Source organism: Oreochromis niloticus, linkage group LG3 (assembly GCF_001858045.2).
Source record: "Oreochromis niloticus isolate F11D_XX linkage group LG3, O_niloticus_UMD_NMBU, whole genome shotgun sequence".
Lineage (NCBI taxonomy): Eukaryota > Metazoa > Chordata > Actinopteri > Cichliformes > Cichlidae > Oreochromis > Oreochromis niloticus.
The window spans coordinates 55,033,284-55,104,882 of record NC_031967.2 but is presented as its reverse complement, the minus strand read 5'-3'; the positions used below and the strand labels follow the sequence as shown (position 1 = coordinate 55,104,882).

At 40.7% G+C, this 71,599-nt stretch overlaps 4 protein-coding genes and 2 long non-coding RNA genes across 6 annotated transcripts in view; 5 read left to right on the top strand and 1 right to left on the bottom strand.

Annotated features, from left to right (window-relative positions):
• The first annotated feature begins 18,146 nt into the window (after positions 1-18,146).
• On the top strand, positions 18,147-21,130 carry LOC109199151 (uncharacterized). Its single transcript, XR_002059624.2, has 3 exons — positions 18,147-18,256; positions 20,898-20,933; positions 21,097-21,130. It is a non-coding gene; the product is annotated as an uncharacterized LOC109199151 (long non-coding RNA).
• A 28-nt stretch (positions 21,131-21,158) lies between these two features.
• Positions 21,159-25,238, top strand: LOC109199144 (uncharacterized). Its single transcript, XM_025903634.1, has 6 exons — positions 21,159-21,360; positions 21,440-21,685; positions 21,772-21,981; positions 22,083-22,151; positions 23,503-23,597; positions 24,306-25,238. Exons 1-5 carry the CDS (start codon positions 21,339-21,341, stop codon positions 23,565-23,567), a joined length of 612 nt encoding a protein of 203 aa, XP_025759419.1. The 5' UTR covers positions 21,159-21,338; the 3' UTR covers positions 23,568-23,597; positions 24,306-25,238.
• Positions 25,239-25,733: 495 nt separating this feature from the next.
• LOC100706512 (alpha-2,8-sialyltransferase 8E) lies at positions 25,734-49,236 on the bottom strand. The gene is made up of 7 exons (XM_019354464.2): positions 49,087-49,236; positions 32,095-32,166; positions 31,635-31,709; positions 28,240-28,381; positions 27,816-27,928; positions 27,643-27,735; positions 25,734-27,563 (listed from the first exon to the last, which is right to left on the bottom strand). The coding sequence occupies exons 1-7, from the start codon at positions 49,170-49,172 to the stop codon at positions 27,086-27,088; spliced, it is 1,059 nt and encodes a 352-aa protein (XP_019210009.1). The 5' UTR covers positions 49,173-49,236; the 3' UTR covers positions 25,734-27,085.
• A 5,940-nt stretch (positions 49,237-55,176) lies between these two features.
• Positions 55,177-60,098, top strand: LOC109199140 (uncharacterized). Its single transcript, XR_002059613.2, has 3 exons — positions 55,177-55,458; positions 57,525-57,860; positions 59,841-60,098. It is a non-coding gene; the product is annotated as an uncharacterized LOC109199140 (long non-coding RNA).
• Positions 60,099-61,219: 1,121 nt separating this feature from the next.
• On the top strand, positions 61,220-65,627 carry LOC109194422 (Fc receptor-like protein 5). The gene is made up of 7 exons (XM_025903563.1): positions 61,220-62,862; positions 63,063-63,098; positions 63,341-63,601; positions 63,681-63,923; positions 63,995-64,153; positions 64,256-64,346; positions 65,108-65,627. Exons 1-6 carry the CDS (start codon positions 62,838-62,840, stop codon positions 64,336-64,338), a joined length of 807 nt encoding a protein of 268 aa, XP_025759348.1. The 5' UTR covers positions 61,220-62,837; the 3' UTR covers positions 64,339-64,346; positions 65,108-65,627.
• Positions 65,628-67,125: 1,498 nt separating this feature from the next.
• The window catches only part of LOC102075804 (uncharacterized), a 6,292-nt gene continuing 1,818 nt past the window's right edge, over positions 67,126-71,599 (top strand). The window contains exons 1-2 of the mRNA XM_005464133.4: positions 67,126-67,448; positions 68,938-69,282. Of these exons, the coding sequence (XP_005464190.1) occupies positions 67,376-67,448; positions 68,938-69,282 (418 nt within the window). The 5' untranslated portion in view covers positions 67,126-67,375. The remainder of the gene's footprint in view (positions 67,449-68,937; positions 69,283-71,599) is intronic.

Below are 71,599 nucleotides of genomic sequence, written 5' to 3'. Positions count from 1 at the left end.
TGGTGTTTTGCACCTGTGGTATTCTTGTCAGTCCACTTCTGTGCCCCACTCATGTATTGACCCATGTGCCTCTTCATCTTAGCTGCTATGATGCCTGAGAGGAGCTTCCATGTGGTACTGAGGCAGGTTATTTGTCCGTAGTTGGGTATGGAAAATTCAGTACCCGCTTCCATCAGGGTTGCTTGCATAGTAGCATTCCAACAATTCCCTAACCTCCACTGAGATTACTTGTATCATAGCAAACTAAAAATGTCTGCTGACTTTTTTGTGTAAAAGCACTGCATGTAATCAAAATTGTTTGTTTGCATGAAAAATCTTTAATCTTAAACAAAGTCTTAGCCTTAAAACAGTCATTTTAATACTTTTTTAAATTCACATACAGTAGCTTGCAAAAGTATTTGGCCCCCTTGAACTTTTCCACATTTTGTCACATTACAGCCACAAACATGAATCAATTTTATTGGAATTCCACGTGAAAGACCAATACAAAGTGGTGTACATGTGAGAACTGAAATAAAAATCATAATTTTAATAATTCTGAGTGTCACCTTCAAGTTTCCTCTGAAAATGTTGTCTAAGAACCAGTATCACCAGCAGAACCAAAACACAGACTGCTCCAACAGGAAATAACACACAGCGAAGGAACGAGGAATAAGCAGGAGTGTTTGTAGTAATAGAAGCTGATGTAGGTGGAGGTGTGGATGTAGGTGGAGGTGTGGTGGTGTGTTTCTCTAAAATAAAGCAAACACAGTCATTAAGTTGTCGTCACATTGTGAATGTTGAAAGCTGCAGAAACACAGACAGGTGAGTGTGTCACCTGTGACAGTGATCCAGCTGGATGGAGACTCTCCATGACCGCTGATGTCACACTTGTAGAGGCCTTCATCAGACCTGGAAACATGCTGGATGGTCATGTGACCTGTAGGCTGCTTCCTGATGAGGGAGCCATCTTTATAGAAAGCAGCTGGGAGGTTGGAGGGAGTGGTCTTTGTTTTACAGAGCAGAGTGACGTCATCTCCCTCCATCACAGGGAGGACAGGACTCTGCAGGATCACTGATCCACCTCAACACAGAGACAAACTACAGCATTTCATCCATTTACACACAGCTTCATCAACACTAACTCCACACACTCAGCTTACCAGTGACTGTCAGGTTAACCATGTTACTGATGGGACCCTCTCTGGACTCACACCAGTAAACTCCACTGTCCCATGTAAAGAGATCAGTGATGTTACAGGAAGAACTATGCTTTTTTCCCCAGTCGACTCCACACTGAGTCCTCTGTTGTTTGCTTGTGTTTCTCCTCAGAGTCCATCCAGCAGAGCTGTCGTCCTCCTCACAGCTCAGAGACACAGAGCCTCCTTTATAGAGCTGAGAGCTGCTGGGACTCACAGTCAGACGAGCTGTGAAGTGTTAAAATAAAATTAAGATGATCAATGACAATGTCTTAAAATAATTAATAATATCACAAACTTATTCAAGGAAAATCAAAAAGTGAAAGCACATGTGTGTTGTGAGGGCTACGAGAGCAGCTGTCAGATTGTGAACCCTTTAAATTCATTTAGCTACTTCCAGCAATTTTACTTTGGAAACTTCCACTAAAGCAACGCATTTGGATCTTGATAATTTAACGTATTTGAAAAAAAAATATTTATAAGCATAATATAATAAATAAATAAATAACTAAGGTTACTGACCTTGGTTTGTTGTGCAGCTCAGCACTGAAATCAGAACTGAAGATAAACAAAACAGTTCATTGAGTCAGTGAGAGGAAAGCAAGTTTGTTCTTCTAAAGGTAACTAAGGAACATTAAACTCAACACAAGTGGGTATGTTGTTTTTTTTTACACAGGATGTGTTAAAAGGACAAGATGAAGGAAGAAAAAGATGGAGATGAATAAGATGTGCGCTGTGGAAACCAGGCAACAGCATTAATAAACAAGACCTGACAGAGACCCAGGAAGAGAGGCCAAAGGATACACGATGATATGATGACTCCTTACCAGGAGTGAGTCAGGGTTCAATATCGTGCAGTGTGACGTGCAGACTGGAGCAGCCCGACTGGTACTACCTGCTCTACTTCCTGAGCCTTTGGTGTTAAAGCTGGAAATGACTTTAATGTTTTGTTCATATTAACACAGAATTCAATAATTCAGTAATAAAGACATATTTTAATAATCTTAAATTAGAATATTGATTGTAAATGTAAACTGGACGCTGTTTAACAGACAGCACACACAGACTGAGCCACAACTTGACTCATTGGTGAGATTATTCTGTTCATGTGCTCTAACCTGACAAGAGGTGCTTTATGTTGTAAGGTAAAGAAGCTACAATAACCGAGAGCAATCAGTAACCTATGAGCAAGCAGTTGGAAACAGTTGGGGTTAAAAACTTTGTTTTAACAGGAAGAAACCTCCAGTGAAACCAGGCTCAGGCCGGGGCAGCCATCTGGTTATGGGTGATGATATTTGTCCTAACAAGGGATTTAGCAGGCGTACCTAATATAGAGGCCAGTTAGTATACATCAACAATGGCAACCCTTCAATCCTCAATCATTTAGCCTTTCACTTTTGTTTTATTGCTTATTTATTATTGCATACACTCACCAATCACTTTAAACCTCTGCAATCAGTTTATTATCAAACATACCAACAACTGACTGAGTGTAACATGTCTGCACATTTCAAGTAAATCCACATTTTCTACGAGATTCCTTCTTACTGTGTAACATGGTATGAGTCCCTCTGTAGACCTGCTCTGTGTTCTCATGATGCTCTTAAGATAAATTCAGTCCAATCTAAATTTCTCTTGTCTTCTCCAATAATAACCCGACTAAAATACAGACACTCAAACAACCAGAGAGAATTTACTCACAGAACAGATGAAGCAGAAACATTTTCTTGTTTGTTCCTCTCAGTAATCTGCCCTTTCTCATCTGTAATCAGTGACAGCAAATAAAGCACGTCCGCTTCCTCTCTGTATTTTTCCCCTTCTATATATAAAAGCCTGTGTCACAGCCATTTGGGTTATTTAAGTACTCACAGTTCTTGTTGGATTGTTTCACCTATTCATTCTCACACCCACTCCTTCACGCCCTGATGAACACAGCAGAGCTACTTGATGTCCTCCAGTATCTTGTAAAAAGATACTCTGGTATGCAAACTGGAGCAGCCAGCAATCGAACCATGAACCACAAAGCGGTTGTGGCTCAGGAGGTGACTGACAGTCTGTTTTATGTGGAGCTTCATGAATCAGATTCATTTGTGTTTTTATTTCTGTCGTCTGATTTTTGGAGCACCGCTGTATCCTGGTACCTTACATCTCCCTTTATAAAGCTCTCTGCAAGCTACCAACACCCACACACATTTACATGCACACACTAATTCTTACACATACACATCATATATCTATGGCCTTTAAGTGACTCCTGACCTCTTTACTGTTAATCAGACCTGATTTGGGGGTCTCATGTCATCAAGTCCTCTTTTCTCTCTGAGGTAAGTCCAATCAAATTTGGCCTCCCATTTAAAGCTTGTGACCTCATTTCCTCCAAGTTAGTACATGTTCATGTTAGTGCATGGTTTGATTGCTCACATATCCCATCACTCTATGCTCTTATAAGGTGATCCCAGTCCCTGCTCTATAATAATAAATTAATGTAGTAAATAAATTAAATCAAAGACTGTCTATAAATAATCAGAAATATTTTCTTCAGATATTCATGTAAATACAAAAAAAAACCTGTTTGAAATCCTCCCGACCGTCGTGAGGGTTTCACCTCAGCTTCTCACACTGCGCACGCGCAAACACAAATGTCAGCGAAAAAGACGGCGCAGCACGGCAGTGCAGCGTGTGATCTGGACACAAGCGATGGAGGCACAACTTGTAGAACTTCGGAAAGCTCACCCGAGCCTTTTCGATGTGGCCTCACAAAATTATCACGACCACAACAACCGTGAAAATAGTTGGATTTACACTGCTGCTCAATCACAGCTGCCTGATCAATGTTTTTCATAAAGTTGATGGTGGTGGTGTGCGTGTCTGTGTGAGTGAAAGACAGAGAGGGAGAGCGAGCGACAGAATTTCTGTTATAACCTTCATTTTATGAACGCACAGTTTGAGCACTCAGGTCGCATCAGAGCATCGGGCCGTATAGTGTGAGACCCTGCATCGTGACCTATGAACTTCTAACCCCTGCGAGTCAATCGTGCAGTTTGAGCAGGAGCTGAATCGCGCGACTGAAAAAAATCGCACAGTGTGAGCCCGGCATAACATGTGTTTGACTCTCTGTTCCTCTCTCTCCCTCTCTGTTCCTCTCTCTCCCTCTCTGTTCCTCTTTCTCCCTCTTTGTGCTGACAATCAAGCCAAACACCAACATCATCAAATATACAGTGGAAACCAGATATTTACACACTCTTCAGATAAAAACACAAACACTTTTTTAATTGTAACATCAAATCAGACTAAATGTTTATTCTTTTTAGATTGATAAATATAAAAAACATATTTGTTAACTTTTGTATTTTGTATTCAAAACTGAGCCACACTTATGGAGCTCCACGATTCTTTTCCTGGTGTTTTGGTTGACATCTCTTGATTTTCCCATTTCAAAGAAACAGGCTCTGTGTTTTGTCTTACATGCATCCACAGCTGTGCCACCAATTTACTCACATGGACTCTACTAACCTATCAGAAGCTTCTTCAGCTCAGAATGGAATCGTCTGGAGTTTTCTTATTAATTAACAATAAACTTAGTGTATATGTACTCCTAAATTTGATGAAAGGGATAAAAATAGACAGCTCTGTCTCTCTTTATTCTGTCATTAAACTAATTCAAAAGATTAGTTTATTTATCTAAAACAAAAGTTTACTCTAAATTCATGTTTAACAGTAAAAAATAGTTTTTATGTTTTCTACCTAAAGTGTATGTAAATATCTTGTTTCATCTGTGAATATGCTGCTGTGTATTGAAATTCCTCTTGTTTTGCACAGATATACTGAACAACATACAAAGCATAATATATAAAATAACATCTACCTGAGTTTTTTCTTTAAAAGAAGCTCCTCATGTCCATTGTTGTGTTCATCAGTACACAATTGAAACTGATTCAGAGAGTTTGTTTAGCCGTGGAGGGTAAGAACTGAAAATATGAAATGTAAGCTAAGACTCTCTAAAAAATCAGCATTGTTGTTCGGCTTTTTATTTATCCATTTGTTGATTCACTCGAAGAGCAAGTAACGCAACCAACTGATCAGTTTGATATCAATCTTTTGTGATACACCGTCATATTTACATTATTAGTTCAGTACGAATGATTTGCTTTGGTACCTGGTCAAACTTATGCTCTCCTCTGTCTGCAGCAAACTCGCAGGCAGCAGCTTCTCCCCCCTCGCTCACATGCGTGCTGTGCTCAGTCGCCTAGTGCCTGAGCTCGGATCATACCAAAATTAGGGGGAATTTACGACGGTGCCCCATGCTTCTGAAAAAATGACCCGGGCTTAAGCCCAGTAAGCCACCCCCCCGCTCCGCTAATGGTTGACTCCAAATCTCCCGAACACTATGTCGATTTGAGAACGGAAGACCGAAACAGCGAGACCAAGACGAGACCAAGACCACGTAAAAGTGGTCTCGAGACCAAGACCGGTCTCGAGACATCCAACTCTACCCGGCAGTAGTGATTGTGTTACTATTTATAGCGATAGTGTTCTAGGGTTAAGAAAGATGGAAGTGTTCGGTTCTGCTGCGATTACAGGTGGCTGAACGAAGTAACGTGCAAAGATGCATACCCACTTCCTCGCATCGAAGAGTCGTTGGACGCGCTTGGCAACGCGTTGTTATTCTCGACCCTGGACCTGACCGCAGGCTACTTCCAAGTGGCCATGAGCAAAGTGGACGGGGGAAAAACGGCGGTTACAACACCATTTGGCTTGTTTGAATGGATTCGGATGCCATTTGGCTTGTGCAACGTCCCAGCCACTTTTCAGAGGCTGATGGGTATGGTACTGGGGGACCTCAGTTTCGATATACTCCTTGTCTATCTTGACGACATTATAGTTTTCTCCCGGGACTTTGACAGTCACTGCGAGAGGCTTGAGACGGTGTTCGAATGTTTGAAGCAGCATGAGGTGAAGTTGAAGCCGACCAAATGCTTCCTTCTGTGGCAGGAAGTTAAATTCCTTGGCCATTGATAGGTTTGTAGCTTGAACCTATTCGCTGGAACGTTGAAGGCAATGTGATTACACAGCAAGCAAGACACGAGTAGGCAACATTCTTTATGTTTCACGTGCACGGGAGAGAACTGGACAGGCGCCGTTCCTTCGCTTGACCCCAGTTGCTCTCGTCCGCTCTCCCGTAACACTGCTCTTTTATTGTGGTGACATGAATATGCATAGGTTCATTAACATATGACATCTTATAGGTATACATGTGAACAAAGAATACCCTGCCTGTGGTTTTGTAAGTGCGTGTGTGTGTGTGTGTGTGTGTGTGTGTGTGTGTGTGTGTGTGTGTGTGTGTGTGTGCTGCTGACCAAAAGGGTCATAAAGCAGGAACAACATCCTAGGTCATAAAGAGGGTAACCTCCCCACACCCAATCTATGGTTCACCCTAGATAACACAGTGAAGCCATACAAAGGGCAGGAAGTTTTACCACATCAAAAGAAGCAGATCTTCCAGATAGGATGTATCTGCAATAAAACACTATAGCCCCTCACCCAGAACCTCGAGAAACTGAGGAGGGGAGAACAAAAGAATTCCTTTCAACACACAGTTAAAGTACAAATGGTAAGAATAAAAATGACAAACATTTAACAATTCACTCTAACATTTCCCTCCTGTTTTGTAATTTTTATGCTCCAAATTATGTAGTATATTCTCAGTAATGCACCTCTTGCTTAACATTTTCAGTGCAGGCATCATTCATACACAGGCCTCTGTCATGTCATTCATTTCAGTCATTTCATATTGTTGTAAAAGTACATAATTAACAAATGTATCAGAAATCATTTTAGTTAACAGTGATCTTATACATGGTAAAATGCATCCTATACATAAGCAAACAAATGAATTGTTACTTTAATAGTTAAAATAAGAAAGCAACACTTCAAAAACACTCCAGCTTGGTGGTGCTCCTCCACAAGACATGTAAATAGCATGTCTCGCTGTAGAGTGGTTTAAGCTCTATAGGGCGTCATAATTGTCTCCTCCAGATGTTCCCATCACTGTCCATAGGACCAGAGTCCAAATGTATGTAGAATAAACAGTCAAACATACCAGGTGGTTTTATTGCTTGTCAACATGGGTCTCATCTTCAAAGCTGCAGACCTCGTCAACACTCTAGTTTTATGGCCTCTGCCAACCCCCATCACCTCACTTTAGGCCTCCTTGTCCTGTGGGGGATACATATCCTCCATTGTCCATCCTCTGCAGGAAAACCCTCTGTGGAACGGGTGCTGGATCCAGTTATCTTACTGCTGTTATGATCCCAGCAGTCTTCAGTGTGCTGTGCATACGATGGTATGCACAGTACAGTGACACAGCATTAGGTGATGTTCATAGGAAACTGCTGTCATCACCACCATAGCTTCTGGTTCCTGTGCTTCTCACAGAATCATGATGTCATCCTTGGACTCCGCCTGCGCTGTCGATGGAGCTTGGCACGCTGCCCTCATCCTTCAGGTGCCCGTCTGTCGTCCACAATCTCCTCTGTTGGCCTCTGGGAAAACCCCTTGGCACAGCTCTCATCCTTTGCAGCTTCGTGGTCCTTGCTGTGGCTCCAAAGTCTGATCTCATGATGGGCCCCAACCAGCTCAACCTTTGACCTCAACCACTGCCTGGACTGTCAGCTATGCCTGGAATGGGTTGCTTCTCACTGGGCCTCAGAAGATTTCTCAGGAGATTCCTTGCAGCAATACTCTAACTGCTGCACCTGTATTTCCTTGCTAGGAGGAAAAACTTCTAAAGCATGTCAATCATCATCAAACCACATTCTTTAGTTCAGTGAGCTTCATTTATGGACCATCAAAGCCTCATCTGAACATGGATGCACCACTTGCATAGGTTTAATACCTGTTGACTAACTGTTAATCACACAAAAATCATAAAAACATAGTTTAGAAAACATAGAAAACATAGTTTCATGTAATTCTCGACCCCTCCTTTTGACGCATGGACACTCCCATGAGTCAACTCATCAAACCTAGATTCCTGTCCTAAAGAAAAAGGTTAGCTAGATCATGTCCCAGGCAACATCATGGCATCCCTGGAGCAGCGCCGTAACCCTGCAATAAAAGATGTTAGTGTGTTTTGCACAGTAAGTCTGCTCAAAACCTGGCTCCACCTGGAGCCATCATACACACCATCATGGCCTGGAAAACAAGATCTGGAAGTGAAATCAAACTTCACACTTATAAACAATTGTATCATAAGAGTAATAAAGCACTCAGCATCAGCAGGACAAGTATCATGTGCAGGTTTTCTCAAATCAGTAAACTACAATCATTGCCATAATTTGCCTCAGACATGGATCATCCATGTACTCAGTTAACATTAATGTAATCGGTGACTTCCCTTAAGCAAAGTCACTCCATGTATTTAACACTAGGAGCTCAGTAGTGGCCAGCTAATGAGCCCCATATCAAACTATTCCACAAACACTGCATCTCTTAGTTGCTTTCTCATGTTACTTGTCCGTCTCTGCTGAATCCTCTACATGCACTCTTAGACAAACAAACATTAGCAACACACATGGACAATCCTGGAGGTCAGGCACAAGTTGACAGGGTCCAGAGGTGCTGTAAAAAGACCATAAAGTTAGCCATCCATAACTGTGGAAAGAAGTGACACTAGTTTCAACACAGGAAATGTCTCACATGTTATTCATACCATCAAAGTAACCTTTAACATTTCCCCAACAACACAGTGTAACAGCATCACCAACTCATAACCTGTAAACACAGTTTTCTTCACACATGAACCCAAAAATCCTGTAGTAGAAAACATCAACCAGCTGTCCTGGTATAAATCACATGATCAAATCACATGAAGACTGTGATGCTGTAGAAAAGTTAGCGCTGCGCAGGTGTACACACACTTTCTCACAGTTACCTCTGTGAGCAACACAAGGTAGTGAATAACACCCCTGGTAGATGCACAAACACAGAAAGTGGCATTTAAAAGGTTAAATCGGTACAGCCAAAGCTCACGCAACCTCAAATGTTGTTGTCCTCTTTCTGCTCCAAAAAAGAGAAACACACATATTCATTCATTCTTTCTTTGCTGACAGTGGAAATTATTGTCGCATTTTCATTTCCACTTCTCAGCAAAATGACGTCATTTCAAAAAGAAAAGAAGAACTTTATATTGGATTATCTCGCTTAATCCTTTTTGGGTAGGGACCTATTTTCTAATTGTCCCATATAAGTGACTTTCTCCAGAGCCCATTGCAATCTTTTGGAGAAGCTCACTTGCAACAATTTTCTCGACGACGTGTCGTATAGCGCTTCTGTTCTAATCGTGCAGATCTGCTCAAACAGAGATCATCAAACAAAACTTTCAGTGCACTGTGAAAGTATCAAAATAAAAAGGCCTCGTTAAGTCATGACACATGCTCCTCATCTCAGGAGGGTAAATCATACCATTAGCATGGTTCATCATACCATCATACTAATTGGCAGGCTCAACTTCACAACAAAAGAAAAATCATCAGCTAGATGAACTCCAACCCAACCATCAGCCGCACAACACACAACATAAGCCTCATGTCTCATTAGCTATGAATTTAATCCCCAGGACTGTACTTTTTACTCATTTAGGCCACAGATTTTATTTAGTTTTCCTTTTTCCCTGTCATCATAAAACATGTGACATGTTGTCATGCATTTCGCAAAAGAAGTTTGTTCTTATGTATTCAGAGTTGTGTATCTGGGTGCAGGATTCACTCGCACATCACAAAACTCAGTGTTTTAGAGTCTCCATTCCAACACATCCCATTCACTCGTGCTAGAATTCAGTCACCTTTCATTAATCTAAGAACCATCAACTAATTTGCATATCAGCTATTAACCCACTAAGATGACAGGACAACAGAAATGCATGTTCAAAATATTATCACAAAAATAGAATTTCCCTCATACAGTAAATTACTTGTGCTGCATCAGTCAGGCAGAAAGCATCTCCCAGTTTACTATATTAACAACTAAATTTATTGTCTGATCACTGGTTGGTCAAACCAGAATCTTTTTTCCCTTTCACAAAAATTAAACTGTTGTCCTGCAACATAGTTAGTTAATTGTCAGCATTGGATAAATTCAGCATTTGATAACAAGTGCCTGTTAAATTTACACTATTTTAACACTGATGAGAGATAACAAGCTGATTTTCATTGCATGTATGTTTGTGTTATTAAGCAGGTTTAATCAACGTGTCTGGAGCTGCAAGTTCTTAAAGCTGCCTTTCCTACACACTTCTCTGCTATTATTTGATCCTTTCTTAACTAATGTGCTATGAGTCCACTGATCTTTGCATCACACCAGGTGATAAACAGACTCACATGTTTAAGATGTTGTCTAATCTTCATGAACTCTCTTGTGTTTGTGTTAGTAGGGTTAATGCATGTTCTGCTTGTGTGTGTGATTTTGTATGTTTCTTTTTGCAGTGGTTCAGATTCCTTCACAATTTTCCACTTAAGCAGTCAGTTTTCTTTTCCCCAGGTTTGCTAACCCAAATTTTGATTTCCCACATTAAACAACAGCTTTCCTCTGTGTCCTTACTTACTCTCACTCTGTTGTCCTCTCCCACTTCAACAGTCCAATAGCCGGCAGTTCTTCTTCAGCTTTGTCCTGTTCCACTGTCTCTTCTTGCCATTTTACTCCGAAAGTGGCAAATGTCAAACTCCAACAGTCTCCTCAGTTCTCCTCAAAAGTCCTTTTCACAAGCACAGTGACTTTGCAGCTTGTTGGAAACACAGTGTCATTCATCCAATCAGTCAGGATGATGGTTTGCTCTTCTTCTCCGATGCTGTTTGTCCACACTGCTGCTGCTTGCTGGGACTCTTTGCTCAGGATTTGCTGCTGTCTCTTTATCTGCCATGTTATTTCTCTTGGGGCTGCATTCCTTGTCTTCAGAGAGGAGTGAGAGCTCGCTTGTGAGGATGAGGAACACATGGTGCTGTAAATAAGTTAGCCAGAAATTTGGCCTGAACGTTTCCAATAGTGTTAAACTATAACTTTCTTCCGACTGCTGCATGTGGAAAATTGATTCACGTCTGCTTTTCATCTGAAAGTGACAAAACTAAGACATTTTCATTATTATCATCTCTGCTTAAACAACACACAGAACTCTCTCTCTCTCTATCTTTTGAACTCTTCTTTCTTAAAAGCAGAAAATAAGATTGTAGTTGTTCTTGGCTGATAGACACAAAACCTTTTTCCTATGATTTTTCATCTACAATGTAGATTTTGTCTCTTTTTTACTCTTTCTTTCTTTACACTAGCTGGTGACCTACAGAATCACCGCTCTCACAATTGGAGACAATTACGTTTACACACCGTACACACACACTGTGACATCAGGCACATTCACACTCACTTTTTTCATCTGCATAAATAAATCACATGGCTGATGATATGTGCCATGGTGATCCATAAGTATGATCACAAGTTTATTTAGTTAGTTTTCAACCCAACAAAGCAAATAAACAAAAACATAATGCTGATGCTATGAACACTCTACACACATGAGTGAAGATACAGGAAAACTGCTGCGCATCTGAAAGACGAAGCTGAACTCACGGATACGCTACATACTCCAGTTATCATAGTTCTGTTTCTCTCTCTTTGATGAGTTCTCAGCAGCTCCTGATCTGATAATGTGTAGCTTGCTCATCAGCTCAGAAGAGACAGCAACGCAACCTCACACAGTGGTTGCGTGCTTTGCCCACAGTGGCAAAGACTTACACTTTCATATTCAACTCAGCTTCTCCATCATGCAGTTTTCAGCTGTTTCACACAGGGTTCAGCATATTAGTTGTTTTCATAGGCGTGCTCTATATCTCAACAATGGCTCATATTAGGATGACAGTTTTCAAACAGGTCAAGTGCCTCTATGCACGTAATTAGGTAAAATATTTGCCTATTGTACTTCATCTCATATGTCATTGTACTGTATTTGAGCAACCTTAAGCTTAATGCAGATTACTTTTAACAACTGGTTAAATTAATGGTCTGGAGCACAGGCTGTTGTTGATCAGGGAAATCATCTAAACATTTTGTGTCAGCAAGGGGTGGGGAAAGCCATTCACCAGAGCATAGCTTAACTGCTGCTGATGTGGGCTGGCCTTCTCCACACGCTCTTCAAGGCTGCTGTTTTCCTGAAAACTTCTAACATTTGAGATTCTCCCGTGACTAGTTTACGCTCATGACAGTTATGAGAATATAAATACCTCGCACTGTTGGGAGTAAATTCTTGCAAAAATGTGTTGTCTCCCTGTGAGGCAGTCTTACTTGCTCGGGAACCCATGATAACAACAACCGTGTCCCAGACCACGCTTGCTCCACAGCATTCACACAAACACAACAAATATCCTCGCTCACAAACAACAAAAATTAGGCCTATTTTCTCAACGCAGTCTCACGCAGTGGCTGCGCGCTTTGCCGCACTCAGTGGCAAAGACTTACATAACAGTGATCACGCGCTTTAACGCACACAGTGATGAAGACTTCCAACTCAGTCTCACATAGTGAATGCGTGCTTCGCCGCACACAGTGGCAAAGACTTTCAACGCAACCGCAAACAGTGGATGCGTGCTTTGCCGCACACAGTGGCAAAGACTTGAAACTTACTCGGTGTTGCGTAGCATGTAATATCAGCCTCGGATCCCGCCGATCGTCATTCATCGAAGAGAGAAAACAGACAGCTAATCCACCGGCCTGATGACAAATTCTCACGTCTCGCTGACGTCAGGGTTCTCTCCTCGGTGAATGCCGACTCCAGGGATCCGGCTCGAAGGACCAATTAATGATAGGTTTGTAGCTTAAACCTATTCGCTGGAACGTTGAAGGCAATGTGATTACACAGCAAAGCAAGACACGAGTAGGCAACATTCTTTATGTTTCACGTGCACGGGAGAGAACTGGACAGGCGCCGTTCCTTCGCTTGACCCCAGTTGCTCTCGTCCGCTCTCCCGTAACACTGCTCTTTTATTGTGGTGACATGAATATGCATAGGTTCATTAACATATGACATCTTATAGGTATACATGTGAACAAAGAATACCCTGCCTGTGGTTTTGTAAGTGCGTGTGTGTGTGTGTGTGTGTGTGTGTGTGTGCGCTGCTGACCAAGAGGGTCATAAAGCAGGAACAACATCCTAGGTCATAAAGAGGGTAACCTCCCCACACCCAATCTATGGTTCACCCTAGATAACACAGTGAAGCCATACAAAGGGCAGGAAGTTTTACCACATCAAAAGAAGCAGATCTTCCAGATAGGATGTATCGGCAATAAAACACTATAGCCCCTCACCCAGAACCTCGAGAATCTGAGGAGGGGAGAACAAAAGAATTCCTTTCAACACACAGTTAAAGTACAAATGGTAAGAATAAAAATGACAAACATTTAACAATTCACTCTAACAGCCATGTGATTTCTGCTAAAGGCGTCCAGGTAGATCAAGAAAAGGTCAAGGCCCTGGAGACGTGGCCTGTCCCAAGGAGCGTGCGAGAGGTGAGGCAGGTGCTTGGATTTATGAGCTACTACAGGCGGTTTGTGCCAAGGTTTGCTCAGTTGGCTAAACCTCTGCATGCCCTGGTTGGGAAGGGGTCGAAAGACACGACAAGGGGCGTCCAGACGTTTGTTTGGACTGGCAAGTGCCAGGAAGCATTGGATGAGCTGAAACGGTGTTTAATGTCCCCACCAATCCTGGCCTACACCGACTTTAGCCTACCCTTCATATTGACCACAGATGGGAGTCTGCATGGACTCGGGGCTGTGCTTAGTCAAAAGCAAGGGGGCGTCGAGCGTGTGGTAGCCTACGCGAGTCGTGGGCTAAGGGGCTCCGAAAAGAACGACAAGTATTACAGCACATTTAAACTGGAACTTCTTGCGCTTAAATGGGCTGTTACCGAGAAATTCAGGGACTACCTGATGTTCGCCAAGTTCACGGTGGTTACGGACCATAACCCGCTGCGCTACTTGGCAACGGCTAATCTGGGGGCTGTTGAGCAGCGGTGGGTAGCACAACTCGCTGAGTACAACTTTGAGGTGTGTTACAAGCCCGGGCGGCAAAACACGAATGCAGACGTCCTCTCCAGGATTCCTGACCAGGAGGAACCTGAGCAGGAGGACACAGACAAGGACTTTATTAAAGTGGGTCCTGAGGAAGTGCATGCGTGTCTGTGGCCTGCTAGTGCGGATGGGGATGGTAAGACTGACCTGAAGGCCAGGGTGCAATTGACTGCGGGGAAAGCTCTTGGTGGGCAAAGTTGGGAGGAGGTGGAAGCGGCACAGAAAAATGATCCCGTTGTTGGGCCCGTGTATCGGGTGATTGAGAGGGGCACTGGGATGAGCCATGCTGAACTTTACATGTTAACACCGGGCACAAGGCGACTTCACCAGCAGTTTGACCGCCTTAGGCTTTATAAAGGTGTGTTGTATAGGCATGTTAGAGACCCCCGTGATGGAGAAGAGATCAGGCAGCTCATTGTCCCAGAGACCTTGCAACGTAAGGTATATGAGAACCAGCATGAGCATGGGGGGCACTTCAGTGCAAAGAGTACCCTCGCTGTGATGAGGAGGAGCTATTATTGGCCTACAATGAGTAAAGATGTTCAAGACTGGGTTCAGCAATGTAAGCGATGTGCATTGGCAAAGGATATCTTTCCTAACCACAGGGCCCCAATGACCTGCAGCAATGTCACAGCACCCCTGGAGGTCCTTGCTATGGACTATACGGTGCTGGAGAAGTCCTGTGGGGGATATGAAAATGTCCTTGTTCTTACAGACATGTTCACCAGGTTCACAGTTGCTGTCCCCACCAGAAACCAGACTGCCGAGACGATGGCAAATGCTTTGCTAAGGCACTAATTCGCCTACTACGGGTGTCCAGCCCGATTGCATTCAGATCAGGGAAGAAATTTTGAGGCTAGTGTCATAAAAGAGTTGTGTAAGGCTTATGGGATTGCCAAGAGTCGCACCAGCCCCTACCATCCGCAGGGCAACGCGCAGTGTGAGAGGTTTAATAGGACCATGCACGATATGCTTAGAACACTGCCACCAGAGAAAAAAAGGGATTGGAAAACATACTTGCCAGAGTTGGTTATGGCATATAACACTCGTGTGCACTCCTCCACTGGTTATGCACCTTTCTACCTCATGTTCGGGAGGGACGCAAGAATGCCCCTTGACGTCATGGGAGGAAAAGATATGAGGGAACCTGAGGCAGACAATCTGGATGATTAGGTCAGAGATCACCATGAGAGGCTTAGGACAGCTGTGGAGGTAGCAAACTCAGCTGCTCAGGAGGCCTCGAGGAAGAGGAAGAGAATCTATGATCAAAAGTCCCGCAGCGCTCTGCTTCAGTCAGGTGACCGGGTGCTGTTGCGCAACCACAAGCCCAGGGGTAGGAATAAGATACAGGATAAATGGGAACCAAACCCTTATTTGGTGGTGAAGCAGAACCACCCTGACATTCCTGTGTTCACAATCAAATGAGAGAGAGGTGGCTCAGTGAAGGTCGTACATAGAGATCAGCTCAAATTGTATACTTTTCAAGCGCCGATATGGCGGTTAAGGCATGTCAATAGGTTCCCAGCAGAAGTGGAGTCGGATACAGACTGCATGGAGGTTGTTTGTGTTCCGCCACCCCCGTGTGTGTCAAATCCGAACGCTGACATTGCCCCCGGGGTCGACGATGTTGGTGATTGTGTTTCCCAGGGGTTGGAGCCAGATTTAGCGGGGGAAGCGCAAGCAACTGTGACTCCAAGTGAACAGGAGGAGAGTGATGGGGCCTCAGTGACGAGTGACGAAATGCAGGAAGAGCGAGGTGAAGTTTTGCAGTCTGAGCGTCCATTGAGGCGAACCAGAGGGGTCCCCCCTGCAAGGTATAGGGATTATGTTATGAGATGAAGTAATGGGCCACTGTTATGTTCATTTGCAATGTAATGTAAGTCATATGTGAATGATATAGAGTGTTACTGAACAAGTGAGTTAATATGTGTTATTCTGTGTTTGTTACAGGGATGCACAGTCGGAGACATCGCTGGTGTGGCAGGGTTTAGCTGGGGGGAAATGTGAGGGCACATACTTATAACTTGTGGAAAACTGCCATGTAGGGTCTTTAGCAGCCTGTCTGAATAAGCCAAGAGGAAATTACATATTTAGGAGAGCCCGTGGGCGCGCAAAAACAGGGAGGTGCGCTGTCGGGAGCGAGCGGGTGTGCGGTACCGATCGCGCACGTGCCTCTACAGCCGAAGAGACCAGGAAAGTCCCACGGTCAGAACAAAACCCAAACAAAGAGTAACCAGGAGGTTAGTGGGGCAGCAGACAGTACCGCAGTGAGTCTATGCGGAGTTTCCCTCTGTGTGTGGAATCCGACTCCGGTTACCGCGCGCGGCGCCGGGGTGTAGTGTCGACGGAGATAGCGTGAGCAGGGGAGCTAAGTGAGAGCTAAGGCTAGCGGCCGTTCCCTTTTAACTCACCTCAGTTTCCCATCGCTATAGGAGTTTGACTGTAGAGCACGTATAGAAAGCGAGGCAGCATGGTTGGCTGCCTGGCAAAGGGCTAGCGTGTTTCCGGGAGGGGAGTTGGACGGCTTCGCTTCGCACTGCCCAGGGACTGCCGGAGCTCCGATACATTCCGCGGACCCGAGGTTTAGGACCTCAGGAGTCGGCGGTGTTTGGATTACCCTGCCACTCAGACGACGTTCTGGTCGTACACCCTGCTCCAGCTATGTGAGAGCATCGCTCTTTTCTAACCCGTTGGTTCTTCACGCCCCGTTTCCCGGGAGGCGAAGGTACAGTTTCTGTGTTCTTTGTTTCTTTGCTTTTTTTGCGCACCTGTGACTGGATGTTCTGCTCCGGCTGTGGAATTTCTGGGCAGCCTAACAGACTGGAACTCTGGTTCACGACGGCTACCCCTAGAACTGTTTATTGGTTCCACATACCAGGGACAATTCACTGGATCGGACTGTAAAGACTGGAACTATTTTTTTGTGTTGTTGTTTGGACATTGCAAGTAATGTGACGAAGCTGTGTTAACCATTCTAGATAAAAGAATTTCTGTGTTAACCTTAATCGTTCTGCTGTATTGTGATCTTCGCGCCCTTTTCCTGTGGCTAGTGTGGGTTGGGAGGGATCGAGAACTCTCAACATTGTGTCACAACAGCCTGTTTGATTTATTTTATTTTATTTCTTTTATTTCTGTGGTCTTGGGGAGTTTCCTTGCTGTCGCCCTTTGCTCTCCAGGGCCCTGTTAACATTGATAATCAGTCTTGTTTCAGGAGGGCCATCCGAACAAATAAAAGGGGCCACGTTGTTTAAAAAGTCGTTGTTGTATGCTTCTGTCCAACCCAGGTTGCCTTGGAGTAGGGGCACCCGAGTTGTCTGGTTAGGTACAGAAAGAAACGGAGGTAAGTGAGGCTGTGTTAATATTCAGCGCGCCAGGCACTGTTTGTTTCGCAGGTTTGGGCCCCGGAGCCCTTCTTCTGTGCCTGTAGCAGCCAGATAGCTAAAACCATTCTTACAGAATTAAGTATCAGGGTCAACTGTACCAAGGGGGGGTTACGGACTCAGATCCCACCACCCTTTAGTAGTTCAGGGCAGCCTGTGCGGCTCTTCACCCCTACATAGCTGGGCTAGTAGCCCCTTACATATAGCAGCAGGGACCACCAAGCTCCCAAACATAAGTTAGTTTAGTTTTTTCTCTCTCTCTGAAAAACAATAATTTAATGCCAGAGAAATCTGAACTTGATTTCGAGCTCTTGCTTGGTAGAAGGAAGGAGAAAGAGAGAGAAAACTAAGCAAGGTGAAGAGTGAGCAAACAGTTGATTTAACATCCTGATTACGACCACAGGTGTCAACAATCTGACAGAACTGTGAGCCCTAAAATAACCCAACAGGGGCTATGACACATGCTTTTATATATGGAAACAGACATATATGAAGAGGAAGGACCAGGTAGCTATATATTGTCACTGCTGATGAGAAACTGCAGATTACTAAGAGCAACAATGGAGGAAACATTTCTGCTTTATCTCTGTGAGTAGATTCTCTCTGTTTGCATTTCTGTACTTTAACCATCTGCTGTTGATGAGTTATTATGGAGAAGGTACAAAATATTTACGTCAGACTGAATTCATCTTAAGAACATCTTGAGGACGAACTTGATCAATATTGTGATTGATCAGTGGTCATGACAATTTGCATATTAATGATCACTGAACTGACTTCACAGTCCATTGTTCGTCAGTGGTGCTAGTTTCAGTCATACCTTATAAGATTGGGGAAACCTGCAGTCAGCTGAGACTGAAGAAGTCACTTGGATGAGTTTCTCCCACAAAACGCTACGTCCAGATGAACAGAATCAACTTTTTGAGATTTTTGAGATATACAGTAATAAATAAGCAATAAAATAAAAAGTAGGCTAAATGAATGAAGAATGAGGTGTTGCCAGTGTTGATGTATGCTGTCACGGTTTGCGGGTGCAAGCCGTGTGGAAGTTAATTAGGACCGGGCAGCAGCAGCTCAAGTGCAGGTAAGAATTTATTAACAGTGAGGCAAACAAACAGAAATGGCGAGTGACACTAACAGGTAACCTAAACTGGGAAAACTAACAAAGCAAACCAGAAACGAAGATGCAGGGAGGTCCGAGGAAACACACATGGAGAGACACAGGGAGATCGAGGGGAAACAACACAGACGGACCAGCAACTAACAGAGGCAGACATGAGGTTTAAATACACAGAAGGATAACGAGGGAATGAGACACAAAAGGAGAGCACAGCCGGGAGTAATCAGACCTGACGAGACAGGGGAAGAGTAAACTGAACACACTGAGATAAGACAGAGACTTTTAAAGTAAAACAGGAAACACATGCACGTAATGACACCGACTCAAAACGCAGACTAAACACAGGGATACACTGGTAGGAAAGAATGAACACTAACCGAGGAAGAACAGAACCAAAATTACAATAATAGAAAACACAAAACGCTGGGTCAAAAGGACCCAGGATCATGACAATACTATCTTGCTACACAACCATATGAGGTAAACCTTGAGGCGAATGTCGTTGTAAATTGGTGCTATATAAACAAAACTGAATCGACAACAAGTGGCCAATCATATTGCTGTAACTCAGTATGATTGACCACCTATTACATCCAAGTTGTGCAGAAGAACATTTCTGACAACCCAACATGTGGAAAGTTAAAGCTGATGTGCCACAGCACCACATGAAGAGACCAGCTGCTACTCCTGTCAGCTAGAAGCAGGAAACTAAGGCAACAATTCACCTGCATTAGAAAACCTTTTGGATTTGGTGAAAAGAGATCTTTGAATTGTGGATAAGTAGCTGACAAATCAGCAACTGTGTGATGATATCTTGCCAATATAGACCAAATTCTCTGAGGTGAATAAATTTATGCCATGAAGAAGGCAAAGGATGGTTGAAACCAGTACTAGCAAGAAATGTTATATAAAGTATCCATTTAGAATTGGAGATCATTTATGGAGACCACTGTTTCTTTATCCACATATGATAGTATATGTGGATATACCCACCCCGGCCCCCAGTCCCCTCTGAGACTTTCCCCAAACTGCAGCCTCAATTCACATTCAATTCGTCTGCTGTTACCTGCTAGAAATGCTGTCAAACCTGAGGTGAGGCTGTGGTCTCAGTGAGTGAATTGAGCAGTATGATGTCACCAGTGCCTGCAGACAACTTGTTTGGTAATGCAGCAGCAGTGTGGTATCCTTTCCTCTGAGGTTGCAGTAAATGGGTTAGACCAGTCTCACCAATGAGGCAAGCTGTGGCTCAGACTGTCTGTTAAACAGCTGCCAGCTTAAATTAGCAATCAGTATTCTAATTCAAGATTATTAAGTCATTCTCAATACAAGTAAAGCATGAAAGTCACTTTCAGCTTTAGTGAATAAAACTAAAAGGTTTAGCTCAGGAAGTAGAGCAGGTAGTACTATGAGTGTTAAACACAAACGCAGTTGTTCTGCGTTTGCGTTTAACACTAAGATGGAGCGTTGCTCTGTGTGGAGCATCTATTTTTTCAGTCTGTGATTAACAGGAAACTAGCAGCTGTGTGGTGATCTAGCTTCCTGTTTCTGATGAAAACACTTTAACTGCTCAGGTTTCATTTTTAGGACTGCAGAGTTTTCTTGCACAGTAGCAGCATAAAAAAGAAAAAAAAATCAAGACATTACTTTGTAGTTCTTGGAGGTGTCTGCCCTATAAAATGCTATCCCAGGTTCAATACTTTATAACCCAGATGCAACATACCCTTCTTTAACATCTTTTCCTTGTCTGTATTTTTTTATGATATGCCCTCTTTGCCCTGCACATTAAAAAAGAAAAAGAAACTATATATGAATGGCATGGATCTCTGCATCTTGATCTCATTGCAGGTGTATCCAAACTTCTCACTATACTTTTGGACGTCTCTTTACTGTGTAGTCTTGTTTCTCCTCGCTTGTCTGGTGATGTTGTTGGCTGGATTCTACAGTGCATCTTATCCATCTCTATCTTCTTTTTCTTCCATCTAGTGGCTCCTTTTATTATGTGGTTGCCACATAATAAAAGGAGCCACCAGAGTTTGTTCCTTGGTTACCTTTAGAAAACTAAATTGTTTTCCTCTCGGTGATTCAGTGAACTGTTTTATTTCTCTTCAGTTCTGATCTTAGTGCTGAGCTGTGCAGCAAATCAAGGTCAGTAACCTCATTTATTTATTTATTCCAATTATGTTAAATGATCAAGTCTGTTACTGCTTCTTTCAGTGCTGATCACTAATGTAAAACTACTGAAAGTAGAAATAATTTTGTGGCATTATTTTTAAAAAGATCAACATAATTTTTATTGTAACTCTCACAGCTCGTCTGACTGTGAGTCCCAGCAGCTCTCAGCTCTTTGAAGGAGACTTTGTGTCTCTGAGCTGTGAGGAGGACGACAGCTCTGCTGGATGGACTCTGAGGAGAAACACAAGCACGGAAAACAGGACTCAGTGTGGAGATTTGTGGGGAAAAAATTATAGTTCTTCCTGTAACATCACCGATCTCTTTACATGGGACAGTGGAGTTTACTGGTGTGAGTCCAGAGAGGGTCCCATCAGTAACATGGTTAACCTGACAGTCACTGGTAAGCTGAGTGTGTGGAGTTAGTGTTGATGAAGCTGTGTGTAAATGGATGAAATGCTGTAGTTTGTCTCTGTGTTGAGGTGGATCAGTGATCCTGCAGAGTCCTGTCCTCCCTGTGATGGAGGGAGATGACGTCACTCTGCTCTGTAAAACAAAGACCACTCCCTCCAACCTCCCAGCCATTTTCTTCAAAGATGGCGTCTTCATCGGAAAAGAGCCTACAGGTCACATGACCATCCAGCATGTTTCCAGGTCTGATGAAGGCCTCTACAAGTGTGACATCAGCGGTCATGGAGAGTCTCCACCCAGCTGGATCACTGTCACAGGTGACACACTCACCTGTCTGTGTTTCTGCAGGTTTCAACATTCACAATGTGACGACAACTTAATGACTGTGTTTGCTTTATTTTAGGGGAAGACACCACCACACCTCCACCTACATCCACACCTCCTCCTGGTTGCACCTCTTGTCATCCATCACCCTCCCTGCCTGTTGTCTCTGTGTTGTCATTCTTTTTAACAGTCTGTGTTGCAGCTTTACTTACTTTAATAGTTCTGTTCATTAAACTTTGTGTTGTTAGAAAACCTGAAGGTGACACTTGGACCTCTGGATTTGACCCAGGTTTTGTTTTTTCAGAATTATGTACAAGTATATCAATGACTTTAAACGTGTCATCAAAACTTGCACAGCGTCATACTGCTTTTCCTTTTGGTTTTCTTCAGCCAATCGACAGGAAGCTAAAGAAGATAACCCAATCAGTAACGTCTTATATGACATCGGACAGAGCAGAGGTGGTGTTCATTTTCTTTGTTTCTCCAAATAAATGAATAAATATGAATATCTGCTCTTCTCCCCTCTGCTCTTCTTCCCTTTTCTGGGAGGCAGTGGGGAGGTAGAGCGTACAGCCCAATCCAGCGGGGAGGTGTGGGAAGCCAGATCAGGCGCCCCCCTTCCGGCTCTCCTCTCTGCTCTCTCCTATCTCGTCCCTTTTGTCTTATTTCTCTCTATCACCTTTTCTATCCCTTTAAAGAAGTAGGGCTTCATAAATGCTAAAGAGGTAAGCATTATTTCTCAGTTGCAGTGAATAGATAGGAAAATAAACTGTAGGAAACTAAACAGAAGAAAGAAGAAGAGAAGTAACAATTTAACATAAACCAGTGACACACTCCAGGGTCTGATCAACCCTGGCAGGGCCTCCTTGATGAGGGTGTCTAATGATAATGGCCGAAACACCCGATGAATCCAAGGTCGACTACTGACGATGTGTCCCAAATCTTAATATGATAACTAGATCTGATCTCTAATCCTCCTAAAAATGGCAGGTTAGCCTGGATAAAAGACCGAAAGTTGAGGCACACAACGATGTCTCTGGGCTGCCTTTCCTCATAACAGCCATCCCTCAAGATTCTCGCCATTTAAAGCAATGCATTATCAGGGACTGTAATATCTAGTCCTTTTACTGAATCGAATAAATAAATCACTCAAATAAACAAATAGCTCATCCTTCAGCTACCTTTTGACCGCCAATTGACCTTTGACCTTTCTGTTTACATCATTCTCCTTGTGTCTGTGTGGGTTCTCTCTGGGCACTCCAGCTTAGTCCCACTGCCTAAGACATATGAGTGAAATTGATTGGTGATTCTCCAGTGATTGTGATTGAGTGTGGATAGTTTGTCTTGCTACAGCCTGTTTTGTATCGCATCTGTCACACTAAGCCTGGAATAGTCTCCAGACCCCACTTGAGCATAAAGTGCTAAGTATTTTTTTTAAACAGGTCGATGAAAGTAGTTGTTGTGTGTTTGTTGATGAACCATAACGGGGAGCATTTATTGTTTTTAGCCTATGATTAACAGGAAACTAACAGCTCTGTGGATTCCAGTTTCTGATGAACACACTCCAGTGCTTTTTTATTAATAGACATGAGCCTCCAGAATTTAGTCCATCATCCTCAGCCTCTCCAGCTTTTTTATGTATCAGTCAATTTACATATACAGATGTAAATTGACTGATACTAAAAAGAACACATAGATATAGATAAAGGACATGAATGATTTTTTTTAGTTTTATTCAAATCAGCCGCAGAGGTAGTTTTCAGGCTGTATAACTTGCATTGATGTCCTCTGTGTGTGTTTTGTTCTGCAGGGACAAATCGGGCTGCACTCTACTCAACAGTGAGGAAAAAAACACCACTTATTTACAAGTCGTGAAAGACAAGAGAAACAAATCAAAGCCAACAGGTACGGCTTCTCTCATTTGTCTCTGTCATTGTTCCGAATCAGAACAAGATTCCAGCATGTTGATATTGTAGTCTGTATCAAAAGGACACTGTTACTGTAAATGGACTGGTTTCATTTTCAGCTAAGGATTAAACCACCAACCTTCTGATTGTTCCTTCCATGAAGTTGATTCTGTTTATCTGCACGTAGTGTTTTCAGTGGGAGAAATCTTTCATCACTCATCCAAGTTACTTCTTCAGTCTCAACTGACTGTAGGTTTTCACAACCTTATAAACATTTGCATAATGACTAAAATTAGCACCACTGAATGACAAACAATGAACAAAGGACACTGATCAATGGCCATGAGTACCATTCACAGAGAGTTGGGGAATGGCTGCAATCACAGCATTGTAAGATGGTGACAGATGTACCCTTAGACCCTTTTCACATAAATGGTCTCCTTGACTTCCTGCTCAAACCAGCTTTCATGTGTACATCCTCATCATTGAAAGAGTGTCCACTGGCCTGTAGGCATATATAGACTGTGACTTTTTGGCATTTGTGCCAGGGCGCTCGATTCTTGGGGCGGACCAGTTTTTGGCGCAGCATATTTTGGGGTTGAAACAGCTGAGATGCACTTTCTTTAATTAATGGAGCAGAAAAAAGAAAACACCAAGAACTGTGTTTAAACCTGTTAAATTGACATAATAATGTTCGTCTTTCCAGAGTTTCCATCAGAGCCAGATGCCATCTCCCCCCTAACAGATGTAGTCCACCAGTCCAACCACTGCAATCCAGCTGAGGGTCTCGAATCGGTCCACACAACACCCCAGATGACAATTACTTGTATAACAGATTAGTAGATATCTTCTTTTCTTTACATGGAGTTAGAGTCACTCAACTTTTGTGAGACAAGAAAATCAATTCAACAGCGGAAAGATTTTTTATAAAAAAAACCTTTAAAAATGTAAACTCTAAAGACTAAAACAAAAAGCAATAATAATAATTGTCTTTATCACCACAGCAATGATCTGGTTTCTCTGCAGAATCAGATACCTTTGGTCTCATTTTTTTTTGTTCTTCCCGTGTGGTTCTGTGGGTTTTACAAAGAATTCTGATCAAAAATTTGAGGCGTTGTGGCAAACCAGTGCAGACTTCTGTTCACCTAACCAGACTGTAAACAGCATGAACATCATTCAGACACTGCACAGAATATTTTTAGAACAAACTGTACGTGTGTCTATTTGTACATTTTGATTCAAGGAAATTGAATTTATGAGACTTTCCTTCAGTTGTTTTTCAAACTAAGCATGCCTCCATAGTATTATATCTTTCAAATTATGCAGCTGCACACATTCATCTTAGCGTATTTTTCAGTGTCTGTGGACACAGGGTTTCTTGGACACTTATAGATTTTCTTTTAAACTTCTATGGCTGATTGCTTTGCTCCTACATGGTTCTTCAGTTTATTGCTGTTATGTCAGTTTGATCAAAGAAAAAGAAGTAAATATTACATATATTGTGAGGATAAATGTTCAAACAGATCCTGCTTTTGATGCAGTTGCAAGTGCTGTGTTTGATTGTGATATTTGCCTGTAAGTTGCACAATTGTGAGTCATTCTGTTGCTGTGTGTAATTAAATGAAAATTAAAAAACAAATGTAATGCTCATTATTAACAAAATTCATGTGAAGCAGCAAAGTTAATAAATTCAAATATAAAGTGTTTTTTTCACTGACTTAATTTCATGGATAAATACAAAACAAATTCATTGTTCAGGGTAATACTTTATATATTTAATAGATATAAATTAGATTTTTATCATATATATAAGTTCTTTAGACAAATGTTTAAATGGTAAATGGCCTGTATTTGTATAACGCTTTTCTAGTCCCTAAGGAACCCACAGCGCTTTACACTACATTCAGTCATCCACCCATTCACACACACATGATGGCAGCTACATTGTAGCCACAGCTGCCCTGGGGAGCACTGACAGAGGCGAGGCTGCCGGACACTGGCGCCACCAGTAGGCAGTGGGTGAAGTGTCTTGCCCAAGGACACCACGACCAAAACTGTCCGAGCCGGGGCTTGAACCAGCAACCTTCCAATTACAAGACTAACTGCCAACTCTTGAGCCACAATCGCCCCTTAACTTAACTGCATTTATGTACATTCTTTCCATAAAGACAATGACGATGAATCTGTGCCTGTCATAAAAACTGACAACAAATGGATTAGAGCCACATCTGTATGTTTTAAAGAACAATCTAGTGAAAGCTAGCTTGCTGTGACAGTTGACTCTTTAGCTGCATTGTAACAAATACAATGTACTACAGGCTCACAGGTAAACAAACTTACAAAGTCTTAAAACTGTAAATTTTCTGTGGATTTAGAATTGATAAGTTTACTGTGTTGTGCCCCCTGGTCTGACAGGTGGCCGGGAGGTGTGCAATCCTAGATCCTGCAGCTGTGTATTAAAATAAAGAGGCACAAATCATGAGCTTGTTTACAGTTTCAACTGCAGGATTTATTCTGCAGATTTGCCTCAAAGGGGGTTTATGCTCCTCCTGAGCATTATGCGCCATCTAGTGGTATCTTTAAGTAATGCAATAGAACATGTAAAGTGTAGTGGATAACACTGATTCAGCAATTAAAGACATAATAAGCACAAACAATATAACTTGGGTGTCCCTTTTTTACCTTGTTTGAAGACATGAACTGAACTTAAATCCCAATAAGTTATGAATGCTCTTCTATTCAATTCAATTCAATTCAATTTTATTTATATGCGCCAAATAACAACAACAGTCGCCTCAAGGCGCTTTATATTGTACAGTATATCCTATAATAATACATATGGTGAAAAACCCAACCATCATATGACCCCCTATGAGCAAGCACTTTGGCGACAGTGGGAAGGAAAAACTCCCTTTTAACAGGAAGAAACCTCCAGCAGAACCAGGCTCAGGGAGGGGCGGGGCCATCTGCTGCGACCTCCTGCTTCTTATCCCTTAACTTTTTAACTATTAGTTTAACTCATATTTCTGGCTCAAACACACATTTTTAACCTTTTACAAATGCTTGAAAATGTTTATGTTTGAAAGTGTCAACAGTCAGTGCTGCAGACAATTGTCTTTGTTGCAGTACCAAAAGTGACCACTAGCATAGTAATATAAACGTTGTTACAGAAGTAGTGGCTTAAAAGTAAATGGTGATTTCTCAATTTCTATTTAAAGTCTCTATTTTCTTGTAGCCTATTATACCCTCCTTCTAACGAGGAGTGTATCAACTTTATCATGACCATGCATTGCAGATGATGTTAAAAATAAACTTTAGCAAAAAAACCTTATTTCTAACACATGAAATGGAACAATAATTAAAAGAAAGACTGTTGAAATAATATGTAGCGTACATCTCTCTAATACATTTGGATTTGAGTGCAAATGTCTTGGCCTCTCAGTTGGATACTTGAACATATTCTTTTTTATTATTCCAACATTCAAACTAGACCTGATCTGATTTACAGTCCCCAAGGTGAAGCTTGAGCACACCCTTATTATGCAGCTCCACCCAGTGGGAAAACTCATTTGGCATTGCATGGACTTTCCTATCATAGGGTACATTATCATAGTAATGGTTAGTCAGGGGAAAGAGTCTATCTGGGTGATTACTAAATGGCCAGAATCCGTACAGATGCACCGTTTCACAAACTTCCAGTGCCAGACTAGTCATATATAACCCAGTGCTAGGTCGATGTTCCTTTAACCCCAGAGATTCCCAGAATTTGACCAGTCTTTCAAGATACCTAGGATTTAAGAAGATTGATTGGATAGGGATATCCATGTCCTCAATGGCATACACAGCCCGCTGACACACCGGACGAGTACCACCATAGGAGAAGCAAGGAAAGAGAAGCAGGGAGTTGCCATACTGGTGGAGACTGTCTGCAAACGCCCGGCGACGTCCCATCAGTGACCCATACCTGCAAATTAATGCATGACTTAAAGCAACAAGACATAAACTAACAAGTCAGTTCGATGTCGGGTTCATTAATTGCTCACTTATTCATGAAGATGCTTGGGTTTGCTGTCACAAGGTTAGTCTTCATGCCGACATCATTGTGAAATTCGTTTTCCACAGGAGGAAGGTTGCACCTGAAAAAAACATAAAATATTACTTATAGAGAAAAGTCCTCATCATAATTTCCGTTCTGTACAGTGAACATCTTTCTCACCTAATAACAAAATCAGCTGAATCAATCATTTTTCCACAGCCACTGTTTGTCAGAATCCCACCGCTCCCAACAATTGAACAAGTGTCCCATCTCTTTTTTGAGAAAGGATTCTCCTGGAAGTGACATCAACAGATTATAAATTACAAAAAGAGCAACAGTTACAGTGTTTGTAACATACAGTGTGTTAAAGACAACTACTCATTGTATTTAGGAACTGATTTGATTTAATCCTTTAAGGATCCAGGAACAAGCAACAATTTAACAAGTGACCAAACACGTGAAGCCAGAACGTAGTCATATCATGTTTGAAAATTTGAAGAACAACAGAGGCATGAAACGTGCAGCAAATTTTGTCGTAGTTCATACTAGTACATTCATAAATAGCAAATTTCAAGCCCTGTTCCCGTGTTTAGGAATAACATACTTTTATAAAGATTTTGAAAAGCTCCGGGGTCACAGAGATGACACTCCTGTCCTTGTCACAAACAATCTTAGATCCCACTGGAGTGTTTTCCTGAGTGACAATGCCATTGTTGGATCCATTGCAATTGATGCTCAGCTGTAAGCTTGATAAATTAAAAACAAATGAGAAACAAATAAAACAAAGCATAAAAAGTGTAACATTATTTTTGGTGTTAAGATGAAAGATTTGAGAGACAGTAAAAACTTTAGGAATGGACAAATCAGAGACAGATAAAGTTCACAACAGTGCATAACAGTAATTTGATGAGAAACCAAACACAGACAAAAGGAGACAAAACTGAGATTAAGTCAGAGTGTATTGTTTATTAAGGCATATCTACAAAACTAGTAGTTCCTAGTTCCAGCCAATTCAAGAAGTCAAGATAGATTCTTTAAATTTAAGCAGTCCTTCAAAGTAGCAAAAGATCCTAATGTCTCTGATCAGGGTAAACAAATGATGCCCTCTGGAAAGTGAGAGCTCTCTTAAATGTAACAAGATGGACTCAATCCCGCCGAGACCATAGAAGAATGATTGTCTTCATACGCCTGTACCAAATCACAACTACAGAGTGCTCTGTTCATCTGGACGTAGCGCTTTTAGTGGGAGAAATGCTTCGTCATTCATACAAGTGACTTCTTCTGTCTGCAGGTTGTCCCGTTTTCATTGTTCCTTCAGTGGTGCTGGTTTCAGTCATTGTGCAAATGTGCTGTTTATAAGATTGGGGAAACCTGCAGTCAGCTGAGACTGAAGAAGTCACTTGGATGAGTGACAAAACATTTCTTCTAATGAAAACACTACGTGAACAGAATTATTTACCTGGATGACTGAGCATGCATCAAGACATATTACATATTACTTCTTATCCATAATGAATGTTGGGTTCTCCCATTTTGCCCTTGCTCAAGCTTCTCAGAAGCTGGTTTGTCCTCCTCTGAGCATTCACGTTCCTGCTCTACTTTCTGGCCCTCCTCTACCTCATCTCTGCTTCCTCTAAAGAGGGCTTGTTCAGATTAAATAGAACAAGAAACCAAAACATTAAAATATGTTAAAAACACGCAGAGTAGTTTCAGAGTTCATACGTCATCACTTAAAGATTGGGTATCCCACCTGCTGTGAATGTTTTAATGCAGTGCAGTTGTTATTAACATCACTTGTCACATCCTGTTTATGACAGTTAAAATAAATAACATTCATATAAGAGACAAAACTGTATGTAGTGTTAAATAGGCCTATACTAGTGTACTTTAATGTCGGTCATAAGGGTGGTACTTTAAGAGCCATCTATTTTGTGAGGTGCTCTGAGGAGCTTGGAAAGAAAAGCGTCTGGACTTCTTTAAGTTGCTTGAGGACGTTTCACCTGTCATACGACAACCTTCTTCAGTTTAAGTGGGGAGTCCCAGATTTAAGCCCTATGGGAGTGTACCCCCAAAAGGGACAATGGACCCCCTGTTGATCCTCTACCTAATCACACGAGTCAAGGTGTGAAAACAGGTGTAGGCCACAATTAGCCAAGGTTTCTTAGGGGACACTCCCATGGGGCTTAAATTCTCTATGCCTCACTCAGCATCTGTCAAAAAATGCATGATCATTGTTAGTGCAACTCAAAAGTCCCAGGATGATAACTGGGTTCATCAGAATATTTGCTTTTCAGTTGGTGAAACATTTTGCCACACATCCGAGTCACTTCTTTATTCAGCTGACTGCAGGTTTCCTCAGCTTTAAACAGTACCTTTGCATGAATATCAAACCACTTTAATGATTGTTATGATCCAAATCGTCATGACCATAGTCATTAGAATCATTCACACAGAGCTCTGGAATGGCTGAAATCACACCATTATAAAAGTATCAGAGTTACAAGAGTTACCTTTAGATCCAGCTGGAATTTATTTTTATCCTTAAGGCTATTACCTCAAAATTAACATCACATGTTTGTTTTATCCTTTACTGCACACACTTATGTATTGCAGTAAGTAGTCTATAACACTGACAACAACAGGCACAGACAGAAGCCCCTTCTCTGAGGAATTTGAGGGGGATGGTCTGCCTGGACTGGTGATGGCACCAGAAGGTACAAAACTTTAAGGCTGACTCTGTTAGAAGAAACAGGGCCATAAAGAAGCTCTCTTGCCCACTTTCCTTTTCCTTTCCCCCTCCCTATCTCTGTATGCAGGTCTGACCAGAGTGCAAGAGGTGGTTGCTATGGTAATGGGATTTGTTTTTTCCTGAAAAGGCTCATGTCTATATAAGGAGACGTCTAGAGAGGTGCAGAGGAAGAAACCTCAGCAGATATCAGACCTAAGGCCACCCTCAGTTGTTTCAACCAAGCATGTTAAGATTCTGTTTCTGTGACCTGGAATAAAGGCGTACACTGCCTGGGTGTGGTGCTCTTTGTTCATTTGGGTCTCCTGAGTGAGCACAGACAAGGCAGCTGTTTTTAACTTGAACCTTGAATTGCTTAACAAATTTAATAAAATGTACTTTGAACATATTTGTCTTCTTCCTCAAAAACCCAACAATCCCTCCTCCTCGGTTCAGGTCTTTCTCCTTTCACTGTGACGTGTCAACCTTGTCATAAGTGTTTTTGTTACTAAGCAGTGACAAAGTTTTCCATGGTAGTCTTTTTGGTTTTGTAAAATCTTGGGCCCGCTCTTGTCTGTCAGATGACGGTTATGTTGTCCTCACTAAGCGACACGACCGCCTTCCTCTCCTCCATGGATGCTGGAAGATTTGCATTGCTGAGGCGAGCCAAAACCATCATTCGCAGTTGCTCTGCTTCCACACCCACAGTGTTGGTTCAGGTTTCTGAATCTGTGGCTGTGATCAGCTCCACTAGTGGAATTTGTCTCTACATCGCAGCAAAGTTCAACATTTTTGCAAGAGATTATTCTCTGCTTGATTTAGTTGCCTGTCAGACAATTTTTTCACCCACTTGTATACATCCTGAGTGTGAGTCTGTTAAACAAGTAAACCAAACTTTTCTTTCTTTCTGGCTGGTCTTACACTTTTAATTGTGGGCTGGTCAAGCTTTTTCAGTGAATTAGGTGCCCTTTTCACGTGTCTTCTCAACTAAAACTACTTTAAGCATATTGACGGTAAAATTTGTTTAGCCCTTTCGTTTAGCAAATGGCTCTTAGCCTTGACTGAAGAGCTTGTTTAAAGACCTTTAGGAGTAATCCTGCCTCGTCTGCATCTGAGGATATATAGCAGGTGTTTCCTGTAGTCTGCCATCTTCCATGCTCGTACTCACATACTAGCTTCAGGCAGTTTTTATTTATTTATTTATTATTAACCAGAAATTCACATAAAAATAAAACTCAACCATCAATCAATAATATCAGGATGTTAGATCTTACCTGAATCTGTGGTAATTCTCCTCATGCTTTTTCCACGTTTGATTGTAGAGCTTTTTCACTTTATCAATGACTTCCCTGTAATGCACAAGCATTCCAGTACATTTAGTAACCTTCCTGCACTGGGTGTCTGTGAAGGTTCTCAGTCATCCAGGTCATCGTAGTCTAAGGAGCTTAAAAAGAAAAGCGTCTAGACTTTTCAAAAATTTTCTTTTTAAACGTTTCACCTCTCATCCGAGAATCTTCTTCAGCTGAAAGAGCAAATGGTGGATGTGGTGGCAGTGTCCCCCAAGGGGGGTCATGTTGACCATGTTGACGTCTTCAAGAAAAATAAAGAAGTTCTGACACTTTTCTTTCCAAGCTCCTTAGACCTGCTCCTTCCTGCAGGGGGCTGACATGACTTAATCTTGACATAAACAATGTAATTTCTTAATGAACAAGTCATGGTAATGTTTGCTCTTACTTGCAGCCTTTACAAAGTTCAGAGGGCTTTGGGGCACTTCTTTGAGGAATTGGTCGGTGAAGCTCGACAAAACTGTGAGAAACAAATAAGACAGATAAAATTATGACTCTTTCTTGAACCCTTCTTTGGTCTTGTTTTTTTTTTTTTTTTCTGTTGTTCTTGTTATGTTTACATCTCCTGGGAGGTAATTTGTGATCTTAACTCATTTATTAAATCTGATCCCTGTTCTTATGTATGTTAAATATTTAAGATATTATTAGAAGGGTATATGAGTTGTTGGAAATTTAAAGATTACAGGTAATGCCTTAATTCACTTGAGAGATGTTTGTTTCAGATATTGTATCTATACACAATGAGGTTTTTGTTTGTTTGTTTGTTTGTTTGTTTTGTTTTGTTTTGTTTTTTAATAGTCTCAAATGTCAACTCGAATATACCAACTGTGTTATTGGCAGCTGCTGTGCTATAAAACACAGACAGTTTTGTGCAGGTTAAACATAATAGAATTAAAGAATCCTTTAACTGTCCCCACAAGGGGAAATTTAGTTAGTCTGCAGTATTGCATTGAACTTTACAGTATTGCTGTTGTTGATGTTGAACAGTTGCAGAACAGCTTTAGTGTTTACAGTCATAGTTCAGTCACATCAGTGGTGCCAGAGATCAGTTTCAATTTAAGATGATGATGGTGTTTAAAAATCAGTGAGTCAGTGTAAAAATCAGAGCTCAAATGTGACATGATATTTGGATACAAGCTAGAGTGTAATATTAACCATCGCTAGATACCGGTAGAATTCCCTAAATGCTGTCACTGCAAACAAAAGTAATTAAAGTTTCAAGTATAGTTTTAATGATAAAGACATTAACCTTATTTGAACTTGAAGAAGCGGTCCAGAGTAAGTTGATATTTAGAATCCCCATATATCATTCCTATATGGCTATATATAATCAATATCAACAGTGACAGTAAGAAACACATATTTAAATAGCTCTGTATATATATATATATATATATATATATATATATATATATATATATATATATATATATACATAAGGTATAGTATATCTGTATATAGTAATCGGAATATGTTTCTGGTAACATTTGTGTGTAAACGTGTGCGATTGTGCCTGTAAGGACACATAAATACAGGGTAAGAAAACACAGTTTACATCTAATCAGATGTGCAAGCGCAGTAAGTGCAATACGAGCAGATTATATACAGATAAGGATAGTATAAAAGTAAGTTAAGTATACACAAATAAGTTAAGTATTCAGATGTTTATATTGCTATACAGAGACCAAATATACAGATGTAATGTTGTATATATATGTACAGATGATCTATATGCTATACAGATGGGATACACAGATATACAGTTAAGGTTATATACCTAATTTCTAGTAAGTGGCCCAGCCCCTCCTACATTTTTATGTATGTGGCCCTCAGTGAAAAAAGTTTGGACACCCCTGCTGTAGCCCAAGCGAGACATAAAGGACCTCCTTTCATTCAACACATAAAAAAAAACAACCAACACTGCGCTTCCAATGGGGTCAGTAACCCTGCACATGACTTCACTTATTGTGTAACATCTCTCTTTTACCACCGCAACAACTGTAAATCAAATCAACACTGCAGTGTTGGTAGAAACGACAGTAGTAATATACCTGTAGCTTTTTTGCCCCCCCACCCCACTTCCCCTTTCCCCCTGCGCGTCCATGTGAGTGCGCGTACGCGTGAATGGACTTTGCACGTGCATGTGAGTTCGGGGGTCATGTGAGTTCACATGTGTTTAATAGTGTTTAAAACAAGGATTGTATAGGTCTCAGCACTCTGTTATTTAGACATAGATGATTTAATTTAACTAGTTTAGGGGTATTTTGCTTTTTTCTTTAGTGCTCCGAACAGTCACAGGAGCAAATAGTTTTAAACAGAATGCCACAAACAACATGTAACCCTTTAGAAATAAACTGTGATACTTCTAAAAGCACATATTCACACCTAGCCACACTAGCACTGTATCAACCCCCAATGTTCCTTTAATGCAACTAGTGCTATAATTATCTACTACTCACAAACACACATAGATGATTTAACTGTTTTAGGAGCATTTTACTTTTTCTTTAGTGCTCTGAAAGACACAGAGGCTAATAGTTTTAAATAGAGCACCACAAACAACAGGTATTCCTTTAGAAATAAACTTTTCTTGTGCTACTTCTAAAAACCGCATATTCTTAACTAGCCACACACTGCAACAGTTAGACAGAGGGGGTTACAGGTAGGCCCCCAACAGTCAGCAAAAGAAGTCATAAAACAATAAAAGCGGCCTCCTTATTAAGAGCATCCCAGCACTCACATCCCAACTGTAGTTCCATAGTTTTCAACCTTTTTCATTACAAACAGTTCTTTTATCTTATCATGTCAGAGGCCAACTGAAACCAAGTCCACCTATATAAAAACACCCCATCAGACACACAGTATTTTCCTCAGCACTTCACAACTGCCGCAAGGTATAGCGTTTTAACTTTTTATTTTTTTGGATCCCAGACACAGTGGTGTGAGGTAGTTAGCTGTTCATAAGAGTTTAATTTAATCAAACCTCATTTTACGGATCTAAGTGGCTCCTCATCACCAAGCCAATTCACCATTTTATTTAAATATCAGAATTTTCGGAATGATGATCCAAGCGGGACACAGAGGCTGCTAGTTTTAACGCACCAGTATGCAAATATAAATAAAAGCCTGACTATCCTGAGAGCCTAGCTGCAGCGACACCTTTCTTTCACACGGATGCCTGGATGTGCGTTGAGCTGACTACCCGCACACAGCGTTTCTGACAGTCGCGCGTTGCTTGTACAACAGAGAAAAGCAACAATACAGCGTGTTTCTCTGCTCCAAGACATCAGAGGGCCTTTCACACAGTAAGCATGTCTGTTATACCCAGCGCATAAATGTCTGTATGTCAGTGGTGATTATTCAAACCCTGTTTAAAATGTCACACATATGTTGGCCGAAAACAATTCCTCTAAATTTGCAAAGTTAAGCTGGGCTCACACTGTGCGATTTTTGGCCCATTTTGAGCCGATTTTTGAGTCGTGCGACCGTTTTGGTGATCGGCCCGAGTTTCGCCTTCATCGTGTGTCGTGCATCATGTAGTATACATGGGGTAACGAGAAGCGATTAATACCTCACGACCAGCTCCCGATCATCAATCGCTTGGAAGTGAGGAAATCCTCACGACCGTCGTGAGGGTGTCACCGCAGCCGCTCGCACTGCGCACGCGCAAACACATAAACGTCGGCGAAAAAGACGAAGTAGCACAGCAGTGCAGCGTATTGTCTGGACACAAGCGATGGAGGCACAACTGGTTGAACTTTGGCAAGCTCATCCAAGCCTTTTTGATGTGGCTTCAAAAAATTACCATGACCGCAACAAACGTGACAGGAGTTGGATGGAGATTGCTGCCCAATTGCAGCTTCCTGGTAATTTTTTGTCACTAGCAATTTAGCAAAGTTGATGGTGGTAGTGGTGTTTGTGACTGAGTGAAAGAGAGGGAGAGAAAGAGACAGATGTAAAACCCTATAAATCGACTTTCAGAAATATTTATTTTTATAATTAATTTCCAAGTAAACACTCTCTCAAACTGCAGTTTTAACTTTAGTATGAGGAGAGTTTTGAATCTGAACTATTTAAATAAAAAGTACATGTTAATGTAAATTTTTCAGTGAATGAGGTGAAAACCCGGGTTGCATCACTTCGGATGCAGTATGGCAAACTGCTCAAACCGAAACCTAGTGGCAGTGGCCAGAAACCACCAACTCCCAAACAGACCTGGATCTTAAAACATTTGGATATCTTGAAGGCACATGTCATAGACATAGACAGACTGAGTCCACTCTGAAAGTAAGTTCATAACCAAGTAGTTTAAAAGCTTACACAGATACACACACCTTATGAAGGGATATTTGTGGTGAATGATGTCAAAGGTAATTCTCAGTTGAAATGTTTTTAGTAAAATAAATGCCACAAAATATACAGTGTAAAATTAGTGTCTGATGTAACTAATACTGTTTAGATCTTTATCACTTTCCCTTTGTCTGCTTTTGGTACGGTTTCCTACAGCTTGGAACAGAGTCAGAGGACATAGGCGCAACAGAGGAGGGAGATGAGGATCAGTCCACTATGGGAATTGAAGCAGATGTCCTTATGTCTTCAAACACCACTAGCCCAGTTTCAGTGAGCCAGGAAGAGGAAAACACCTCAAACAGTCCACCAATCTCAGAGTCCACAGGTCGGCTTGTTAAAAGACCTAGAGTGCAAAAACATGCACCAAAATCAGCAGAGCACAGCATTGAGATGACCAGACTTTCCCTGCTTCAGCAGGTCCAGCAAACGCTATCGGCATCTAATGCAGATTCTGAGGAGCTGTTTGGCCAACAAGTAGCCTCAGAGTTGAGAAACATAAAGGACAGAGCTCTACAGCTGCGGCTCAAGAGAAACATCATGAACATGATTTATGACACGCAGGAGGCTGAGCAGGGAGGCCACCATTCTCAATTTGCAGGCTCGCAGGTTAGGCCACCTTGGTATCCCACCCAACCTCATCAGGTCCAGCCCCCCCCAGACTGCCAGGCCCCATCAACCCAGCCAATGTCCTTTCTGAAAATGCTCAACTCTGAGTAACTTAAATAATAAATTTCAAACAGTTATATCTAAGAATATTTTCGAGTTTACTAGTTCAACTTTACTAGTTCCTGTTGTAAACACAGTCCATTCAAATTACAGCTTCATTCAAATGTTTTAAATGTTCCAACAGTTAATTCAAATTGTACATTAGAATTTTCTTTGTGACACTATTACTATGTGTCTTTCCTACCTCAATTTTGTGGAGTGTTGCAGAACTATTTGCACAATTTGATGGAAGATATTTTTGTATTTATGTAATAAAGCAAAACATTTTTGCAATTTCCCAGAGGTAGATTTATTGTTGTCAGTATTTACAAAGGGATTTTTTTTTCATTTTAGTAAATTTTGGAAAGTAAACAAGGCAATTTAAACAAAAAAACAAACAAAAAACCCTTCTGTCTTCCTACACCATGTCTTCTTGCCATGAAACACTCCCTGCAGGTGAGACAAAGTACTCGCAAAGGACATCACGTTGTTTCTTTGCTTCCACTGAGGGGTTCCGTGCAAGGCCCATTGAAACTGACTGAAGCTCTCCCTCCCTTCTCCATGCACCTTTGACCAGCTGGTGCTTGGCATCCTCAGAATCCACATAGCCAGGTGGTACATAGGCGTCAGATCTGTGGTCCCGGAGATAGTTGTGCAGACAAAGGCATGCAAAGATAATGGTGACAACCTTGTCTGGGTCCAGGCAAATTGTTGTTCTGAACACTCTGAAGCGATTCGCCAAAATTCCGAAAGCGTTCTCCACAACGCGACGTGCTCTGGACAGACGGTAGTTGTATATTCTCTGATCGGTGTTAAGGTTTCAAAATGGATATGGTTTCATGAGATCTGGTCGGAGGGGATAAGCATCATCTCCAATTAGCATGTGTGGCATCATAGCATCAGTGCCTGGCAGGGTATCAGCAGGGGGAAAGTTCAGTGTGCCTGTGTCCATTGCTTCTTTCAGGTCTGAATGGGCAAGCACTCCTGCATCAGAGACCCTACCTTGTGTCCCTGCGCTTGCATACACAAACTTGTAATTGGCATCAACAACAGCCATAAGAATGATGGAAAACCTGGACTTGTAGTTAAAATACATGCTGCCACTCTTGGGAGGGGGTTGGATGAAGATGTGTTTACCATCTATAGCTCCCAGGCAGTGTGGAAATTGCCACTTGTTTGCAAAGTCTCTGGCAATGGCCTTCCACTCAGACTCGGTTGATGGTGTCTGTGAAAGACAAGTAGAAAGTGATACAGTTTATAGGGAGCATTACAGAATTTTCATGTCCACACACTTGCCTGTTGCCAAAAATCGTAGGGTAACTGAAAGCCTTTCCCTGGGGCTGATGGCCTTCCTGAGGTGTGTATCCTTCTTGATGATAGCAGGACTAACCCTCTCCAGAAGATAGTTAAAGTCCTCCACAGACATTCTGAGAAGGTCCCGAAAACCCCTCATATCATCTACCTGTTTACACAGAACAAAGTCAAAGTCAAGAACACACCAATAACAAAGCGACATAATAGTGGTTGAATGTTATTGATAATTAAAGAGTCGGACTGATATTTAACCAATGTTGTATAAAGCAGAAAGATGTCCCAAAAATCACTTTGGTAGATGTTCAAGTCATTCACTAGAATGCTACTCAAGTAAAATGTAAAAGTACTGTAGTTAATGGCCAGTAATCCAATTAAATAAAATACTAATAGGCTAAAATTAAAGGTTGCCTACTGAAAGTAGAAGCGTCAGATGTCTTGAAACATTTACCCGTCATCATGCAGATAAAGTCCTGTAGGTAAGTGAAATTTAGCTGTTGCTGCTTACCTCCAGTTCTCGTTGTAGAATTGACAGACCGTACTGCCCACGTTTGCCCAGCCATTTCCTTGTCCATACACGCAGTCGCTTTTTCTTTTTAGATCTTTCTGCACACAGAATGGCACACATTGCTAAGGCAGCACGTTTCTCTTTGGTGAGCATTTTCAAATTTCCCAGTCTCCCCAGTTCCGGATTCTTCTTCTTCATATTGTTTATTGGCAGTTGACTTCCGGGTTCTTCTTCCGGAAACAGCAACACGACGTGTTGTGCATGTACGCACAGTGTGAGCACTCAGGTCGCATCAGAGCATCGGGCCGTATAGTGTGAGACCCTGCATCGTGACCTATGAACTTCTAACCCCTGCGAGTCAATCGTACAGTTTGAGCAGGAGCTGAATCACGCGAATGAAAAAATCGCACAGTGTATGCCCAGCATTGCTGATTTAAAAACATATTTTTGAATTTTTAGTTGCATGTCAAACATATGATAGACTCTTGAGCACATTTATATAGCTACATTCACAATGGTATAACCATGCTAAATAAAAGATGCCCAAGCACCAAAGCACTCTAATGTAAGCCTCTGAACTGTATGTTGGTAAGTGCACGAAGTGTACCTCTACAGCTGAAAACAGTTTGTATCCATACTTTGAGGATCTGCTGAATTGTTTTAATGTCACTTTTTTGACAAACTGTAGATGATGAAATCCTCTTTATTGGAGAAACTGTCCCTAAGCTATTGTTGCTCATACTTACTGAGTTCCCTATACTTCTTTACTATGTCAGTAAACTTTTTGAACAATAAAAGGTGTGGTAGATTTAAAGAAACATCCTAATTGAAGCAAAGGCAAAAAACTGGAATGAATTTTATGTGACTGTTCATATTAAAGCCAACAACAAGTGAAAATCCAAAAAACCGGCTCCAATCCTTTGTATTGATCTACCCCCCCCCCCGTAATCTGGAAGTGGGTTGATCTTAAAGGGTGCGGGTAGGAGTGGCAACAATTTTCATAAACCGTAGAGTTGGCCACAGAGTGTTACAAAGGAGGCTGCTAATGTTTTCTCTGAACATGTATTCTGATTTTTCTTTCTTAAAACGTGTAACCTGCGTTTTGCCAAACATGGTATCCTACATTTAGTGCATTTTTAAAAAACATGTACCCACGTAATCGGTGATAAAATATGAAGTTACAATTCTTTTCTGTAAAAAAGCATTTTTATTTTTGTATATAAATAAATGTTGATGTTGTGCGACGGGATTGTGTGCTTCAATTTACTTATAATGTGCCAAATCACTACAACAGACGACTCAAGGCAATGCCGTCCAGAGTAAGGATTTTGTTAGACAGTGTTTCTAAGATTTTTACGCCCCGTTACAATAACCTCAGTTTTATCTGAACTTAGAAGCAGAAAATTAAAGCTCATTATGTGTCTAAGACATCCCGACAGTTTAACCAATAAAAGTGGGTATCATATGCATAGCAGTGAAAATGTACGCTATGTCTTCTAAAGCACGTGTAATGTAAACAGAACTGGTCTTTGCACAGAAGCCTGTGGAGCTTCATAATTAACCTCAGTGTGTGACGAGGCCTCTCCATTTAATAATAGCTGTAATAAAATGTTATGGCCAACGATATCAAATATTGCACTTAGCCGGAAAGATTTAAATATGAATGAAGGCTGAAAACTGATTAGATTAATGTCTGATGATCTTTTCTGTGCTTCTTCAAGTTTGTAACACCGAACATATTAAAGGATGATTTAAGGTCCACAGGAAGAGTTGAATTAGACACATGTTTACTATTTTTCTTTATACTCTTTCGTTCTTCCATCACTGACATGTTGAATATGATAACAATATCAGAGGAGAAAATAACACTGTGTAGTTTAAAAACTTTAATTTAATCAAACTAAAATGTTGCTGAACTCTGACAGACGTGTCTTTTAATCTTGTCAACAAAATCTGCCATTTATCATCTTGTAAAATGTTCCCTCTGCTTCTGTTGCACATCTCCCCTGACACTCTCTGCTTCACCTGTCCTGTGCAGCTGGTCCAACCGCTGCCTCCTTAAACTGGTGTGTTTAAATCTCTTTACCTCTGTTGTGAACTTTACACAAAGTTTGTGGTAACAAAATCAAACTGACGAGGATCTTGTTTGAAAGATCCCCTCTCACAAGACAAAATAAAAACAGACTGCTCAAAGTAAAAGCAGAGCCCTCACAGTTGGTAGTACAAAACACAGTGACAACGTGTGTATTAGATACGCTTACTCCAAAAGCATAAATATAAAAAATGGGATCACCAAGAATATCCTAAAAATGGCAATGAGGGGGGTGTTACAGTGAAAAAAGCAGCCAAATTTTCATCTGAAAATGTTGAATTTTAGTAAAAACAATGCTCTGTAGTTTGATACTGTCGTTACAGACAAAGCGGATGTTTAAAGCCTTTGGACGCACATTTGAAATGCAGTAATTGTCCTTATCGGCTGGAAACATAAAGGTCATAAAATGAATTTTGAGAGAGGCTAAAAACTAATGAACAACAGTGATGTTAGTCTGATTCAAAATTTGAATGTACATGTGTTGAAGGTGTGGGTCTTGTTGAATTATTAAACATACTTTCTTTAATTTTTCGTGCCACAAAAACCAAAACTTTTAATTTTCTTCCGCTTGAGTCTCGGCCTCGGGGTAGCTCTACTCATCATTGCTGAGTCAGTTGTCTGTTTGTGCTACTTTTTTCAAGGAGCAGTGGATTATTGGTAAGGGTGACTTTATGTGTTTCGTTACTTACTTAAGTGGAAGTACTGTGGAAAGTTTTACCTTACATACATAGATCTGACAGTACAGGATCTGAGGTAACTGTTTACAAGATGTTATAATCTATCCAAAGGTTCTTTGCAATTTTACATTGAGAAACATTATCCTTAACATATTTGACCCGCACTAAGTACTATGGCCATCACACTGTCATTTAGAATTGTTTAAATAACTCGTGTCTTAAGTCCTTCCATCACACAGAAAATTAAAAAACCCACATGGTTCACTTTTACATCACAAAATGTTAGAAATATAAGTCGTTCATAACAACCTGAAAGGTTGGGAGTTTAAAATGCAAACCAATGGAAGCAGCAGTAGAAGACTATAATGTCACAGAGCACACGGTGTCTATTATTGTGTAGACATTTATAAATAAAAGCTTAATAAAGATGCTTAATTTCTTAAGAAATAAACAGGTGGAGTGGTCTTTATCAAAAGTATAAGTTACATCTGTGGCTAAACCACTGTACCCAAAAACTTTAAAAATCTACTGTGTGTGAGGCTGTGTAAGTAAAGCTTGCCCTTCACACCCGCGTGTAACAAACCATTTGTTGGGGGTTGTGGATTTGACACCTCAGCATTGTGAAAGTGGGGAAACATGTTTGTGGCTGAGCACAAGAGTTCTGCTTACAACTTAGAATCTCAGTTCTAAATGAAATTCAAATGGTTGTTTTTAAGTGTGGCTAATGTATTATTTGACTTCTAAGGCACACACACACACACACACACACACACGCACACACACACACACACACACACACACAAGAACAACAACAACACAGAGAAGAAGAAGAGGGGGTAGTTTTACTATGCGTCATAAAAACGCAATCATGCATCTTCCAACTGTATCTTTCTGTTCTGGCTTTAGAATCATTGGTTGTTTACTGATCCGTACTTTGGGAGTGATACTGTTGTGATACTGGGGAGAAAAGGGTAAGGTTTGATAGACTAAACCATCACACACAAAACTTCAAAAACCTAAAGAGTGAGTGAGACTGCTAGCTGTGTGGTTCAGCAATAAACTTATCTACAATGTGTTAGTAAAGAGTGACGTGTACTTCTGTCACATTAAGCAACGGTTTAACAAATTTCACTGCAAACTATAAAAGGAATCTGGATTTAAATAGAACATAGTAGTGATGGATTAAGTAAATGGTAAATGGCCTGTATTTGTATAGCGCCTTACTAGTCCCTAAGGACCCCAAAGCGCTTTACATATCCAGTCATTCACCCATTCACACACACATTCACACACTGGTGATGGCAAGCTACGTTGTAGCCACAGCTACCCTGGGGCGCACTGACGAGGCGAGGCTGCCGGACACTGGCGCCACCGGGCCCTCTGACCACCACCAGTAGGCAACGGGTGAAGTGAAGTGTCTTGCCCAAGGACACAACGACCGAGACTGTCCAAGCCGGGGCTCGAACCAGCTCGAACCAGCAATCTTCCGATTGCAAGGCGAGCTCCCAACTCTTGAGCCACGATCGCCCCGATAAGAACATATGCAGGAAACACTAGTATAAGGTGTCTATGGAACAAATCTCCTTCAGTGTTCAAAATGACCAAAGTGAGGACTACAAGCGTTTCTCTCAGTTGGTTGTGTTTAGGGAAAAAGCAGCTAAATACACTGAGACTGCTCCACATTGTTAGTGAGTTAACTCTGGATGTCTGTGGGTTTTGTCAAACTTGGAGTGAACAAAAGCAGAAAAACAGTAAAAGATGCAGACGGTGAAAGTCTGGTTTATTTCATGAACACAATGAAACATTTTACAGTCCACAGAGCAAAGTAGCATACATGATAATGGATACACATAACACGGCCTGTGAGAACGACTCATCGTCATACCACATGTTATATCCTGTAAACTTAAAACAAACCACTGAAGTTAGTGTTTAGTGTTTTAAAGTCATCTATTAAAAACATGAGTCAACATTACTGAAGTGACACTTTAACGATGTTTCATATCACAGTGTTTATGATGATAAAACATGTTCTCTCATTAGTAGATGTCTGCGCTGTCACTTGTCATGAAAATGTCCAGAGCCAGGGTTCAGCTTCCTCTTCAATTACCATTGATCATTAATAGGGCTCACAGTCACAGTCACATAAAATTCATTCCAGTTTTTTGCCTTTGCTTCAATTAGGATGTTTCTTTAAATCTACCACACCTTTTATTGTTCAAAAAGTTTACTGACATAGTAAGGAAGTAGTTAGGGAACTCAGTAAGTATGAGCAACAATAGCTTAGGGACAGTTTCTCCAATAAAGAGGATTTCATCATCTACAGTTTGTCAAAAAAGTGACATTAAAACAGTTCAGCAGATCCTCAAAGTATGGATACAAACTGTTTTCAGCTGTAGAGGTACACTTCGTGCACTTACCAACATACAGTTCAGAGGCTTGCATTAGAGTGCTTTAGTGCTTGGGCATCTTTTATTTAACGTGGTTGTACCATTGTGAATGTAGCTATATAAATAAATACGCTCAAGAGTCTATCATATGTTTGTCATGCAACTAAAAATTCGAAAATATATTTTTAAATCAGTAACTTTGCAAATTTAGAGGATTTGTTTTTGGTCAACATATGTGTGACATTTTAAACAGGGTTTGTATAATCAGCACTGACATACAGACATTTATGCGCTGGGTATAACAAACATGCTTACCGTGTGAAAGGCCCGCCGATGTCTTGGAGCAGAGAAACACTCTGTATTGTTGCTTTTCTCTGTTGTATAAGCAACGCGCGACTGTCAGAAACGCTGTGTGCGGGTAGTCGGCTCAACGCACATCCAGGCAACTGTGTGAAAGAAAGGTGTCGCTGCAGCTAGGCTCTCAGGATAGTCAGGCTTTTATTTATATTTGCATTCTGGTGCGTTAAAACTAGCAGCCTCTGTGTCCCGCTTGGATCATCATTCCGAAAATTCTGATATTTAAATAAAATGGTGAACTGGCTGGTGATGAGGAGCCACTTAGATCCGTAAAATGAGGTTTGATTAAATTAAACTCTTATGAACAGCTAACTACCTCACACCACTGTGTCTGGGATCCGAAAAAATAAAAAGTTAAAACGCTATACCTTGCGGCAGTTGTGAAGTGCTGAGGAAAATACTGTGTGTCTGATGGGGTGTTTTTATATAGGTGGACTTGGTTTCAGTTGGCCTCTGACATGATAAGATAAAAGAACTGTTTGTAATGAAAAAGGTTGAAAACTATGGAACTACAGTTGGGATGTGAGTGCTGGGATGCTCTTAATAAGGAGGCCGCTTTTATTGTTTTATGACTTCTTTTGCTGACTGTTGGGGGCCTACCTGTAACCCCCTCTGTCTAACTGTTGCAGAGTGTGGCTAGTTAAGAATATGCAGTTTTTAGAAGTAGCACAAGAAAAGTTTATTTCTAAAGGAATACCTGTTGTTTGTGGCATTCTGTTTAAAACTATTTGCTCCTGTGACTGTTCGGAGCACTAAAGAAAAAAGCAAAATGCTCCTAAAACAGTTAAATCATCTATGTGTAATCAACAAGTCTTACTGTTGCAGTGTGTTTGTGAGTAGTAGATAATTATAGCACTAGTTGCATTAAAGGAACATTGGGGGTTGATACAGTGCTAGTGTGGCTAGGTGTGAATATGTGCTTTTAGAAGTATCACAGTTTATTTCTAAAGGGTTACATGTTGTTTGTGGCATTCTGTTTAAAACTATTTGCTCCTGTGACTGTTCGGAGCACTAAAGAAAAAAGCAAAATACCCCTAAACTAGTTAAATTAAATCATCTATGTCTAAATAACAGAGTGCTGAGACCTATACAATCCTTGTTTTAAACACTATTAAACACATGTGAACTCACATGACCCCCGAACTCACATGCACGTGCAAAGTCCATTCACGCGTACGCGCACTCACATGGACGCGCAGGGGGAAAGGGGAAGTGGGGTGGGGGGGCAAAAAATCTACAGGTATATTACTACTGTTGTTTCTACCAACACTGCAGTGTTGATTTGATTTACAGTTGTTGCGGTGGTAAAAGAGAGATGTTACACAATAAGTGAAGTCATGTGCAGGGTTACTGACCCCATTGGAAGCGCAGTGTTGGTTGTTTTTTTTTTATGTGCTGAATGAAAGGAGGTCCTTTATGTCTCGTTTGGGCTACAGCAGGGGTGTCCAAACTTTTTTCACTGAGGGCCACATACATAAAAATATAGGAGGGGCTGGGCCACTTACTAGAAATTAGGTATATAACCTTAACTGTAGTGTATTAAAGTTAGAAAAATCATTTAAAAGTGGTCAAATGTGTTATATTGTTGAATATAGTAAAAGACAAAACTGCCTTCATCACAGCTTTCCATAAATGGATCTTTATTGATTTATTCAGAAAAAGCTTTGGTAGCTCATTCTCAGAACAGCAGCAGATTACTTCTTGGACAGAAGATTTACAGTACAGAGAAAAACAATAAAGGGGAAAATGGGACGGGTACATTTCAAGCTTGTTATTTAAGTTATTAGGCTTAGCAACACACCTATTAACGTTCGTTTGAAACTGTTATCAACATTAACAGACTGAACTGGACTTAATAACAGGAGTGAATAATTTTAGTAAATTATTCCGGTGAGTATCAGCTGCGCTGGGTATGTAAATCGGGCCATCCAGCCGCGGTGCTGATCGTGCGCCACTCGTGCCAAAAATCCAGACAAATGTCACTTGATCAAGGAGCAGATCTGCATCAGATGAGATCAGCTGACTCTGCGTGTGCGTGCGCTGTGCACAGCGGTGTGTACTCTGTGTGTTAACAAGAAAAACGCATATAAGAAAGTGGTGCGCAAAAGCAGGGTAGTGACAGAATTGATGCGCATTATTGATATTTGAAGCATGTGTACCTGCACATGCATGCTTATTAACACACGGGTACTGTGGAATATATTTTTTACTCACCTAAAGCGCTCGTGCTCTCGTCCACTCCCCACAAAAAAATAGCAGCTGTGCAGTGTCTGTGGCATCAGTGCTCGGATCGCATGCGATGGAGTAAAAATCAAAAGCACAGCTTTATCACACAGTTGCAGTTTAATGTTGGCTGACGAGTCTTCAATGCGTCGCACAACTGGATTTCTGGACATGCTGACGTTGTTGAAGTCCTGCACTGTTTCCGGGCACATTATTTCGGTGACTTTAATGAGGCAGCGTTTTATGAGGTCTCCATCTGAAAAAGGCTTGTCATGTCTTGCGATGAGTTGGGCGACCTCATAGCTGCTATTGGAGCCTTTTCCTGGACCTTTTGAGCACGAAAAAAATACTGTTGCTGACCCCGCAGGAGAGCTACCATTTGCTTTAATTTCTGCTCTTGCTCAGCACCAGTGTAGGATGCATAGGCCTGATGTTTGGTTTCATAATGACGTCGTACATTATACTCTTTCATAACTGCCACAGTTTCAGTGCAGATCAAACAGACACACTTTCCCTTGAATTCTTTGAAGAAATATTTACTCTCCCACCGTGTCTGAAATTTTCTGCATTCACTTTCTACCTTTCGCTTCTTTGGTTCTGCCATGTTTGGTAACTTGGGGGTAAATTTCTTCTGTGATTGTCCTTTTTGGTAGAGCATCTGCCTTGATCAACAGTAGCTCCCCCTGGTGTTAAAACTAAGAAGTGCAATACACTCAAGCAAAAGTTGAAGTGCGGGCCATATTCTATTCCAGCGGTCCCCAACTTTTTTGCGCCACGGACCGGTTTATGCCTGACAATATTTTCACGGACCGACCTTTAACCCTTTAAAACCGGTTGGAGCGGGCACGCTCCGTTTTGCGTAACTATTTTTAAATCCCGTAGCTCTGCAACCACGTAAGCTAGAGCAATAATTTTTTTTGCATATGAAACTGGAGGAGTTGTACTTACATCTTATGCCATCAGCTTGTCCTAGGTCACGGTTTTCTTCCACATATAGCTTTGCAAAAACTGCATAAAAAGCGCTTGCAGCAACAAAAACATAATATTCCAGAAACACGTTTTGCCGATCCGATCAGCTGTTCATAACACTTCCTACGTTGGAATAGACGTCAGCGCGAACTTTCGTATGTCCGCCATTAACTGCCCGAAACCGGAAGTGATGTCATTTCGCGGAAATGTAGTTTTTTTTTACTATCAGGGCCTCAGAGCCTATACTGGTGTTTTTCAAAGTTATTTTTGACTTTATGACTTTCTGTGTCGTTTCTGGGATGCTTAAAACTCAAATTGCACTGCTGGAAATAGTTTATTTTGATGCATATGCTGCTTTTTTGCAAATTTGCACTATAATATTTATTTTCGTTTTTCCTGCAGTATATAAAAATTGGTGTATTTCAAAAATAAAACTATGAAGACACTCAAAATAAATTTCCTGTGGTGTGAAACTATTTTGTGCAACTTTTTTGTATTTACAGTTTTGAGGGATAAGCCTCTTAAATTTCTCTAACTAGAAATATATGTTAAAAAAACAAAAACGATTTTCAATTTTTTTGTAGTTTATTGCACGTTTTTGCAATTTATGTAATTACTAAGCACTTAATGCATACATATTATTAAAATTTGGGCTATAATGGTTGTATTGATGTATATCAACTTGAAATGCTCCCAAAAATGGCACTACAGCATGTAAAAATATAATATAAGCTCTGGCGGACTTGGTTCTATGGTAGGTCTTAAAGGGTTAAGGTATCGCGGATAAATACAACAAAGTAAAACTAGTGCCGGTACCGAAAAAAAGAAGATTTATTCATAACACACGTGAAAAGACCCAGGAAAACCGAGTTAACAATAAAAACGATAACAGAATAACGCTGAAAACCGATAAAAACCCTGAAAACCATACATTTCACACCTGAGCCTCAACTCTCGCGGCCCGGTACCAAACGACTCACGGACCGGTACCGGTCCGAGGCCCGGGGGTTGGGGACCGCTGTTCTATTCTATTTATAAAATTACTTGAAGGCCAATTAAAAATGCACTGCGGGCCAACTGCGGCCCGCGGGCTGGACTTTGGACACCCCTGGGCTACAGGAACATCTGAAGGTTCAGTACCTCTTTGTAGATTCCCCACTTTATGGTTTCTCAGCTATTTACAACACCATACTATATATGACTTTGTATTTCACTTTACATTTTACATCTGCCTTTCTTTCAAAATGCATTCTAACTAAAAAAAAGTATTGTCAAAAGAAGTTATGTGCAGCCAGGTTAATTAGAAATATACTGTAGTATAATACTAATATACAAGTTATTCATGTCCAGTTATTTACAAATCAGTACCAATAATGTTGTGTAGTCAGAGTAAACCCGTCATGTGACTCTAACCTTATTTTCACTGCACAACAAAACTCGTATCAAAAGAACAACGTAAACAAAACAAACATATACCAAACACTATGTTATTGCCTTAGAAGGAAATACAGGGTGAGCTGAGGTTTGTGGTTACGTGTGAAAGAATGAATGACAAAGACATGAAGACATGTACTTCAGCTTTTACCGGAGTATTTTTTAACAAATATGAAATGTGTATTTCTACTTAAATTAGGCATGTTTGTATTTCTGCAACCTCAGGCTTATATTAGCATTTTACACAGCTTACCAACTGTTGGGAAGCGTTTATCACAGTGCTATAAGCTACTTTTGATCAGAATACTTTGTTTCGTGACCTCTTGCGTTTCTCTATAAGATACAAAGGTAATTAGTCACTCACCTGTCCTCCAACGTGTACCAGATAAGAGTGGTCAGCAGACTCCCCAAACAGAGGAGATTGATCATAATCGAGAACTTTTTCCTCATGTCGCTCTAGTGCGTCACCTTTCTTAACACTACGCTTTAACTCGGCTTTTTTTATGTACTTTTACCTCATATGTTGATTCGTCTGTCTGCCCGGTTTAACTGTCTAGTGGTTTATGATTCATAAAATGAGTAGGCATCCTCAGTTAATTATTACTATAGGAGAAGAAGAAGGCACTTGGATGGGTGATGAAACATTTCTCCCACTGAAAATGTGTCCAGATGAACAGAATCAAACTTTGGGGATTTTCTTACCTGGATGATTGAGCATGCATCAAGTCATTTGAGACTGTGAGCCTTGTAAAAGCAAAGAAAAACAAAAATCACTCACAGGTGATTTGTACAAAGATGGTTTTAGGACAACATCTACATTTCAAAACTGAGTTGCCTCCATGGATGTTTTCAGACCTGTTTTTCCAGCTCATGAAATGAACTTTGATTCATTTTTATTCTAGAAATCAAATGATTTAAAAAAAATCAATTTATTTTATTCTAGGTGTACTGACAACTATCAGTGGATTACTTTGATACAAGAAGTAACAGCAGACAGAAATAGTACTTGAGAATCTGCCTATTCTTCTTTATTAATGTAATCTAGTGGTAATTGTGATTATGTTCAATAATACCAATACAGAAACTATTGTAGGATCTACCTTACAGTATAAAGCACCTTGAGGCAATTGTATGGCAAATTTAATTTAATTATTGGTTAATTAAGTGGATAAAATTTTTCAAAATGAAAAAAGGTAATAACAAAATGAGGCTTGACATGTGTTTCACTGTATTCTTGGAAATATTATACTTCCTGTTTCTTGTACATGACATCTAAAACAAGTTTTTAAAGTAAAAAACATTTAATAATCAACCTCATGATGTTAACTGCAGAATATAATGTATTAAATTCTTCAATTAAGTTCTTGCATTAAATGACATCAGGTAGTGTGTCATTTTCTAATGATAAAAAGCAGAATACAATATATAATATAAATAGTAAATAATAATTAAAACAACTAGTGACCACAGACATAGCTGTCAGAAAAAGATGGAAACCTTGTTTTCCTTCTCAGCAAGATACAGACATTCATTCATTCTTAGCAGTAAAGTGCAACACTTGTTTGTTTGCACTTACAAATTCCGCTACAGCACACTCATGGATACAGCCTAGCCAGTGCTCGATGTAAGGCTTTTTTAGTGAGTCACAAATACACAAAAGTGGCAGTGCCGGTTCAAAGTTTTACAGTTTTACTACTGTTTGGAATTTTAATATTGTGTTTGGTAATGCTTCTCCAACTTGCCACCTGCTTGGTAATTATGTTTGAGGCTTTTTGTGAATTCTAATCTTCCTGTTATAAATGTACCTATATGTACAGTGTGAAAATGTTAACTTTAGCCAAACTTCTTAATGGTTTTACAAATCTTTTATTGTGCAGGCCTTCTTTCAGCCAACTGATTACAATCTACAGAGTTGATCTTAGTTGAAAGTGAACCACACCTCCCTCTGTTCTATGCTGCTCTTATCTATTCCTTTATGTTCCATTTTATTATGTTCCCCTCCCAACTTTATTATTATATGTCTCTCTCTCTTTCTGTGTGTGTATTATAATGGCAAACTACACACATACAAATATACTGGAAGCTGATTGGAGCTTTATTGAATGTCTATCTGCGTTTCAACCTCACCAGTGCCTTTGCAAGGGTGACTCTGTCACAGTTTGCCGAGGCAAACTGCGTGGAGTGTGAGGAGTGGACCCAGGTGCAGACATTCTAAAACTCAAACTTAACTGATGATGAGCCATTTATTAAAGCAGACAGAACAGTACAAAATAAAAGGGCAAAAACAATGCAAACCAAGCAATAACCTAAACTGGGTAAACTAGAAAGGAAACATGAACCATGAAAAACCCTGGCAAATAGAAAAAACAAACAAACTCTAAACATGGCAATGTGATGAGGCTATATGAAAACCCTGAACGCAGGGCATGGCATGGGAACAACATAGACGATCCAACAAAGAGTGAATGAGAATGCACAGACTAAATACACACAGGAGGCTAATGAGAGAAGGGGGAACACATGGGGAACAGCTGACACACATGAACATAACGACATCACAGTGGAAGAGTAAAACTAAACACGATAAACACAGGAACACAAGACCTCTTCAAAATAAAACAGGAAACATAAGACGCAGACATGACAACCTGAACTCGACAACGTAAGACACAGACATGAAACACATGAAGGGCAAGGGAGACTTAACAGGGGTTGGAAGACACAAGGGGTATCTAATAACAAATGAACTTGAATAACTTAATGAACTTAAACATAAACCATAAACATCAAAATATACTAAAACTCAAAAGGCTGGGTCAAAAGACCCAGGATCGTGACAGACAGTGACCACTGAGAATATTAGTTCACATATTTTAAAGTGAACTCCGCTTGTTTAAAATGCATTCTTCTATTATTAGTGGCTGCGGTTGTAGCCCAGTGATTTTTTTTCCTTTACCGATATGGTCATATGAAATGCTTGTTTCTTTGTTTGTTAATTTATTTCGATCATGCAAACAATATACAGGTACATTTAGCAAAGAAAATAAGAGAGAAAAAGTACTATATTAATTAAAGTTAATACATTTCAATATTGCTTCTGGTCTGATTCAGTTACATGTTGAAAGGGAGTGGGAAGAAGTACACACTTATTTAATCCCACCCCTTTGCCATAAATTATTAGTTAATATTTAGTCAGCTTCCTTACTGATATAACCTGTAATAAAAATAGGAAACAGATGTCTGATATAATATATACTATATAGTATAATATCACATCATGAAAATTTTTTAATAGAGACATTCACGTAATTTCAGCATTTTTCCTTTCTTTATAGTTCAAGAAGATCGTATCTTTATAATTCTTTTTGAACTGTTTTATCTTTGGACATTGCTTTAACTCCATATTCAAACTGTTCCACAGTTTCACTCCATGCACAGAAACACAAAAGCTTTTTCTGGTAGTACGTGCCTTCAGTATTCTGAAGTTACAAAAACCCCTTAAATTATAACTTACTTCTTTCAAAATAAAACATACTCTGAATATTACCTGGCAGTTCCTTATTTTTTTGTGCTGTTTGGAATTTCACTAAACCAGCAAATTTCAATATTGCAGACTGCAAGAATAGTGAGTTTATATGTTCCCAATAACCTGCACTGTGGATGATTGGAACTGCTTTTTTTTTTTTTTTTTTTTTTTTTTGAAGAATAAAAAGTGAATGTAAGGTAGTTTTATATGTATTGCCCCAGACCTCTGCACAATAACTTAAGTATGGTGAAACCAGTGAACAGTAGAGAAAATTAAGTGATGTCCCATCTAATAGCTGCTTTTCCTTGTTTAGTATTGCAATGCTTCTTGATACTTTGGAATGAATATATCTCCAGTTAAGTTTTTCATTTATTATTACACACAGAAATGTTTTTTCACTGACTCTTTACATATCAACACCATTTATTTGATTCTTTGCATTTTTGGCTTATTAAACAATTTAGATTTTTTGAGAATTGAGGTAGTAAAGAGACAGGCCTGTAGTTTGTGAAATGGTGTTTGTTGCCAGATTTGTATAGAGATATAACTTTTGCTATTTTCATTCTGTCTGGAAACTGACCAGTTAGAAATGATAAATTACAGATGTATGTAAACGGTTTTATAATAGCCTCAGTCACTCTTTTAACCACTATGATAACAATATCATTACAATCCAAAGATTTCTGATTTTTACATTTTTTGACAATTTCAAAAACTTCATTTTCATCAATGGCTGTGGGAAACGTAGAATATGGATTTCTGTCTATCAGTGTATCCAGTTTTTCCAGTGCTTTCCGGTGGCGCCAGTGTTCGGCAGCCTCGCCTCTGTCAGTGCGCCCCAGGGTGGCTGTGGCTACTATGTAGCTTGCTATCACCAGTGTGTGAATGTGTGTGTGAATGGGTGAATGACTGGATATGTAAAGCGCTTTGGGGTCCTTAGGGACTAGTAAAGCGCTATATAAATACAGGCCATTTCCCATTTCCCAGGATCAGTGATTGTTCTTGCTAAATTTGGGCCAGTAGTTACAAAGAATTCCTTTAGACTGTTTGCCACAACATCCATATTGTATTCTTCATGGTCGTTATCAATGAAATATTTGGGATTGTTCTTTTGTTTCAGATCATCCAAAAAATATAATATTAGAAAAAGATAACCCATGTAAACACAAAATGCAGTTTCTAAACAAAGGTGTTCATTATTAAGGGGAGAAAAAAAATCCCAACCTACAAGGCCTTGTGTGAACAAGTGATTGCCCCCTAAACCTGATAACTGATTGGGCCACCCTCAGCAGCAACAACTGCAATTAAGTGTTTGTGATAACTGGCAATCAGTTTTTTATGGGGCTGTGAAGGAATTTTGGCCCACTCATCTTTGAAGCTGGAGCCCTGCCATGCAGGCCATATTTACCCAGTCTTTTTCTTATGGTGGAGTCATAAACAGAGACTTTAACTGAGGCAAGTGAGGCGTGCAGGTCTTTAGATGTTGTTCTGGGGTCTTTTGTTGCTTCTTGGATAAGTCATCGCTGTGCTCTTGGAGTAATTTTGGTCAGCCGGCCACTTCTGGGAATGTTCAGCACTGTTCCACGGTTCACCACATGCATCCTAACTATAAGGAGCAGATATTGTCTTAACTAGTTCATACCCCTCATATGAGCTGTGGCAGTGCACAGCTCATGTCATCATCAGTTAAACAAAGGTGGACAGCAGAACTTATTTAATGTTTTTACTTATCTTATTTACCATACCTGTACCTTAGCAACATGATCTCAAATGAAAGGTACATTTGTCTGCTTTTGTTTGTCTGTTACCATCATGTATTCATACATTCATGCAATTCTTCTTCTTCTCATCTCTCTGTTGCTCCTCAGACTTTTTCTCTGTAACAGTGTTTATTAGTCAAAATGTCAAAAATGATTAAAATGTCTGTTTTGTAACTTTTGGTTCAGACATTATGTGGAATAAGTAATATGTGATTAAAGCAATAAATGAAGTTTTTAAGTTATGGAGGGGAGTGTTCCAGTTTGACCTCATGGTGGCACTTTTCTCTCTCTTTAAAGCTCTTGTATTGTCAGTTTTATTCAATTTGGTTCAATTTTATTTTATTTATACAGCACCAGTTCAACAGTTGCCTCAAGGCTCCTGATACTGAAAGACTCTTGAACAATACAGAGAAAACCCCAACAATAAGATTACACTCTATGATCAAGAATTTGGTGAGAATAAAAAGGAGAAGGGAAAATAACCCTCCCTTTTTGGCATGAAGAAACTTCCAGCAAAACCAGGCTCAGAGAGGAGCGGCTATCTGCTGCGAATGGTTGGGGTGGGGAGAGGAAGACAGGACAAATGACATGTTGTAGGAGAGATTAAGAATAATTAATCCAGAGAGGTGTATAAAGACACAGTGGCTGAAAAATGTTGAGTAAAGAAGAAGTGCATCATGGAAATCCCCCAGCAGCCTACACCTATCGCAACTAAAAGAGGTCACCTGGTCCAGCCCTAACTATATGCTTTAGCAAAAAGGAAAGTTTTAAGCCTAATCTTAAAAGTAGAGATAGTGTCTGTCTCCTGAATCCAAACTGGAAGCTGGTTCCACAGAAGAGGGGCCTGAAAACTGAAGGCTCTGCCTCCCATTCTACTTTTAAATACTCTAGGAACAACAAGTAGGCCTGCAGAGCGAGAGCGAAGTGCTCTAATGCGGTGACTGACTTTGAGGTCTTTCAGATAAGATGGAAGGGTTCTATGTGCAGGCAGTTAATGCACACTAGCTCAGTGTTTGTTTGTTTGTTTGTTTTTTGCTTTAGACCAATTCCAACTCAAATACAATTTGCATTTGAGCAAACTTTACAGTCACATGAATGTGACTCAGAATGGCAGACAGTACCAAAATTGTTAAAACTGAAAGGCAGCATCATGAGCACCAGCTTACTAAGCTATAAACTGATGCAGGAAGTCCAACAGTTATACTGATGTTATCAGTTATTTTCAACCAGTCAGAGAGACTCACCACACAAAGCTGACACAAAACCTTTATAGATAAACATTTACATATCAGTTTGATCAGAACAGCCTGCACTCTCCTGCAAAAGTGCAGGCTGTAGCAGTCTATGCTGAGTGGTGCTGGAGCTGGCTTCTATCCTTTTTCTGGTTGGAAAAGAAGAACAGTGGAAATAACCTTTTCTTCATGTTTCGAATAGTTTTGGAGGAACAACGGTAGGTGTTTCCAAATGGCCTTCTGCTTTTCCTAAAGTCACTTTCAGACTTGCGGTGAAAGTTGTGTTATATTCAGTTTTATACAACCTCTAAACATCCACCAATGCTAAACAGACGTTAAGCTGGGTGTTGTTCTGTTGGCTGGTGGGATAATCAAAGTTATAGAGTGGTGGTGTTTGGGTAAGGTTAAAAAAAATAAAAGAAAATAAAGAAAATCATCAATCATTCTCACTATGTAGACATACATGTGTCAACCTCGACATTAAGGTTTGCATATGTCAGTGGAGCGGAGGAGTAAACTTGGCCCGTAAGTCCCGCAAAATTAATCTTCATAGGACTCATGGCAGCCCCATTTTAATAGTCTTTTTTTAAATAAAAAAATAAAATAAATTTTAAAAGTCCATACAGGATGACAGAAATTGATTTAAGTTACTTTAAATATTTTCTTTTTGATTATTTAAGAAAATAGCCTGTTAAAAACTTTGGCCTGCTTTATATATCACATCTTTTCGTCTTGTGCCCTTACTTTTGATCAGTCTGAGGTACTTCCCCTTGAGACTAAAGGGTTGCTTTACAGCAAAATGCTGAAGGCCGAGATCTGTTCTCTCAGTGACTTTCAGCTTTATTAAACATTAAATTTAATCTCATGTATACAGGTTTAAATTTGGGTTCTGTTGTTCACTTAAAATACCAAATATCCTCAGACATTTAGAACAATCTGAGTGTCACATTAGCAGACAGAAACACGGAAATGGCTGATGTAGCTGCATCAGGAGACACGTGTTCTCTCCCCTGCAAACCATTTGTGGTTGCTAATCTTTAACATGTTGAGTAGTTGTTTCTCCTTCTTCTTTGTCTCTCTCTATAAAGCAAAGGTTTACAAAGTTCTCCAGAATAGCTGAGGTTTTCTGGAGGCTAGAGCTAAATGCTGTCTCCTCCATAGTGGAATATACATTTTTATATAGTGACATAATTTTGAAGTACTTTGGCGGTCTTTAGTTTGTGGCTGATTGTCGATAGGTGAGATTATGTTGTGTTTTTCTCTGGAGATCTTTTAAGAGTAGAACCTGCTAAGCTTTCAGACCTGCTTTCGATGACGCTTCATTTATTTTGCATGCATAACCCATCCCACCAAACGTCACTCTAACGCGACACCGGCTCTCCACGTCTTTGTAATTGTTGATGACCTGATGGGTTCATTTAAACTTTAAATAAAAGTTTAAATAAAATAATGTACACTTTTTTGAACTCAGGCTCTGTTATTTATGAAAAATAACATCCAAAAGATAAGCAGGAGTTGATAACATGGAAATGTCATTGCTCTGCTCGGCTTTGCTGTTTGTCGGCCTCGTCGTGTTTGTCTCTGGAGGTGAGATTTAGCTATTAGAAACTAAACTGTTTCCCTCTGATACGCTTCCTCAAGAGAGGAAGAGTATTTATGTAACTCGGTTCCACCACTTGCATAATTATGCATACTTTATTAATCCCGTAGGAAATTAGTCCGCTGGGGAGCAGTGTGTAGAGGCGGTACCTTTCTCAGGGATACCTCAGGGTAGCTGTTTGGTGGATTTGAACCCCCAACCTTGTGATCATGGGGGAACACTCCACCTGCTGAGCTAGCTCTGCCCCACTTGTAGACTGAAGTGTATTTCTGTTCTGAAGACAGGAAAAAAATGATCAGACAGGGTCACATGGCTCGTCTTTGCTATATTACCTGCCATGATTTCATTCAGTTCATCTGTTATAGACTCTTCTTCACAATGATAAAACCACCACTGTGCCTTTACTATTTTTAAAACATTTCTCCGTCCATGCTACTTGTCCTTTTTGGTAAATAGAATTATATTTACCAGCAACACGTGTAGAAAACAAACAGGACAGGAAAGAAACGTCCAGACAGAAGGACAGTTTTAACTGTTGAATTCTTCACCATTATAAGCAAGAATAATAGTTAGCAGAAAGAAAACAGCATAGGCTGCTATTATTAGGTTACACCATACTAATCCAAAGCTGCATTGTGCACTTTGATTCCTTTAACCTCGCTGCTCTCTTGGTTTCTCTTTCAGACCCAAACATCATCACAGCCGAGTCTGGACAGAACGTCACTCTGCCCTGTCGAGCTTCAAACAACAACATCATAATTCTTGAGTGGAGCAGAGCTGATCTGGGGACACAGCATGTTGTTGTGTACCGGGATGGGCAGTTTGCTCCAGACAACCAGCATCAATCTTTTAAGAACCGGGTGGATCTGCAGGACAGACAGATGAAGGATGGAGACGTGTCTCTGATTCTGAAGAATGTGACGACTGCTGATAATGGAACATATGAGTGTCGAGTCTTAATGGGAGAAATACACTCGTGGGAGCTCAGCATCATCTACCTGAGTGTTGTTGCTCCTCCAGGTGAGTGAGTAGAGTTGAGTGTGTGTGATCAGAGGTGAAGCTGCTTCCTGGTTGTTGATGTTTGTTTCTAAAGATGTTGTTGATGAGACTTTGTAGAAAGCAGCTGGTCTGAGTGATGTGATCAGAGTGCAGTCCCAAAACGTCGGCTGCATCCTTCGGAGGACCCGGCCTTTGCGGTCTACGTGGGCCGGGTCCTTCGAAGACCGAGAAGGCCGGAAGTGCGAGGCTGTGAAATGGGACGGTCTAGCCTTCAGATTTGCGTCACCGCTGTGTCGGTGGAGTTTAATAAACTCGGTCGTCTGCTCCTTGCTATCTAAAATATAACAGGACACTGGCGTAAATTCTACCGTCTCACACTTCTGTTTAATCAGTTTTCTTTTTGACGTTTATTCAGCTGTGTGAAAATCCCGGAGGAACCCACCCGATGGATTAATAAAGTTTTATTTAATCTAATAATCTAATAACTTTGATCTCAGCCAAACCGATTTACTCCGGAACAAATAAAACACCAAAATAAGGCAAACAATTACATTTTTAAGTTATCCGAGTGACTTATATATCATGTTTAACCCGAGTAGCGAAAGAGCGGGGGTCTGAAAACGATGACGCCGGGAGTCCGCTGCTCTCGCCGGCTCGAGTGACCATTGAATCCCCCGGTTTGCTATCGAGCGGGTGGGTAACAGACGTCTCCGAAAACGTCGGCGCACTTTTGCAAATATGCAATGTCTTGATAAACCAAGCAGATATTTGAAATTTACACCGCCACTTTCTCGCCTGAAAATATGTTAAAAGTTTATTTTGTGACCCAGAAAGATTAATAAGACTAATTTTAAAATTTAGTAGCGGCCGCCATTGTTGGCAGCTGAAATTTGGCTGGACCGTGCTATGAATTCTGGGATATGGTGGGCCACGAAGGACACACCCAACCCATCCTTCAAATTCGGGGAAATGAAGGACGCATTTGTCGGCTGCATTTGAAGGAGTCGACGAATTGGGACAGCCTTCGTCGCCGGGCTGTAACGTAATCGGCCTTCAAATGCGGCCTCCGGAGGATGCAGCCGATGTTTTGGGACATAGAGACTGTCTGTGTCTCAATTCAGGGGCGCGTCCTTCAGAGGACGCGGTATACGTGTGCCGGGTCCTCCGAAGAACGAGAAGGCTGGACGGTCAAGACTTAACATTTGTGTCACCGCTGTCTTGTTGGACTTTAATAAACTCAGCCGTCTGCTCCTTGCCATCTAAAATATAACAGGACACTGGAGTAAATTCTCAGCCATCTCACACTTCGTTTTAATCAACTGTGTGAAAACTATAACTTTAATCTCAGTCAAACCGATTTAGTCAGGAACAAATAAAACACAGAAAAAGCCAAACAATAACATTTTTCAAGTTATCTAAGTGACTTATGTGTCATGTTTAACCTGGGTTTTCGAAAGACCGTGGGGGGGTTTGAATACGATGTGCCGGGAACTCGCTGTTCTCGCCGGCTGTCTTGATAAACCGAACAGATATTTGAAGTTTACACAGCTACATTCTCACCTGAAAATATGCTAAAAGTTTATTTTGTGACCCAGAAAGAGTAATATTTCAAACTCGCCAGCCCACACCCCCCCCATTGCCACAATTGAAAAGTATTTTTATATTATTATAAAATATTATAAATAATAATTCAACTAATAAAGTATTGAAAAGAGTAATATTACAACTAAGTAGCTGCCACCATTGTTGGAAACTGGGCCACAAAGGACACACCTGACCCATCCTTCAAATCCACGGAAATGAAGGACGCATTTGGAGGAGTCTTTGAATTGGGACAGCCTTCGTCGCCTGGCTGTGATGTAATCGGCCTTCAAATGCAGCCTCTGAATTGGGACATAGCAAGTGTCTGACAGCAGTGTCTGACAGCAGTTTGAAGAGGAAATGTTCTTCACTCATCACCTACCTGACAGCTGACACCTCACACCTGTTTCTCACCTGCAGGTCCACCAGGAGGAGACACAGAGGATGGAGGGAAGGAGGATGGAGGGAAGGAGGATGGAGGGAAGGAGGATCCAGTCAGTAGAGGAAACACTGGCCTGGGAGCAAGTCTCAGTTTTTTGTGTACTTGTTGTTTGTTTTATCTGATATTTAAAGAACCATGAAGCATGAAAACTGCAGTGTCGTTTGAAACTGAGCTACATGACACTTATTGGGTGGTTTTTCACTTGATGTTTAAATAAAAATTTTTTTTAAATTTAAGCTTATTCTGTTTCTTCCATTTGGTTTGAAAGATGTTGGATCATGATGTTGTGCCTTCTACATTTTTTCCATTTTGCTGCCTTTGAATGTTATTAATCCCCATGTTGTGTTCATTTTGTGTTAAACAATTTTGTGAACATTAAGACTTCTAGTTTTGACACAGCTCCTAACCTGAGGAGATGAAGAAATTATTATCTCATGTCCCCTGACGTCTGCAATCATCTCCAGAACCACAAACATCACTTGGTTATTTTCAGGAACTCTGTCTGCAGGTATAAATATGTATTTTCCAAGCTTGTCTTGTGATGGCATCACATGCTGCCCATATCTTTATGTCATATTTAGATTGCTTGCTTGTTATATACTGTTTGAAAGGGCAGTCTCCTCTAAAAGCCACCAGATGCTCATCTACGGTGACGTTTGGAGGATGTAGATGAGTTGCTGGCACTCCACACACTTGTCTTGTTGACAGCAGACTGGTCTTGTATCATGGTTCAAAAAATCTGCATCCCATAAACTGCTCTTAAATTCATTTCTGGATGTGTACTCAGCACTCAACCTCCAAAGACTCATGTATGCTTTGGTGTCTTTTCTGGGTTACCTCTTTCCAATCATCTTTGTTAGTCTGTGTCCCCTCGAAATTGGTCAAGTTTAACACTTTGATTTTGATGGACTCAAGAATTGTTGAAAGTAGGATTTGATGTCATCAATCCAGGATGCAGCACATTTTGAAGATCCCGTGGTCATCCAGGATGACATTTTCAGCTGAAAGCCTAACTTGATTCTCAGGTGGGGTTAAGTTCTTAAGTTCCCGTAACAGTTGCCAGGGAACCCAAGGTGACTGTGTGTGTGTGTGTGTGTGTGTACACATGCATGGGTGCATATTAATCTCTGTCTCTCTTCCACAGCATGTCTTTATCCTGTTTTCCTTCTCTCACTCCAACCAATCACAGCAGATGGCCCCGCCCCTCCCTGAGCCTGGTTCTGCTGGAGGTTTCTTCCTGTTAAAAGGGAGTTTTTCCTTCCCACTGTCGCCAAAGTGCTTGCTCATAGGGGGTCATATGATTGTTGGGTTTTTCTCTGTATGTATTATTGTAGGGTCTACCTTAAAATATAAAGCGCCTTGAGGTGACTGTTTTTGTGATTTAGTGCTGTATAAATAAAATAGAATTGAATTAAATATGTCCATGTGACAAATGGAGATGTATATGAATATCAAATGAAATTGTCATGGTCCCCCATTGTGTCGACCTGCCATTTTTCTAGCTTAAGGCTTCTATCGCTCCTTCTGTGTTTGATGGGACCACTTCATAAGGAAAAGGTTGCGGTTCAGTCTTTGCCAGATTGTTTTATCCTTTCAGTCAGTGCTTCCTAGTCCTTAGCCTGTGAGTGTCACAAAGGACCAGAGGCCTGTACTAAAACTGGGCTCAAGTGCTGGACCAAGTGAAGAGATGGTTGAGTTAGATTTACACAATCCTTTTTTTGGGGAGTGTGGCAAATGTTTAGAATGAACACAGAATAAAATCATGCTTGGCATGAGGTTCGTGTCTAGGAAAACTAGTGTGGAGGTCTAAGGCAGGGACAGGGCGTCTTAGGCAACGAGAGTGGTTGCACTGAGGAGAAAGAACAAAGGGAGTTTGTGTATTACAGAACTCCTCCAGGTGTACATGGATTTAACTGAGGGGTAAGGCCTACGTTGCAGATGGACTCAGTGGTGATTTGAGGAGAGAAGGTGTCGGAGTAGCAAGCAGAGCCAAAGAGTGGAGCCGTGACAAGAGAATTGAAGCACAAGAGAACAAGGTAGATAGATAGATTTGAGACTGAGGGTTAGTGGGTTAGTTGATGAACTGGCAGTGACGAGACGGCAACACTGGTTTTAAATATCTGTAGCAAATTGCTCCAGATTAGCTCCAGGTAAGGTGAAGACAGCTCCGCCCTGGGGCAGGCAGAGGAGAACTTTTCCAGTGGACTTTTCCAGCAGTTCACCTGGACTGTGACAGGGTGAAAAATATTAACCTGCTTGCAATCTTGCATTCAGGTTTTACTTGGAGGATCCAATGACGCACATCACTATTTGCAGTTTTTTTCATTTAGAGCTGTAAAATACCTCCACAACCGGTTACAACATGACAACGAACCACAACAGAAAACACAGAGCAACACTTTGTGCTTTGTTATTTTGGGCATGCTGGCAGCTTCTTTCATATTGGTGCATTCTGGACTTTCACCTTTCTGCACTCGTCCATGGCTGAAGAATTCCAAACTATTATTACTGCTATAGTTTTTATATGATTTATTTAAATACGTAATATTAACTGACGATGGCAAATGCAGCTCCTCGAATGTCAGCACTAAATTCATTTTTCATCTTAAATCTGCTTCTGCTGCCTGTTCATTCCTTGTTTCTGTCACCCACAAGCCTGCATCTTGAGTGCTGCAGTGCTTTCTAAAGTGTCATTGGTTGTAAAATTTGGAGCAGAGGTCTTTCTCTCCACAAAGGGTTGCTTTTTTGTACATTTCTGTGTATTTTTCTCTCCTTTTTTCATCTTTTTGATCACTGCCTCATATTAAAAGTGTATTTCCTAATGTACTGCAACCAAAGAATCTTTTCTCATAATAATGATGAGGGGGGAAACCACATAAACTAACACCCTGTAACAGAGGAAGGAGGAGGAGGTTCTAGGTTTATGTGAGTGAACTGGTAAAAGAAGAGTTAAGTCAGTATCAACAAAAGACAGAATGGAGAAATCATTTCTTCTGCTTTGTAAGTACACTGTAATGTTTCATCTTTGAAAAGGCCTAAAGATGCCACTTCTTTTGTTTCTCCATCACAAACATCGAGTTTGTGTAGAAGACAACACAGAGAGAACCACTTCCTGCTCATTCTGCTTATTCTGCATGAGTCTGTAGCTCTAACAAACTGTGTAAAACCTCTAAACCAACCTGTGTTTCATTTCTCTTTAGTTCTGATCTCACTGCTGAGCTACACCACAAACCAAGGTCAGTAACCTTCTTCTGTCCTGTTTTAAACCTGAAATAAACGACACATTTTAAAGATTAAGATTTACCGACCCCCTTGAATATGAATGAGTAATTTCATCCCAAAAGGCCTGTTAAAGTTTGATCACGATGAAGGTGCTGTTGTTTGACAGAGTTAATAATGATCACCAGGGATGTTATTTCAGCCCTAAGTGTTTATGAAAAATATAATATAAATATACTAATATACATTTTCGTCACAGCTCTTCTGACTGTGAGTCCCAGCAGCTCTCAGATGTTTAGGGGAGAGTTTGTTTCTCTGAGCTGTGAGGAGGACGACAGCTCTGCTGGATGGACTCTGAGGAGAAACACAAGCAGAGAAATCAGAGCTGAGTGTGAGGAGTGGGGAGCAGCAGCTGATTCTTCCTGTAACATTAGCAGTGTCCTCACGTGGGACAGTGGAGTTTACTGGTGTGAGTCCAGAGAGGGTCCCATCAGTAACATGGTTAACCTGACAGTCACTGGTAAGCTGAGTGTGTGGAGTTAGTGTTGATGAAGCTGTGTGTAAATGGATGAAATGCTGTAGTTTGTCTCTGTGTTGAGGTGGATCAGTGATCCTGCAGAGTCCTGTCCTCCCTGTGATGGAGGGAGATGACGTCACTCTGCTCTGCGAAGAAAAGAATTCCTCCAACCTCACAGCTGCTTTCTATAAAGATGGCTCCCTCATCAGGAAGCAGCCTACAGGTCACATGACCATCCAGCATGTTTCCAGGTCTGATGAAGGCCTCTACAAGTGTGACATCAGCGGTCATGGAGAGTCTCCATCCAGCTGGATCACTGTCACAGGTGAGGAGCTTCACTCACATTTTACCATTTCACCTACAAATTCACCTGAACACGTGAGATTCTCTCTGCAGGTAGGCCTGCAAACACAATCCTACACCCATCCTCAGCACCGCCTCCTGACCCCACCTCCCTCAACCTTGTGTTCAGAGTTGTCTGTCACCTGCTGGTGTTCTGTCCATACTTCATCTCCACTCTCCTCATGGTGTCTTTATATCGACGCAGAGCCAAAGGTAACACTCCGAGTCTCCTCTATGATTTTTTTTTTTTTATCAATTTCTTTTATTTCTATTAGAAATATCTGATTATCTCATCTTACCTCCTCTCTATGGTAGCATCCCTGCCGACCCAAGCTGAGCAGAGACAGACTGAGGACTTTCATAACATTGTGGAGGTGACCACTGAGCATCACTTCTGAGTTGCACAGTAAGAGTTCCTGTTCATTCATTCAGAAGGTGGATCTTGAATCACCATGATTAAACAATGAAAGAAATCTGCAATACACTGTTTACTAATGCAAATTATTTGCAATTATTATTTGAGAAGATACACTTTATTTGAGAAAAGGACATATATAGTGAAAAGTGGTTAGTATGCTATTCTATAGCTTAATATGCATTAAAAAAAAAAAAAGTATTATCAAACTTAATTCATTTTGTTAGAAATCTATACACATTTGTGCCTGTATTTGGCTTTTTTTTTAAAAATGACAGTTAGCAGTGGCTGTTCTTTTTTGCTGTATTGTTTTTTTTCCAGCCTGACAATGAAAGAAACTAACAGGTCTGTAGCCCAGTTTCCTGTTTTCTGGTAAAAAGGCTTCAACCAACACGGCTGATGTCTCACTGCAGGACATTTAAGACGCACATGCATGCACACAAGTGCGCACACCACACACGTTTTTTATATGAGTGCACATTTGAATATTCTACAAACTCTGAACACACAAATCAAAATGTAATATAAAATCCATATTTCCTAATTGCAGTTTTTGACAAGCCACATAGTGTGGACAGCAAACATGTCAAAGAAGGTTCTTTGGTCAGATTTAACGTCTTGACCTTGCAAAATGCTGCCTACAAATTATTGACTCAGGTGGTCTGAATACAAATGCAGAAACACTTTTCAGATTCTTATATGTAAAAAAAACAACAACTGAACTCCATGTACTATTTTTTCTTCCACTGCAGAATTATGGGCCAATTGTCTAAGGAGCTTGGAAAGAAAAACATCTGGACTTCTTCTACGATGACCTGGATGACTGAGAACCTTCACAGAACCCCCCCACCCACCCACGCCCCTGACACTTACTAATGCTCACCCTCCCTCTTGATCATAGAGGTGTTGGACTATGTGAGGAGATTATGGTCAGGGTCGGAATCCTCATCAACGCGTCCAGTAAGAGTCCCAGACTAGACCCTCCTCTCCCACATTTACCTAAGACTGATATACAAAACACAATATACAAACTAACTGAGAAAAGACAATCATGTACAGGGTTGTTTGTACACATGATATCAATCAACAATCATTCTAACTGCTTTTTTTATTTCTAATTGTGGTTGCTTTACCGTACAAATTCTCCTTACAAAAAATGTTCAACATTAAGGACCTTATAAATCTTGTTTAATAAATGTGATATTTTTCCACATGGGTCCATGTCCTTATTCTCAAAACTTATTACAATATTTTAATAAGATTTGTTAAAGTTGCCTTTTGGTTTATACGTAAAGGCAATAGCCAAAATACATCAAGCGTAAAAATTTAAACAGGTCCACTTAGAGGAAATTTCTTGAAGTCAAGAAAAAAATAAAATGAGGAGAAGCTCCCATTTCTCCCTTTTCTGTTTCACATCTTGACTGAACAATTTTACAGATAATACATCTCAACACATCTTGACAATTTGTTTTAGAGTTTTACAGGCTCACTTTCTTCCCCTCTTTTATTCAACTCCCCCTATTTTTTTTTCCCCTCGGACACAGAATTGAACACCAGCTTGTTCTGCCAGCATTTTAAACCTGTGCTTGCATGGAGTCATGACCATTCTCATACACATGTGAAGGTGGTTACTGTTGAGCTTGAAACAATATTTAATCTTTAGTATTTCCATTATGGAGAAAGCTGTTTCACTGTTGCGTGTGGAGGTCAGAGTCAGACCTGGGAAAACCGTGTCAGGTATTAAAAACTGCTTTGAAATAGTTGTATCTGCTTGGACACCAACCAGTTACATCTGTGGTGTCCCATCATTTACCCATAAAATCCTCTATTTTTGCTTTTCACGTTCCTTTTTGCAGAACACTCTTTCTTCATTATTTTTCACCTCTGTCTTTTCTCAGCTTTCTCTGATGCAGTTGTTTGTATCTTTGCATGTGTACTGCAACTTGCCTCTAACTCTCATCTGTCTGCACTCTGGAGTTGCAGTGTTTAGGGATCCTCTGACCAATCCAAATATTGATATCATGCTGGTATGAATGCTGCCCCTGTAATTCAGATACTAGCTTATTTGAAGACATAAAAGTCGATGAAAAAAAAAACTGTTGTCCCAAAACAAGCAGCAAAAGAAACAAAGAGAGGAGGAAAGAAATCCCTGAGACAAACCCAGATCCTGAGCACAGAGGTCACTGTCACAATCCTTTTCAGAGAAGGAAAGAATAATCAGGTAGTGCATGTGGTGGTAAAAGTAATGTTTCAGTCATGTTGGATTTTCAGCATCATGTTAATATATTACTGATATGACTACCATCAGTTTAGACATTCAAATAATTTATTCAACCCACTGAAACATGTTTAATTATTTTATTTGAAAATCAACAACAACAACAACAAAAACGTCAGACGTTCACTGCCCAGTCTATTTTATTTAATAACATTAGTTAATGCTTTGTTGACCCCTACATAAGCTGCATGTAAAGGTTCAAACTGTATGTGTCACTATTGTTACTGGAAATAATGGCCCTGTATTTATTTAGTATTGGATCAGTGCTGGGTCAAAAATGACAGTGGCACTAGGTATCACGTGGGATAGCTTAACTCCTGAACTCACATCCAGTTGGCATCTGCAATTAAACAATTACCGTAAAGAAGATAGCTTGTTTAATATGGATGTTTAAATCATACTTCTGTTTTTGTTTTGTTTGTTTGTTTGTTTTTGTAGCTCGGTCCTTGTGGGACAGCTTCCGGGTCTAGGTTCGGACCGCCTGTTAAGGTGTGTGTGATTTTCCGAACAATTTATCAACTTTTTTGCGTGGGATCGGTCGTATGCAGTGTGAATTGCCTCCCGCTAAAGTGGTGCCATTTTTTTCTTAAGTTTTTCATTTGATTTAGTTTTGTAAATAGATAAATGCCGTTTTAAATGTGGACTGTAGTTTATTTTCTCATGAGTCTTTTTGGGGTCCTTCCAACCTCACAGCCACGCCTACGTCGTCGCCGTCATTGAGCTCCGCTTCCGCCTCTTTGCTATGAGGGTTGTTGTTGCTAACATTGCAATTTTTATCTTACATTTTGTGCCCTTTGCGGCTTCTTTGGATCAAGGTGAGTTACAGCAGGGGATGAGTTGTTTTAAAGGATCCTCACAGGTCTCATATTTCACGTATCTAACTTTCTCTCTACGCCATAACGGTGCCTTTAAACCCAGCCGATATCTCAGCCCAGTCGACATTTAACATATATGACTGCGGGGTTTCTCCGACTGTGTTGGGCAAACTCCAGATAAAATCATAAGTCGGATTTATCATCTTTAATGAACTCTCAAACTTGGAAAGTCGAAGAAGCCCCACCAAGCCCGCGTTAGCTGTCCAAGACGGAGGCAGCGAGCGAAGACGTTATTAACACCGTTAAACTTTTAACGTGCGCTGCCACTATTTCATTTATGTGTTTAAGACTCGTTAATACGGCTTACTGTGAAATAGCTGTTTAATTTTCACAGATTAAACAGCTCATTGCTTACATTTTAAAACAGACTGCTCAGATGATGTAACCCTGTGTTCCTGCATTGTGCCTGAAAATGAAAGGTAAAAAGACAGACTTCCAAGTAAACAACTTGCCCGCTCCAGCTCCTATACCCAGTACAAACACTTGGGATGAGAGTTAGCTCAACCCACTACACCTTCAAAGCTACCGGGATTTATCTGCTAATGCTAGCATTAACACACACACACGATTACTACAATAATTAAAAACACACAATCAGAAACATCAGAGTGGATAAAGAATAATTAATCTCGGAAAAGAAAGGACACAGACCTCTCCTACAGGGGAATTATAGAAAAGGGGAAAGGCCATAGGGGCACCCCACATTTATAGAGTTGCACCAAAGAAGAAAAAAAGGATGAAGAGGGGCTCTAACTAATAACGAAGATAACTACAGGCTTGCAGGTCCTAAAAGTCAGCTATACCAGCAACAGTTAGGGGGTTACAATACATTTTGTGTAATAACAATATGTGATTTATGACCCTGTTACACTGACTACAAAAATATAAGAAACACATTATAAATACATTGTTTACTGTAAAAATCAGAGTAATCAAAGTTTATCATCACGTCCACTTCTGCTTCTGATCACCAAGCCCGCAGCCTCTCATCCAGTGTCCGCACTGCTCAGCTCCGCTCCTCAGGCCTGAAGACTGTCAGATTTCACTCTGGACTCAGTTCAGTTCAGTTTAGCTACAGCTCCTGCTGCTCAGAACAGCCAGCAGTCTTGTTATATAGCAATGGCGTAGCAAGAAATGACCTGTTTTGCAAGAGCCTTTATGACTCAGAGAGTATATACAGTCTTATTTGACACTTCAAATATCTTGATAGAAATGTGCCCTTTGCAGTTTCTGCTGCCCTCTCAAACACATCTCTCTTGAAATGGATATGTAATCGCAGGGAGACTTTTTACCTGGATGGATAAATAAAGGATACACAAAAGTGCCTTGAAGGTTATTTTGAAAAGAAGGAGCTGGAAAATAAATAATAATAATTACAATACTAATTTTACTTGTATGGTTATTTTTTTTCATCTGTATTCTCACTCAGAGGTAACTGCGAGTCCTGGAGAAGATGCCATTCTTCAGTGTCAGGGTCCCAGAGATGTGGAGATCACCCTGTTGGAGTGGAGCAAACCTGAGCTGTCCGATGTCTATGTATTCTTCTACAGAAACCAGCGCCTATATGAAAACTACCAGCATGTCTTCTTTAAAGGCCGAGTGGAGCTGAGAGATCCATCAATGAAAGATGGAGACTGTTCAGTGATCCTAAGGAATGTCAGCATCAGGGATACAGGAACATATAGGTGTCGCATTACAACCAGGAACACCAGAAAAATTAAGGGCATCCAAAGTGAGTTCAAGCACTCCATCAACCTCACAGTCAGAGCCTCAGGTGAGTTTGTGGAAGTGTTACAGTTTCTTCCATAGGAAGTTTTACATTTTGCAGATGTGATGTTATTGTTGTGGTTGGTGCTATTAAGTTATTTCCCACTTCCATTGTTTGTTTTTGCATGATGGGGATCTAAAGTTTCATCAGATTTGTTTTTTCTGTTTTTTTATCTGTACACCAACACATTGCATTTAACTTCAACTTTAAATGTTCAGAAAGTGCTGCTGTTCATACATGATTCCTAAACTTGATTCAAAGTGTACGATGTGTATTTTATAGTTTTTCACTTTGACCTTAAATAGGAGGTCCGAAAGATGCTACAAAGATGTGAGGGAGCCAATAACTGGGCTTAAAAGTTCACATAAACCAATCGGAGAGAGAGCATAAACTTTAGGAGTGACATAGATGAAAATCTGGTGCATTGTTACAAAGAATGAATGTACTGACCTAGGGCTGTGAGATATGACCAAAATCTCATCTCAATACAAACAATTCTCATCCCAATAACGATATATATCACAAAATAGTGCTTTTTCTGTAAATTCTTTGAATCTCGGCCAACTCGACTTGTGTGAAGTATTTTTAGTTGGGCGTCCTTTACCTGGAGTCGAGTGTTTTGACCGATGCATGAAACTATACATTTTTAGACATAAGTTGTAACAGCCGCCGTTTTCTTTGTATTTATTACACGGCGTGCTGCGGGGAAAAGCCTGTTCTAACGTTTTAGTCTAAGGTTTATTTTGAGCACCTGACGGCTCTTTTTTGCTTCTCATCCGTAAACTCTCTCCATACTCTTTCACGTGATTCTGGTGATAGAAGAGGTTTGTTGTCTTTGAGTCTGTGGTGGGGACCGTTTTGCGGTAAAATTTAGTACAGATTTCATAGTACATAGTACAGTTTTCTGTCAGATGTTGCATAACCAAACCATGTCCATGCTACAAATGTAGCCTCTTGCCTTTAGGAATAAGGTCCTCCATTTGTTTTGACTGGTCCTTCTGTTTGCAGCTACCTGGTTCTGCCTCATCTTAACTGGTCATGCTGGTATTCTCTGTGCCTGCATCCACAAGGTGACCATCGAAACAATGAAAAAATATTGCCATAAACAATATTATGTGACACCACGAAACAAGCGATAGCTTATGATACAAGGCGATAGACATCCGATTTATATTGTCATATCGCGCAGCCCTATACTGACCAGTTCAGCAACACCAAAAGGCCTGAAAGACCACAGAAAACAACTATGGCAAATGGTCTGTATTTGTATAGCGCTTTACTAGTCCCTAAGGACCCCAAAGCGCTTTACACATCCAGTCATCCACCCATTCACACACAGGTGATGGCAAGCTACATTGTAGCCACAGCCACCCTGGGGCGCACTGACAGAGGCGAGGCTGCCGGACACTGGTGCCACCGGGCCCTCTGACCAACACCTGTAGGCAACGAGTGAAGTGTCTTGAGCCACGACTAAAGTAGATGATGACAGAATTATTTCAATTGTTTTTAAAAAAGAAAAAAAAGAAGCCTTGGCACGTCTCTCAACGAGAGACAGCAATCTCATCGTCAAGTTCTGCAATGAAGGCAAGCCTTTATGGTTGGAAATAGAAGTGTTTACGACAAGGTGCAAATGATGATTACACTCAAGACCAGCAAGGCCAGATTGGACATTAGCACAATACATTTTAAAAGAGCCTTTACAGTTCCCGTGCACATCCCATAATTGATGCTGTGGTGAGATCAGACCGTCTACAAGAGAGGGCAGATAATAACATGACCCATTGTGGCAAATGAAAGCAGTACAGCAGTAACAGATGTTATTTCTTAAATAAGGTCAATTGGTAATTTCTATCCAATTTTAAGTAAGATTGGACAAATGAGTATTTAAGGTTTGTTTTAGGGGCTGTGATGTCACAGGTGGCTAAAAAACATTAGAAACACATTCTAAGTGATAATAGTAAAGTAGAACAGTCCACACTGTTCTGCCTAGGTCTGCACCTTCACCTCCTCTGGTCTCCTGCTCAGGTCTGAAAGCTGTTTCGATCTGCTCTGGATTTCATTCTGTATTTGCTCAGATTAGTTCTCCACATGCTGGTCTGTCTGTTCCCCTGCTGTGCAGGACAGCCAGCAACCTGTTCGGTTCTCACACATTTCTCACACTCTCCCCTGGCTCAACATCCCATAGTCAGCCCGGCAGTAATTATTCAGCTGTTATCTAAATACAGTACTCTATATATTTATTTGTCAACCACATCTAGCTAGCTCTGGTTACAGCAGCCTTCACTTTAACATGTGTGCAAACAGTTGTGCTGCTAGGCAACTT

Bases quoted from the DNA above. Each gene is read 5' to 3' on its own strand.
- LOC109199144 (XM_025903634.1), top strand. From the start codon at position 21,339: ATGGTTAACCTGACAGTCACTG. The intron at 21,361-21,439 runs GTAAGCTGAGTG...CTCTGTGTTGAG, and splicing joins GGTTAACCTGACAGTCACTG to GTGGATCAGTGATCCTGCAG. The intron at 21,982-22,082 runs GTTTTGTTTTTT...GGTTTTCTTCAG, and splicing joins GACCTCTGGATTTGACCCAG to CCAATCGACAGGAAGCTAAA.
- LOC100706512 (XM_019354464.2), bottom strand. From the start codon at position 49,172: ATGAGGAAAAAGTTCTCGATTATGATCAATCTCCTCTGTTTGGGGAGT. The intron at 32,167-49,086 runs GTGAGTGACTAA...TGTTTCTCACAG, and splicing joins TGGTACACGTTGGAGGACAG to TTTTGTCGAGCTTCACCGAC. The intron at 27,736-27,815 runs GTGAGAAAGATG...TGTTTTTTTCAG, and splicing joins TCAGCTGATTTTGTTATTAG to GTGCAACCTTCCTCCTGTGG.
- LOC109194422 (XM_025903563.1), top strand. From the start codon at position 62,838: ATGGAGAAATCATTTCTTCTGCTTT. The intron at 62,863-63,062 runs GTAAGTACACTG...ATTTCTCTTTAG, and splicing joins GAAATCATTTCTTCTGCTTT to TTCTGATCTCACTGCTGAGC. The intron at 63,099-63,340 runs GTCAGTAACCTT...TTTTCGTCACAG, and splicing joins GAGCTACACCACAAACCAAG to CTCTTCTGACTGTGAGTCCC.